The sequence below is a fragment of the Gossypium arboreum genome, chromosome 6, assembly GCF_025698485.1.
Source record: "Gossypium arboreum isolate Shixiya-1 chromosome 6, ASM2569848v2, whole genome shotgun sequence".
Taxonomy (NCBI): domain Eukaryota; kingdom Viridiplantae; phylum Streptophyta; class Magnoliopsida; order Malvales; family Malvaceae; genus Gossypium; species Gossypium arboreum.
In genome coordinates, this window is record NC_069075.1 from 3,459,221 (window position 1) to 3,531,309 (window position 72,089).

At 34.7% G+C, this 72,089-nt stretch overlaps 1 protein-coding gene and 1 pseudogene across 1 annotated transcript in view; both read left to right on the forward strand.

Annotated features, from left to right (window-relative positions):
* Positions 1–22,414: 22,414 nt before the first annotated feature.
* LOC108485268 (lupeol synthase-like) lies at positions 22,415–49,144 on the forward strand (annotated as a pseudogene).
* Positions 49,145–69,082: 19,938 nt separating this feature from the next.
* The window catches only part of LOC108484606 (probable receptor-like protein kinase At1g80640), a 3,042-nt gene continuing 35 nt past the window's right edge, over positions 69,083–72,089 (forward strand). Inside the window, exons 1-10 of the mRNA XM_017788457.2 lie at positions 69,083–69,553; positions 69,706–69,876; positions 69,982–70,232; positions 70,643–70,775; positions 70,874–70,937; positions 71,020–71,116; positions 71,205–71,304; positions 71,434–71,552; positions 71,638–71,727; positions 71,807–72,089. The exon at positions 71,807–72,089 is cut by the window's right edge and continues 35 nt beyond it. Coding sequence (XP_017643946.1) covers positions 69,418–69,553; positions 69,706–69,876; positions 69,982–70,232; positions 70,643–70,775; positions 70,874–70,937; positions 71,020–71,116; positions 71,205–71,304; positions 71,434–71,552; positions 71,638–71,727; positions 71,807–71,932 — 1,287 coding nt within the window. The 5' untranslated portion in view covers positions 69,083–69,417 and the 3' untranslated portion in view covers positions 71,933–72,089. The remainder of the gene's footprint in view (positions 69,554–69,705; positions 69,877–69,981; positions 70,233–70,642; positions 70,776–70,873; positions 70,938–71,019; positions 71,117–71,204; positions 71,305–71,433; positions 71,553–71,637; positions 71,728–71,806) is intronic.

Genomic DNA, 72,089 nt, shown 5'->3' on the forward strand with positions numbered 1-72,089 from the left:
AGCCCCATTTTTGTTTCTCTCTTATCTAATCCTAAATCCCTCCTCTTAAACGCCAAATCGCCTCCATAAAATGGCGACTAGCAGATTCAAGCTTCGAGGGTTGCCATTTTTAGCCATGAAATCCCCTCTAAGCCTCGATTTCAATGAAGCAGACGAAATCCAATGGCATATTTGTAAGGTAAATCTTTCAATTTCTTTTTGTTTTCAAATGCATGAGAATCCTGATGAAAGAACAAAGGAAATAGAATCGAAGGAAAATCAAAAACTAAAGAAAATTCGAATCAGAAATCACCTTTCAAATTTTTTTGACTAATGTATATTCGTCTGTATGCGTAAAAAAACTACAATCGATTATCATGGCTTTTATAGCCAAAAGAAGAGAGAAAAATACAAAGCTTTTGCTTGGTTTTTCTTGCTATTGCTATTTGCTGCTATTGTCCTTTTTGTTTTACTTGCAAGTACGGAGGCCAATTGGCATGGTGGTACGTGGCACTCGGCGTAGGGTGTACGGAGGCGCGCTGGAGGCTGTACAAGGGTTGTTGGTTGCGGCGCAAAGGGGAAACCCTAGGGTTTCTGTGAGTGTTTGATTTTTGGGCCTATTGGGCCGTGTATTTTTTTGGGTATTGGGCTGATGTAATTGGATTTGGGCTTCAGTATTTGATTTTGGTTTTATATTTTGTTTTATTTTTATTGTTTGTTTTGGTTGTTAGGCCCCGGGCTAAAATTAGGCCTTACAGTAGTCACTTCCATAATTTTCCTTTAATTTTTTTGCAAAGAAAGTAATTTTTTGCAAGTTTTAATTATGTATTTGATGTGTTCATGAAGTAGAATTTCACTATTTTGCCTTTAATTTTCTTTTTTCCTTACTTTGTCATCATCTTCACTTGGTTTCCAACACTTCCATAATTTCCTCTCTTTTTTTTCTACTTCATGAACACATCAAATACATAATTAAAACTCACACTAAAATTACTTTCTTATGTATCTACTTTAATTAAACATAAATTCAATAAGAAATTCTTAAATTTTTTACATTGTCTTTTTAACCTCTTCACCTTTCCACAAATTTTTTAACGCCCTAAAATATTTATTTAGGTTTCCATAATTGTTTGATACAAATGTGTATCTACTTCAGTGGTTAAGTGTTCTGGATGTGTGTGAGAGGTCCCAAGTTCAAGCCTTAGCTTTAGCAAATTTTGGTATTTTTCTAACTTAAGCCTTATACTTGTTCAGTAGGCTCATATTTAAATGTCTATAATTCCATATTAGAATGAGTTTGCTGGTTCAAGTGGTAAGGGAGTTGGGGTGTTAGAGGTCTTGAGTTCAAATCCTTATGTTAGCATGGGTATTATTTTTGTTCTGCTGCTTGGAAGAGTTTTGGTTATATTGAAAGTCTGAGAGTAGGAGTTAGTGGGAGGAAAATAAGGGATTTGATGGTTATCAGAATTGGCATCTTTTTTTTTTTTGCAAAATTTTCTCCCTCCTCCTAAAGAAAAAAAGACTGACGTTAGTCTTCTGTTCTCGTCGTTCTTCCCTTTTCCCATTTGGTTTCGAATTCAATTTATCGGCCGTCACCTGTGTTATAACGCCCTAAATTTCGGTAAATTTGAGTTTTGTGATTGTTAAGCATGGAGGTATCTAAACATTTATTCTGTGATGGTTTGGCGTATAATTAACGTTGGTTTAAGTGTTTATGGACTCTGGGGTGTGTTTGGGAGGTCTCAAGTTCGAGCCTTAACTTGGGCTAGTCTTGGGTTTTTGTTTGAATAAATCCTGATTTTTTGGTTAATAGGTTTAAAAGAAATTATTGTTAAAAACTTAACAGAATGGGCTTACTAGTCTAGTGGTTAAGTGGTAAGGGTTTATGCTAGAGGTCCTGTGTTCGAATCCTGGGTTGGGCATTATTTTTTCCACTAAGGCTGTGATAGAATTAGAGGTGAACTAAAACACTGAAAAGGTAGGGTTTATCAGATTTTTCTGAGAAGTTCCCCAAAAGAACTCTTCCTGTCGAATTTCTCTTTTATTTTTCCCTCTCCACGTTCTTTCTTTTTGTTTTCTTTTTGTCGAAAATTCCCTCCCGAAATTCTTTACACTACTTCCTCTTTGTTTCCCCTCTTTTTGATAGTTTTACTTTTGTCTTTGGAGACGCGCTTTCGGTAAGTGTGGAGATGAGTTCTGTTTCGTTTTAGTAAATGCTGGGTTATTAAGAGATTGTTTTCTGTTTATGAGACAATCAGGGTTCTGTGGATCACTAATCGATGTTCTAAATAGTGAGGAATCGTCATTTTTCGTTTAAGGTAACATTGTCATTAACTTTTGGGATTTGCCTGTTTCTTGGTAACTCGAATTAAGTGATTAAAAGGGTGAAATACTGTTCAATAATAGGTTCTGGAGTTCTCGGGATTGCGTTAGCTTCGAATCAATACCAAGTGTGTACTCTGATTGATCTGAAATCGCGTTTCAGCGAAAGCTGAAAATGCTACTATCGACGCCACACGGGCGTGTGGACTACCTGTGTAGAGGCCATGTGGTGCTACACGGCCGTGTGATCGACGAACCAGGCCGTGCGCATGCCACATGGGTACGACATACTAGGGCGTGTGATGGCTTGTAGGTCGTGTGCGAGGCACGGGCTCAAGCAATTAGGCCATGTAGGCCACACAGGCGTGTGGGCCCACATGGGTGAACCACACGGGCGTGTGAAAATCTGGGCCAGGCCGTGTGATCATATGGACAAGGTTAATTTGGGCCGTGTGACCCACACGGGCGTGTGGAACACACGAGCAGGGTACACGGCCATGTGAGTCCCTTTAATCTAAAATGATTTATAAGGTTGCACGAGTCACCCAAGTCGACTGTGACATGTAGTAGGGTCGATAAGCCTTATCTAGACTCTTAATTCTGTGATGTATGTGTTAGCATGATATACTTGGCATGATTATCTGATTTGTTCTGTAAATAAATGTATGATCTGTTTGTCTGCATTATAGCATGCCATACTTGTATGATGCACTGCATCGGGTGGGTTTGATGAAGTGAAGGGAGAACCTGAAGGGCTTCATAAGCCCGTTATCTGGCAGCTAAGCTGCGTACTTATGATACGTGCTACAATGCAGTACCTTATGGTGTGTAGGGATGGATGGGTCAATTTTATCCTCATACATGGTGTGTAGGGATGGATGGGTTAATTTTATCCCCATACATGGTGTGCAGGGATGGATGGGTCAATTTTATCCTCACGTGGTGTGTTGGGTTGGACAGAATTGGTATGTAGGGTTGGTGGGCTTATTCTGTTGATCTGGTCTGTTATGCATGCTATATCTGATATGGGCGGAAGCCCTAAGACTATATTTGATAATGATTCTGTAAGGGCCCAGGCCCGAATTATGACTGCATTCTGTTATCTGTTTGTATGCATGCTATACTGCGGGGATGTACACACTGAGTTGCAAAAACTACCCCTTTATTTATTTATCTATTCAGGTAATCCCCAGCAGTAGGCGGATCGGTGCAGTGGAGGACTCGACGGTGACCATGTTCGCATATATTCTGGTTAAGACTTTTACTTTGGTTTATTCAATATCTGTTTGGGGTTTTGAAGTGACTATAGATTTGGATTTTCGGATTTTATTTTGGGTTTTGAACTGTGAATATGGATTATGAATTACTACTTCAATATTAAGAATTTCCTGAAATAAATTATGAATGATTGCATTTAAAAATGGGTTTCAAAGCTTCCGCGATAAAGAAACGATTCCAAAACAATTCGACTATTATTCATTTTTCGACTAAGAAAAAGGTAACAATTAGAACAGTTTTGAATCAATAACGGGTTAATTAAAAACACTCTCATGTGACATCAGCAGATTCAGCCATAACGTCTAGGCCGGGTTTGGGGTGTTACATATGTTTTTCTTCGCTATTCCTATCTTTGTCGCACGTTCTAGTAAGTGAGGCTTTGTTATGCTGTAACTTGTGCTTTTCCAATTTTGATTGGGGTTTTACTCGTGTTTGGGCAGCAGCGAATTAAGGAGTTCATGATTCTACTTCTGCAGGATAGTACCTACTCATTCGAAGTATTGGGTAAAACGGTAGGTGTTTGATTTGAGATATGGTTGGTTTTGGGTTTTCGGCTTAATCGTAAGTAAAGACTGAATTTGAGTGTTGCTTTATCGACTTTTAGGTTTTGGAAGGCTCGGGAGTGGTTTCACAGTGAATCGATACCAGGTGTGTACCGAAACACAGAAAAATGAGATTCGGTGAAAGCCAAAAAACCCTACTATTGACACCACATGGCAGTATGGTAGGCCGTGTGCGACGACACGGCCATGTGATCGACGAAGGCCAAGCCATGTGTAAGACACGGCCATCTGATAGCCAGAGTGTGGCCATGTGAGCCACACGGGCTAGGCCAAATTAGGCGTGTGGTCCCACACGACCACACCACACGAGCGTGTTGCATCTGGGCCAAGCCGTTGGATCCACAGGGGCAAGGCCAATTTGGGCGTGTGGGCCCACACGGGCATGTGGACCTATTATATTGAAATTTTTTGTAAGGTCGTACGGGTCGTCCTAATCAACTGTGGGCCTACCGTAAGGTTGGTAAATGTTATCTAACCCTAAAACCAAGTGATCTGTTCGACTGAAATATGGCTATGAGCATGCCTATGATTGCTTATCTGTTATCTGTTTATGAAAGCATGTTAAATATGATTTATCTGTCAATTTTGTATGCATGTTCTGTTACTGTGATTTGGGTGGGATGATGTATATTGGAGGAAGTGTTCTGAAAGGCATATTATGCCTAATATCTAGCAGCACGGCTGCATTATATATGATATGTGCCACATCGGTACAACGTGGTGCATAGGGCTGGGTGGGTGTTTTAAACCCCACATGGTGTGTAGGGATGGTCAAAGATGGTGTGTAGAGGATGGGGGTAGGAATCTGATATCTGATTTGCATATCTGTAACTATGTCTGCATCTGAAATGGGTTCAGGCCTGAATCTATATTTGTATCTGACATGGGCCTAGGTCTGAATATGAAATTGTCTGATTTGTGGTATTCTATATGTGTACATGCTTAACTCTACTGGGTTACACACTGAGTTTACGTAAACTCACCCCTTCTCTGTTCATCTGTACAGGTAACCCACAGTCTTAGGCAGATCGGTGCAGCGGAGGACTCGACAGTGACCACTTATTTTTACGGTTTTATTTTGTTTTATGGTTATGAAGTTTTGGCATTGAGGTTGTATTTTTCTGGGACTCTGGACTCTTTTAAACTGTTTGACATTGGTTTTGGGTTTTTTGTTTTTACTTAATTATAACTGTGATGGTTTACCGAAAGTAAGGGCTTTCTAAAATCTTGAACGAATTTTCTGGACGCAACGATTTTACAAGCTTCTGCTACAAAATATGTTTTATCTCTAAATGATTAAATGAAATAAAGCTTTCAAATTAATAATAGCGATAAAGGCTAATGAACTAGAAAGGTTTTAACTTAATGACAATGGTTTTTCAACCCATTTCATGTGATACTTCCGGATTCGACCATAATATGTAAGCTGGGTTTAGGGTGTTACAAATTTCTCCACTTCCATTTCCAGTTTCTTTGTTCCAAGATGATATTCTAATTTCTTCACTTGCATTTCTAGTTTCTTTGTTCCAAGATGATATTCTAACTCTCTAGTGTCTCCACTTCACTTTTCCTTTTTGGTGGCTATGAAAATTTTCAAGATTTTTGGGTGAAAACGGTGAATTTTGATGAAAAAAGACTAAATTGTAAAGAAATCAAAACTTTCTTTCTTTCTCTCTTTCATAGACGTTAGAAGCATGGTGAAAGTATGAAGAAATTTCTTCATCTTTCTTTCTTTTAATTCTAATTTTAATTAAATAAAATATAAATAAATATCTTATAATAAAATAATAATAAAATATTCAACCAATCATATTTCAACATTTTTATTTTTAAATATTACACCATATAGTTATTTAATTTAGGTAATTACCATTTTATCCTTTTATTTATTCAAAATTATATCCTTGAATCACTACTCACTTTTAGTATAATTGTAATTTAGTCCCTCATATTTCTCCCCTTATTCAATTTTTTCGTTGTGCACCAATCCCATGTTATATTTTTCACTTTTGAACCTTTAGCTTTCTCATATTTATGCTTCAACCCCTCAAATTTTAAATAATTATACTTGAGCCTCAAAACTTTTTATATTTTTACGATTTAGTCCTTACTTTACTTTAGTATACCTCAACATACTTCTCAACCTTCTCTTTTATCACTTTCATTTTCTTATTTTACTTTATCAAGAAATCAATTGTACTCCATCTCGATTTATTATTGTTTTCACAGTATAACAATTTCAAAGTTGGTACAAGTTATGCAAATAGAAAATGTTTTCTTACATTGTATCGTGGGATATGATATCATTTGAGAGAATGGTGTCAGACACAAACACCATAGGCAACTAATAAACTCTTTAATTCGAGACATTTAAGGTTTAGAAACGTGATTGAGACATTAAATGATAACATTTAACTCTTTAATTTGAGAATTAAATGAAAAATTTAAGATATTTAACTCTTATAATATTACTTCGAGATAGAGTTGTTGATTATATTTTGATGTCTCTTTTAAAAATCTAAAATGATAAGGAGTTAGTTTATCTATTATTATCACTAGTTGACCTACATCCCCATTTAATGAGTTGTTGATTATATTTGAAGTCTCTTTTAATAAATCTAAAATGGTAAAGGTAGTTGTTTATTTATTATTATCACTGCTGAAGTTTTGGGCCAAAAAATAGAGTAATAAATTACATTAAAATATCCTTCAAGCGTTTGTACTTTTCATTATTTAGATTTTTAATTTTTAATTTTTATTGAAATATTTAAATTTAATTATTACTACTATTAAAATTTTCTGTTAAATTTTTGTTCTGATATTTGAAATCAAGAAAAAACTTCTTTGATATTTATATAACAAAAAGTAATATTATAATAACTTAAATTTAACAAAGATTTTAAGAGTTTTAACAATTATTAAAAATTCAAATAAAAATTTATATAAGTATTTTAATTAAAATAAAGTATTTAAATTGATTAACATTATTATAAAAATTGAGATATCAAATTATGTTAAAAGATAATTAAATCTCAAATTTATGTGTGGAGATTATAATTGAAACTTGATTATTATTACTATTATATTATTTTTAGCTTAGGTTAGCTATTTACAAAATATGGACGGGCTTAAACTAAAATTTAAGCTCATATTTCAAGCGAGGACTAAACATGTGCAAGTATAAAATATATTAATATCATACTTAAGTCCGACCCATGAACAACTCTACAAGAAGAACTTTTAAAGTCCAAATAAATAAATAGCTAAAGACTTCTTGCAAGAATACTCATACTTTATAGTAAAATCATAACTTGAAACTAATTTTTATTAAGAAAATATTACTATTGATAGAAATCTTGAATAATAAAAATATAAAGACATGTGATATAGTTCAAATGATAAATAATATATGACAAATAGATGCACAAACGGTTTGTTTGCAAAATAATTCTGAAAGATGAGAAAAACAAATTGATGGTACTTGAAACATTAGAAGCATTCCAAAATAAATGAAAATGCATTACATTGATCACATCATTGAAAATTGTTTTTCAACTCACTATCATCAAATCAACTTAATGATAAACCCTAGTCAACTGAAAAACCACTTTCAAAAGCCTCAAGAAAGCTACCATACTAATGATACATAAAAAGTTAAATTTCAAATGATCTATCATTCTCATCATTATTTCAAAACTTAATTTTACAGAAATCATTATTGTGTTTTATCGTGATAAAAATCTTCACGAATTATTTCTAATATATTTAGTGTGAACCTTATATTGGAAAATATTATATATATATATACCAGAAAGATGTTAGAAATTATAAATTAAAACTTAAACCATGATAAGTTTTAGAGAAAATAGAGTCGAAAAATATCGAAAAAGTGTGGATAAAATTCACAATTGTGTAAACTGAAATTAAAAATAAAAGAAAAATTAAAGAATACTTTTGGAAAAGCACAATCATTTTCTTTTTCTAAAAATACACACAAGTGTCATTCAGAAACATCTCACTCAAAATGAATGATTATCTAAGACGTGTCTAAGTATTTTCTTTCTTTTTTAGCGTTTGGATAATTTCTTTTTATCAATTTAACTTTTATTTTTTAATTAGCTTGGCAATATTATCAATTAAATTCAGTAATTAATGTAGAAGCCCAAATTGCCCGGGCCCAATTATATGAAAACCCAACCAAACCTCTAAACCCACTAAAACCCTTAACCCATGACCCATTTACATTTACCCAAACCCAATTCAAAAGCCCATTAAGCCCCCCCAAAAAAAACCTAACCCAAAAAAAAAACAAAGAAAAAAAAGAAAAAGAAAAAGAAAAACCTACCCCAAAAAAAACCTAACCCCCCCCAAAAAAAAAGAAGAAAAAAGAAAAACCTAACAAAAAAAGATAAAAAAACCTAGCCACCAAACCACTTTCCCACTTGCCCCATTTTTCCTCCCATTGTCTACCACCACCACCTACAAAATAGAAAAAAAATAGAAAATCATGTAAAAGATGGCTATAAAAAGCCATTCAAAAATCATGTAAAAAAAAAAGAAGGGAGGATTTTACAAAGATTGAAGAAGAAAAAAAAACACAAAAATCCCTTCAAATTTTGAACACAAAAGAAACATCAATAAAAAGGTTGCATCTTTTTCTTTTTTCCTCTTCTTTCGAATCTTTTTTTTTTTTTTGTGTTGTTTTTTTTCTTTCTTTATATATACATATATTGTTAAAAAAAATTTACCTTTTCCGGCCACCGTGGGCGGTGGTATGTGATGGTCGACGACGTAGGAGATCGACAATCGACCGGTGATGGTGGTGACCCCCCTTGGCCGGATTTCCTTTCCCCCCTTCCTTCTCTCTTCTTTCCCCTTCTTTTTTAGGTATTTTATATATATTATGTATATATTTTTTAATGCCATTAGTTATATATTTCTTATGTATATATTCTTAAATACTATTATATACATATATATATATATATATATATTTTTAAATACCATATTGTGTATATATTATTATTACAAATTATTACTATTGTTAGTATTATTATAACTATTATTATATTAGTGTATATTTTATGTACATATGTATATATATATATTTTTGCACATATCATTATTTTATATTATTGTTGTAAATTTTTTATGTATATATTTTTTATGTACGTTTCCTAATATTTTCTTTTATTGTAGATATTATTATTATTATTATTACATACTTTTATTATATGCATATATATATATATATATGTATTTTATGTACATATTATTATTTTATATTATTATTACCAAATATATCATTTTTCCTATTTTATTATTAGTACATGATTTGTTTTTATTTTGTAAATATCATTATTATTGTTATTCTAATATTCTAGTATTCCATGTTAATATTTTTCATTAATGATATCATTTTTTTTACGTCCTTTATCTATTTTAATTTCTCACTTTAGGAATATTTTTCTCATGTTTTAATTAATTTCAAAAATAAGGCAATGTACCGATTTAATATTAAGCCATCGATTTCATCGCTACGTTGGGTGAAATTAAATGGCTTGTGTTAAAAAGCAGGACACCCTTTCTAAAAATCGAAAACTAAAATTCTCATTTTCAATCGGATCACGATTAAATATTATATTGAACTCGTATTTTGAAAATCAAGTCAACACATGTTTATGAGATACCAATTTTGGGCGTCGCGAGGTGCTAATACCTTCCTCGCAGAATCGACTCGAACCCCAATTTTTCTTTGGACTTTCACGTAGACCTAAATTTGGCCTTCTTTTTGTTTTAAAATAATTTTATTAGGTGTCCGATCACACCTATAAAAAAGGATCGGTGGCGACTCCCTTTGTTAATAAAATCGAAAGTTGGTTTTCAAATGTTTAATAAATCGCCACAATTAGCGACCAAGTGAAACAAATTTTTTTACGTCGCTCATACTGTTGGCGACTCCATCGGGGACAAAACTTGCGAGTCGAGTCGAATTAAACACGTTTTGTCAAAATTTTCAAATTTCCTTGTTCAAAGTAAATATTTGGTCGTGATCCGAAAATCTCGTTTTCAAAATTCATGCATTTGTATCGTGTTGTAAATATTTCTTCTAACTTGTTATTTGGTTGTTTTCGGTTTTCAATTTTTATGGTTTTAATTTTGGTTTAGTTTCTTTAAGTAAAACGTAAAGGTTTATGAGTTTTTCCCACACACCGTGCACTTGTATTTTCGCATAACATGAGCTCTCTACCGGGCTCCGTCCGTTTAAGTGAAAGTAAACGCTACGCCTTCGTGAGTTAACTCGTCCCTCCGCACAAAGCTAGTGAATACTTCGGGTTACATATGACTTATGCTTTCGTGAGTTAACTTGTCCTCCGCATAGGCATAAGTAAATGTAATCCCTCGAATTGAACTCGTGAGCCTGTGATGGGTTATGACCGAGGCTTCGTACTAATCTTAGCAGATGACAGTACGGACAATTCGAGTACCTATCTAGAACCAAAACCGCATATAATAAACTATACGAGCCACCTAACTAGAGCCATGCCGAACCTCCGCTCGTTTAGTAGTCACCGAAATAAGTACACGGGAAAAGCACATCTTACCTTCTATTTCTTTTACATTTGTGCTTTCTAAGCAAGGGAATCGAGTCCACTGGACCAAGTAGCTTAATTTGTTAGATTTTCCACAGTTTTTCTATGTTTATATGTGTTGCGCTAACCAAGGTCGTTTGTCTGTATTTTTATTTTTCATCATGCATCGAAGGCATCTTGTTAGGAAGGTGTTGATTAGAGATTGGTTGCCAAAAACGGGTTTCTAATGGAGGAGTCAATTATACGAGTGACCGAAACGTTGTGTAATACTCCTTTGATTAAGGAAATGCCTAAATAGGGGCTATCTTGAAATTAACACCAAATTTTTGCATATTCATTCATGACTGACATTCATTTAACATTCATGCATTCATTTATGCATTCATTCATTCATTGCATATTCCATACTCGTTCGCTGAGGTTAAAACATACAATTAGCTAGTTGTGCATACCATACGGGAAACCAGGGACATTCCACGGAAAACTGCCTAGCCTTTAAGAGAAGAGTTCAAGGACTCATTGATGCAGGTATCCTATGATTCGATAGTGCCGATAATGCAAGCGGGAACCCATTCCCTAACCATACCGAAAGGGATGTGAGCATAGTGGGGAAAGTGGACGAATGGAAAGTCAGAAGATGGGTTACTGAAATAAAAACACCTCTGTAGAGAATCTGGGAGGTACTAGTTAAGAAAGGATTACTTTGTCACCCCGATAGAATTCTCGGAGAAGAAGGTCAAATTTTTTGCAATTTCCATGGAATTGTGGGACATGACATTCAGTCGTGTGAGGAATTTAAAAGGTTGCTTCAAGACCGGATGGATAATAAAGAGATTAAGGTCCTTAACAAAAGGGAAGAGACTAATGAAAGAGAAATATGTGCCTCTCATAATCAATCATCAGGTTTCCCATATAGCGCCGACCGACCGTTAATAATCTATTATGACGCGAAGAAGGAGCCGGTGAAACCAAAAATGATAATTGAAGTACCATCTCCTTTCCCTTATAAGGACAATAAAACAGTACCGTGGAAGTACGATGTCAACATTGTTACACCTGAAGATGAAAAGCCCAAAGCCATGACTGGAAACGTCGGGGAAGTAGGTCATTTCACTCTTAGTGGAAGATGTTATTCGAAGGAGATAAAGAAGAACAGTGACTTGAAACAGAAAGGAAAAGCACCGATGCACGTGACTGATGATGAGCATGAAACTGCGCCTGGACAAGAAGCTAAAAATCCTGTGGACGAGGAGGAAGCACAGAATTCTTAAAATTTATCAAGCATAGTGGTAGAATAATTGAGTAAGCGACAAGGCGAATCTCGAGATTATCTCTCGCTGTTGAATTCGAACCACACCAAACGCTCTGCTGAAAGTGTTAAATCAAGCTTATGTGGCAAACAATGTATCCGTTGAAAACCGACTAGATGGATGAACAACTTGAATGCGGATAATTTCATTTCTTTTAGTGATGATGAAATATCGCCCAATGGTAGAGGCTCGATTGAAAGCGCTGCATATCACGACTCGCCGCAAGGGCTACATAATACCGAACGTGCTCATCGATAATGGGTCACGTTAAATGTTATGCCATTGGCCACGCTTTTCGAATACCAATGGATTTGTCCTACTTAAGGCCTGTCATTCCACGGTAAGAGCATTCGACGGACGAGGCGCGAAGTCATGGGAAAGATCGAAATCCTTTGAAAGTAGGCCTTACATTTATGATGTCGAGTTCCAAGTCATGGACATTACACCCTCTTATAAGCGCCTTTTGGGAAGACCACGGATCCATTCTTTGGAGCGGTCCCATCATCCCTCCATCAAAAGGTGAAATTTATCATGGACGGTTGTTTGGTCTTTGTCGAGGAGAAGAAGACACTGTCATCTGTTTTGCTGATGCACCGTACTTGAAGTGAACAAAGACGCATTGGAATGTTCCTTCCGATCCCTTGAATTTGTCAATGCCACTTTTGTCATTGAGAGAAAGCAATTCGGTACCAAAACTGCCGAGAAATACTAGAATGGGTGTCAAATTGATGAGAGGGAAGGGAGCTCGAGCGAGAAGAGGTTTAGGAAGATATCTGCAAGGAATAGTCAGGGCTTTAAAGCCAGTGCACCACAGGGCCCGATACGGTTTGGGGTTCCAGACTGACATGCGTCAAAGAAGAAGACAGTGAAAAAAATCAGGAAAGAAGGATTGTAAGAACTTTGGGCGAGAACCGAATGGGAACCAATAGAGTACCCTCCTTTGTCAAAAACATTTACATCTGCGGGAATGATGTACCCTGGACAAGATAGTCCACGAAACACGCTATGGTTAATTGAAAAGGGTCTTCAAAATGTCAGTATAAATGTTATTGACAAAGGGCTGATGAGTAAAGAAGTCTCGAGGATACGCCTTGTCCTCCCGGTTTCATGTTGAACAATTGGACTACCGAGGACCTTCTTGTAGTTTATAAGTCTTGAGTAATGCTCAAACGTTAACATTCGTTATGTCCTTAGATATAATAGAATTCTTTTGTAAGAGCCTGCATTCGCTCTTTATCATTCAAATGAATATCAATGAAGATGCATTTCGTCATAATCTTTCACATTATCACTAATTTCATAATCATTTTCTCATGTCATAGCCAATCCTTACATTTGCCTCATCCTATGCCATAACATTTCGTTTGTTGGTTTCAATACTTGGATGCCCTCTATAGTTCCTTTTCCATTCAACTTTCGGTGCTCGGATGTCAACAAAGATGAACAAACCCATTCTGAGTCCGAAATTGATTTTGAGAAGGCTGTTTGTTTAGGAGAATTGAAGTCAAGAAAACGCGTCAAGACTATGTCTCGTCTCTGATTTGCTAAGAATGGTGGAACAAGAGGATGAACAGATTTTGCCTCATCAAGAATCATTGAAATAATAAATCGAGAACCGAAGAAAGGAGGCAAGAAGTGAAGATTGGGACTTCTATTTCAGGGGGCACTAGGCATAATTTGATTGCTTTGCTCCGCGAATACAAAGATGTATTCGTATGGTCATATCAGGACATTCCAGGATTGGATGAAGATATAGCGGTCCATAAGCTCCCATTAAAGCCAGAATGCAAGCCCATTCAACAAAAGCTAAGACGGATGAGGTTTGAGATGTTGTTGAAGATAAAAGTGGAAGTCAAGAAGCAATTTGATGCTGGCTTCCTACAAGCCTCCAAATATCCAGAATGGGTGGCTAACATAGTCCCGATACCAAAGAAAGATGGCAAAGTACGAATGTGCGTGGATTATCGTGACCTGAAAAGTCCTAAAGATAATTTTCCCTTACCACTCATTGATACGTTGGTGGATAACACAAAGAAAACATTCATTGTTTTCTTTCATGGACTGATTCTCGGGGTATAATCGATCAAGATGGCCCCGAGGATATGGAGAAAACTACCTTCGTAACAATGTGGGGAACATTCGCTACAAGGTGATGCCATTTGGGTTAAAGAATCTGGAGCAACATATCGAGGGCTATGGTAACGTTATTCCATGACATGATGCATAAGGAAATAGAGGTCTACGTCTACGATATGATTGCTAAATCCAGGGAGGAAGAGCATGTAGTGAACTGAAGAAATTGTTCGACAGACCGAGAAAGTTCCACTAAGGCTTAATCCGGCCAAATGTACGTTTGGGGCTACCTCGGAAATTTGCTAGGCTTCATTGTCGATGAAAGAGGTATCGAAGTTGATCCAGATAAAATAAAAGCCATCCAAGAATTACCACCTCACGCGACGCAAAAGGAAGTTAGAGGATTTTAGGAGATTAAACTACATCGCCCGATTTATCGCTCAACTTACCAACCAATGCGACCCAATCTTTCGGCTTCTTTGAAAATATAACCGGAAGAATGGAACGAGAAATGCCAGTAGCCTTTGATAAGATAAAACAATATTTGTCCGATCCTCCAATGCTAGTACCGCCAACTCCGGAAGACCATTGATATTGTATTTGACTGTGTTCGAAAGTTCAATGGGTTACGATCGGGCAACACGACGAGTCGGGAAAGAAAGAAAAGCGATCTACTACCTCAAAGCAAAAGTTCATGAATATGAGGCAAAATATTCGTCCATTGAGAAATATTGTTGCGCTCTGGTTTGGGTAGCTCGGAGACTCGGACAATATATGTTGTATCACACGACATGGCTAATTTCAAAGTCTGGACCCAATAAAATACGTGATGGAATCGCGCAGACTATCGGGAAGAATGGCACGATGGCGATCCTCCTTTCGAATATGACATTGCCTATGTAAGTCAAAAGTCGATAAAAGGAGAGCAATAGTGACTTCTTAGCAACTCGAAGCGACAGAGGAATATGAGCCTTTAAGATTCGATTTCCAGACGAAGACTTAATATGCATCACAGAAATAGAATCTGAGTCATCAAAGAGAAGTCATAGAAGATGTGCTTTGATGGTGCGTCAAATGCTTTAGGGCATGGAATTGGAGCAATCCTGGTATCACCAGACGGGAATCATTATCCGTTCACCGCAAGACTGAACTTCTTCTGTACCAATAATATAGCAGAATATGAGGCCTGTATCATGGGGCTTCGTGCAGCTATCGAACGAAACATCAAGATCTTGGAGGTGTACGGGGACTCAGCCCTAGTGATTTACCAAATCCGTGGAGAGTGGGAAGTGAGGGACTCAAAATTGATTAAAATGATGATTCTTGGTTGGATTGATCAAGGAATTCAAAGAAATAGCTTTTCATTACTTCCCACGAGAAGAGAACCAACTGGCTGATGCCCTGGCCACTTTGGCTTCAATGTTCAAAGCAAGTAGAGAAGCAGAAATAATGCCCCTCAAAATGAGCATATACGAGGTCCCTGCACACTGTTGTAGCATTGAGAAAGAAGTAGACAGACGGCCTTGGTTCCATGATATCTTAGAATATATCAAGAATCAAAGGTATCCCGAACAAGCGAATGAGAACGATAAAAGAACAATTAGAAGAATGGCAGCGGGATTTGTTCTTAATGGGGATATCCTGTATAAAAGAGGAAAGGATCAGATGCTTTTGAGATGTGTGGATGATGTTGAAGCCAGAAAAATACTTGAAGAGGTCCATGAGGGAATTTGCAAAACGCATGTCAATGGTTTCAATATGGCCAGAAAGATCATGAGACTCGGTTATTATTGGCTGACAATGGAAAATGACTGAATCAATTTTGCCAGAAAATGCCACAAATGTCAAATCTATGGCGATAAAATTCATGTAGCCCCTTCACCCCTTCATGTCATGACTTCTCCGTGGCCTTTTTCTATGTGGGGCATGGATGTTATAGGGCCAATTTCTCCAAAAGCATCAAATGGACATCGATTCGTTTTTGTGGTCATTGATTACTTCACAAAATGGATAGATGCCGCCGTTTGCCAATGTGACGAGGACTGCAGTTTGCGTGTTTTTGAAAAGGAAATCATTTGCGGTATGGTTTGCTCGAAAGAATCATTTGAGATAGTGCCACGAATCTGAACAATAAGATGATGAAAGAAGTGTGTGAGCAGTTCAATTAAAGCATCATAACTCCTCGCCCTATCGCCTAAAGATGAGCGAGGGCATTGAAGCGACCAATAAAAATATTAAGAGGATCATTGGGAAAATAACCGAGACATATAAAGATTGGCACGAGAAGCTTCCATTTGCTTTGTTTGCATATCGCACATCTGTGCGAACATCTACGGGAGCAACTCCTTTCTCTCGGCTTACGGAATGGAAGTGCTACCTATTGAGGTTGAGATCCCTCCTGCGAGTCTTAATGGAATTAAAGTTAGAAGAAGCGAGAATGGGTTCGAGCTCGATATGATTAGTTGAACCTCATCGAAGAAAAACGTCTAAGAGCAATTTGTCACGGCAGATGTACGAGAAGAGAATGATCGCGCCCATGACAAGAAAGTATGGCCAAGAGAATTCCACGAAGGAGAACTCGTCGAGGAAGATTCTCCCAATACAAAAGGACTGCGAGGAAAATGGGCACCAAATTGGGAAGGACCATACGTCGTAAAGAAGGCATTTTCGGAGGACCTTTGATCCTTACCGAGATGGATGGCAAGGAGCTATCGAATCCAAGTGAACTCGAGATCTTGTGAAGAAATATTATGCTTGAGATGAAAACCGAAAAGGGCATCAAAAAAAAGGGATCAAGGCGAAAACCCGCAAAAGGCGTCTTGATTAGCACAAAAGATTAGGATGAAAACCGAGAGGCGCCCTAATGAGGTAAACTTGGCTTAAAGAGCGTGGCGTTTTAACAATGGGTCAAACAAGTGAGACTACGAGATTTGAAGCATTTCTAAAGCTCGAAATCTTCTACGCAAGAAGCCGCTTCGAAAAGATTTTTGATTGAGGAACGAGGAAGAGTTCATGTGTTGAATATCTAGAGCATTTGTATCCGTTGAATACGATCCTTTCTTTCTTTTGACATTTTTTACTCTCATTGGTTAACTTGCTTTGTTTGCCACATTTGAAATAGATGAATATGAAATATCATTTTGTCCCTATCGACCTTTTTCATGCATCTCATTATGTGTTTATTTACATGATAAATGGTGAAATGACACACTCTAAGCAAAAGAAATGTTAAGCATTACGGATGAAAATTTGATAAGCACAAGAGTCTCAAAGTAAGAACAAAGTTCAATCGGGGCAAAAGAGTGATATCGAGAAACGTCGATTACTCGTGAAGCTTGAAGACAGTATAAGGCTCAAGAGAAAGTCGAGAATCAAAGCAATGAACACAGATCCTCAACAATCGTGGCTAAATGGACATCGACAAACATGCTTAAGGAGCACCGCATAATCATGTAGGCATAAAAGCATTTAAGACAAACATGTGCATATCATGATAACATCATACATGGCATATACAGTACTCCAACGAGCAAGAAATCTTGAATGAAAGTCGAACTGAATCAAAGGAAAAGACACCCGAATTCTACCAAAGGACAGGTTTTGGTATTTTGATGTTTTTAATTCATGCTTTTCAAGGAAAATCAACTCATATTGCGAGAGATGAGTTGAGCCTCAAGACACGTTGAGGTATTTTTAATTGTTGTTTTCAAAATCAACTCATATTGCGAGAAGTGAGTTGAGCCTCGGGACACGCTGAGGTATTTTTAGTTTTAAATTGACTCATATTGCGAGAGGTGAGTTAAGCCTTTTAATTTTTGTTTTTCAAAATCAACTCATATTGCTAGAGGTGAGTTGAGCCTCGGGGCACGCTGAGGTATTTTCAATTTTTGTGTTTTAATCAACTCATATTGCGAGAGATGAGTTGAGCCTCAAGACACGTTGAGGTATTTTTAATTTTTGTTTTCAAAATCAACTCATATTGCGAGAAGTGAGTTGAGCCTCGGGGCACGCTGAGGTATTTTAGTTTATGTTTTAAATTGACTCATATTGCGAGAGGTGAGTTAAGCCTTTTAATTTTTGTTTTTCAAAATCAACTCATATTGCTAGAGGTGAGTTGAGCCTCGAGAACCTGTTGAGGTATTTTCAATTTTGTGTTTTAATTTCAACTCATATTGCGAGAGGTGAGTTGAGCCTCGAGTCACGTTGAGGTATTTTCAATTTCTGTTTTCAATTTACGTTGTTCAAGAATCAACTCATATTGCGAGAAGTGGGTTGAACCTTTTAATTTCTACTTTTTCAAAATCAGCTCATATTGCGAGAGGTGAGTTAAGCCTCAGGTCACACTGAGGTATTTTCAATTTCTGTTTTCAATTTACGTTGTTCAAGAATCAACTCATATTGCGAGAAGTGGGTTGAACCTTTTAATTTCTACTTTTTCAAAATCAGCTCATATTGCGAGAGGTGAGTTGAGCCTCAGGTCACGCTGAGGTATTTTCAATTTCTGTTTTCAATTTATGTTGTTCAAGAATCAACTCATATTGCGAGAGGTGGGTTGAACCTTTTAATTTCTACTTTTTCAAAATCAGCTAATATTGCGAGAGGTGAGTTGAGCCTCGGTTCACATGCTGAGGTATTTTCAATTTCTGTCTTTCAAAAAAAAAATTCAACTCATATTGCGAGAAATGAGTTGAGCCTTAAGACACGTTGAGGTAATTTCAATTTCTGATTTCAAAATTCAACTCATATTGCGAGAAATGAGTTGAACCTCAAGACACGTTGAAGTAATCTCAATTTCTGTTCAAAATGAGTTGAGCCTCAGGTCACACGCCGAGGTATTTTCAATTTCTATTTTTCAATTTCTGTCTTTCAAAAAAAAAAAACATCAACTCATATTGCGAGAGGTGAGTTGAGCTTCAGATCACACACTGAGGTATTTTTTCAATTTATATTTTTCAAAAAAATCAACTCACATTGCGAGATGTGAGTTGAGCCTCAGGACACGCTGAGGTATTTTCAATTTCTGTTGTCAAAAAAATCAACTCGTATTATGAGAGGTGAGTTGAGCCTCGGGACACGTTGAGGTATTGTCAATTTTTCAGATGTTTCAAAAATCAACTCATATTGCGAGAGGTGAGTTGAGCCTCGGGACACGCTGAGGTATTTTAATTTCATTGTAAAAAAATCAACTCAGTATTGTAGAGGCGAGTTGAGCCTCAGTCACACGTCAAGTGAGTCAATTCATATTGCGAAAAATGAGTTGAGCTCGGGATCACATGCCGAGAAGAGAATAAAGATTGAAGGCGATTGAAGACGCTGATTCATTTCCTTAAAGTTGCAGTGGAGTTGATCGAGGCATCGATCTTGCCTTTTCGAGTCGCAGAAGAGAAGACCAAAACCTTATCTCATCAAGCGATAGAAGAGCATATTGAAATTGTAGATCTTATCTTTCGAAGTTACGTTGAAGCGGATCGAAGCCACAAATCTCATATCCTTGAAGTTACATTGGAGCAGATTGAAGCTACAAGGCATATCTCCGAATTTGCAGTGGATTGAACCAAAGCTACAAGATGCGTGGACTGAAAAGAGACTAACTAAACAAGAAGAGTTCCAAAGCAAGTCAAGACCTAGCAAGACCGGCAAGTTTGGTCTTCCTTGAAAGTCTTTGCTCTATTATCGTTGCATGACAATGAGCAAAGAGGGGCAGCTGTAGAAGCCCAAATTGCCCGGGCCCAATTATATGAAAACCCAACCAAACCTCTAAACCCACTAAAACCCTTAACCCATGACCCATTTACATTTACCCAAACCCAATTCAAAAGCCCATTAAGCCCCCAAAAAAACCTAACCCAAAAAAAAAACAAAGAAAAAAAAAGAAAAAGAAAAAGAAAAACCTACCCCAAAAAAAACCTAACCCCCAAAAAAAAAAGAAGAAAAAAGAAAAACCTAACAAAAAAAGATAAAAAACCTAGCCACCTAACCACTTTCCCACTTGCCCCATTTTTCCTCCCATTGTCTACCACCACCACCTACAAAATAGAAAAAAAATAGAAAATCATGTAAAGATGGCTATAAAAGCCATTCAAAAATCATGTAAAAAAAAAAGAAGGGAGGATTTTACAAAGATTGAAGAAGAAAAAAAAACACAAAAATTCCTTCAAATTTTGAACACAAAAGAAACATCAATAAAAAGGTTGCATCTTTTTCCTTTTTCCTCTTCTTTCGAATCTTTTTTTTTCTTTTTGTGTTGTTTTTTTCTTTCTTTATATATACATATATTGTTAAAAAATTACCTTTTCCGCCACTGTAGGTGGTGGCATGATGGACGACGACGATGGAGATCGACAATCGACCGGTGACCGGTGACCGGCCCCCCTTGGCCGGATTTCCTTTCCCCCCTCCCTTCTCTCTTCTTTCCCCCTTCTTTTTTTAGGTATTTTATATATATTATGTATATATTTTTTAATGCCATTAGTTATATATTTCTTATGTATATATTCTTAAATACTATTATATATATATATATATATATATATATATATTTTAAATACCATATTGTGTATATATTATTATTACAAATTATTACTATTGTTAGTATTATTATAACTATTATTATATTAGTGTATATTTTATGTACATATGTATATATATATATTTTTGCACATATCATTATTTTATATTATTGTTGTAAATTTTTATGTATATATTTTTATGTACGTTTCCTAATATTTTCTTTTATTGTAGATATTATTATTATTATTACATACTTTTATTATATGCATATATATATATATATATGTATTTTATGTACATATTATTATTTTATATTATTATTACCAAATATATCATTTTTCCTATTTTATTATTAGTACATGATTTGTTTTTATTTTGTAAATATCATTATTATTGTTATTCTAATATTCTAGTATTCCATGTTAATATTTTTCATTAATGATATCATTTTTTTGCGTCCTTTATCTATTTTAATTTCTCACTTTAGGAATATTTTTCTCATGTTTTAATTAATTTCAAAAATAAGGCAATGTACCGATTTAATATTAAGCCATCGATTTCATCGCTACGTTGGGTGAAATTGTCGGCTTGTGTTAAAAAAAGGACACCCTTTCTAAAAAATCGAAAACTAAAATTCTCATTTTCAATCGGATCACGATTAAATATTATATTGAACTCGTATTTTGAAAATCAAGTCAACACATGTTTATGAGATACCAATTTTGGGCGTCGCGAGGTGCTAATACCTTCCTCGCGCGAATCGACTCGAACCCCAATTTTTCTTTGGACTTTCACGTAGACCTAAATTTGGCCTTCTTTTTGTTTTAAAATAATTTTATTAGGTGTCCGATCACACCTATAAAAAGGATCGGTGGCGACTCCTTTGTTAATAAAATCGAAAGTTGGTTTTCAAATGTTTAATAAATCGCCACAATTAGCGACCAAGTGAAACAAATTTTTTTTACGTCGCTACAATTAATATTTTAAAAAAATTAAAATATTTTTTAATGAAAATATTGAATAAAATATTAATATATTTTATGAGGTTGGTGTAGCAATTTGATGGTAATTCACGTGTACTTTATGTTAACATGACATAATTTATTTTATATGTCACGTTAATAAATAATTTAAAAATTATAAAATATTCAAAATGAAAAATTCAAAAAATTAAATTCAAAGAAAAAGTTTCATGAATTACGTGTATGTCATTCAGGTTGCCATGTTTAAAATTAACATTTTAGTCAATATTTTCGTTAAAAAAATCAATTTGACTCTTTTTGAAATATTGATGGTCAAATTCAACTTCCTTTTTAAAGGTTGATGGCCAAATTGAACTCAAGAAAAAATTATCTTAATATTTTTAATGTTTACATTATAATAGTATTATTTATATCGGTTGTCTAGTAGTATTATATATTAATATAGATTTAGTTCTTATATGTTTTAAATTACATAATATATCAAAATAACATAATATAAAATATTACAAACTTAAAAATTAGATCGAGTCGAGCTCAGACTTTTAATGTTCAAACTCAAGCTCAAGCCATATTTTAATTGGATCTAATTTTTTTTTGTTCAAATCTATTTTTAAACTTACTTTATTTTATTTAAACTCTTCCAAATTTTAAGCTTGCCTTTAAACTTGATGGGTGATCCAGCCCATTAATAGTTCCACCCCTCCCTCTTAAATTTTATCTTTCATTTAATAATGGCAAGTAGTGGTTGTAGTGTAAAGTCTTTATAAGTTGAGGACTTTGTTCATGAAAAATTAAGAAAGAAAATGTGGAGGCTTAAGATGAGGGGAAGGTGGCAATGATCCCTACCTTTACAGTACCAACAATTTTCTGGGAAGGCAAACGTGGGAGTTCGATCCAAATGCAGGAACAGCTGAAGAACGAGATGAGGTTGAAGAAGCTCGTCTTAACTTCTACAATAATCGGTACAATGTTCAGCCCAGTTCTGATCTCCTCTGGCAAATGCAGGTACATCATTTGCCTTAATTTAACACTTTATAATATAAAAGAATTAAATAGACTTATTTATCATTATTTATATGTTTGATGAATGCAGTTTCTAAGAGAGAAGAAGATGCAACAAACGATTCCCCAACCAAAGATAGAGGATGGTGAAGAAGTGACATATGAAGTTACAACTGCAGCAGTGAAGAGAAGTGTCCACTTGTTTTCAGCTCTACAATCAACACATGGCCATTGGCCAGCTGAGAATTCTGGCCCCATGTATTATATTCCTCCTTTGGTCATGTCTCTCTATATCACAGGACATCTCAATACTATATTCTCTAGAGAGCATCGCAAAGAAATTCTCCGTTATATTTACTGCCATCAGGTAATAAATTTATATATGTATGTGTATAAGTTTAGCTATATATGTATTAAACGGTGGATTGATAATATTTAATAAAAAAAGTTGGTTTTGGCATGGCAGAACGAGGATGGAGGATGGGGATTATCCATAGGGGTTCACAGTACAATGTTTTGCACAACTCTCAATTACATTTGTATGCGTTTATTGGGAGTAGGACCTGATGGTGGCCTTAACAATGCTTGCGAGAGAGCTCGAAAGTGGATTCTCAAGTCTTTCAGTATGTCGTCTTTCTTTTATTTACTAGAAAACTTAATCTACACAAATGAATGAATGATATAAAACTTAATAAACTAATATCTATCATTTTAGATTGTTAAGAACACAAATTAGATGTGGAAATATACCTAAATCCACTCAAATGTTAAAATCTTCAAGATTTCCAAAATGACAAACAAATAAATATTTTAGAGAAAATGACCATTTTTATTTGTTGATGATAGGATGTTAGAAAAATCATGTATGTTTAATTTGAGACTATAACTTTAATATATAACTTTTATACATTAACTTTAATCTCTAATTAGCCTATGATCAATCATAAATTAGTTACATCACTGTCTACAAATATAAGCATAATTTACTTTAACTATATTTAATAACTTTTAATTTTAACTAAATACAATTACAACTTAATATAACCCTACAATTTATATATATTAATTTTGTTGTACGTAGATATTGGGTGTTTATGAATGGTCAGGCTGCCACCCAATGCCTCCAGAGTTTTGGCTCTTTCCTTCTTATTTTCCCATTAATCCAGGTTTGCAACAAACCATATAAATGATTTGTTTATATATATATATATATACACGTGTGTGAGTACGTATATATATTAGTGATGAAGATATTGCAATGCAGCAAAGATGCTTTGTTATTGCCGATTAACTTACCTGCCAATGTCATATTTGTACGGAAGAAAATTCGTGGGTCCAATCACACCTCTGATTTTACAGTTAAGACAAGAACTCCACACTGAACCATATGATGAAATCGATTGGAGCAAAAAGAGGCATTTATGTGCAAAGGTAATTATAATCTATATATGTTTGATACAATATTTATTTCTAGAAAATTTGAAAGAAGAATGTTTTATTCATTGCATGCAGGAAGATCTCCACTATCCTCATACATTGCTTCAAATATTGCTTTGGGATAGTCTCTACTTATTTTCAGAGCCTCTCCTTAATCGTTGGCCCTTTAATAAATTGAGAAAAAAAGCTCTTAAAGTAGCAATGGATCTCATTCACTATGAAGATGAAAATAGTCGCTATATTACCATTGGATGTGTGGAAAAGGTAATACAATTGAAGTATAAATAATTTTGAATAATATTTGGCAACATATAATGCTTGCTAATACACTTGATATAATACATTGGGCAGCCTTTATGTATGCTTGCTTGTTGGGTTGAAGATCCAAATGGAATTTATTTTAAGAAGCATCTTGCTAGGGTTGTTGACTGTTTGTGGGTTGGAGAAGATGGAATGAAGCTGCAGGTTTGTTAATTATAAAGCACTAAAATTGTTGAATTAGTTAAACATTCATTAAATTATTGACTTTGATTGTTGATTACTATTTTAGCTAATTAGTTTATGCTCTCTTTTTTTTCAATATTTCACCATGAAGGGCGTTGCAAGTCAAACTTGGGATGCTAGTCTCCTTCTCCAAGCTTTGCTTGCTACCAATTTATATGATGAAATTGGACCAACTCTGATGAAGGGGCATGATTTCTTAAAGAACTCACAGGTTCTATGAACCTTAAATTCAAAACTCTATACATTATATATAGTTTCTTCACCGCACGACACAAAGTTGTGATTAATTTCACCAATTTGCTCGGAATTGATGGTTCAAATATTGGTTGGAATTTAAGGTTAGGGATAATCCTCCAGGAGATTTTAAAAGAATGTTTAGACACATTTCTAAAGGATCATGGACATTCGCTGATCAAGATCATGGATGGCAAGTTTCTGATTGTACCGCAGAAAGTTTGAAGGTAAATTCTGTTTCATTCAATTAAATAAGAAGTGTTCATGCATGAAGTTGGTTATATTCAAGTGGGTTCATATGTGGTAGCTAAGTTGGGTTCAAACCTTTAATGTTGGATCCTAAAAGACTCATTTTTTTCAACACGATTAATATTTTTCAAATATTAATGAATTTCCATGTTTAGACAAATGACTTAATCACAAGTCTAAATTAATCACAACATTTCAAGTTTTAATGATCCGCAATAGGAATTATTGCTTAAAATATGTTCCTTACTTTGCAGTGCTGTGTAAATTTTGCAATGATGGCACCAGAAATGGTTGGTGAGAAAATGGAAGAAGAGCAATTTTATGATGCTGTCAATGTTCTTCTATCTTTACAGGTACAATATATAGAATGTCTAAGTTAAAAACAACATTAATTGCAATTGGAAAATATTAGCAAATTATAAATGTTACTGGCATGTGCTCAAATTTCATCATATGTAATTTTTATTAATTTTATTAAAAATATAAAAAGACAGAAGTACCTTCATAATAATATAATTTATTTATATATAAAAGGTATATCCATAATTTTCTTAACCAAGTTGGTGACTGGATAACCTGTTACACCTACTCAATTAAGAGTTTAAATATAAGTATAGATATACAAACAATGAGGGTGAAATAATGTGTAACAAAATTGAAATGTGTAAAAACATTAAAACAAGACACTGCTTGATGTAGGAAAGAAAAAAATTAATAGATATTAATGGCATAGGTTCAAACCTCATCAAATGCAATTTTTTTTTATTTTATTAAACATATAGAATGACAAAAATATCTTCATAATAGTATAATTTATTTATGAGTAAACTATATAAATGGTCACTCGACTATTAAAAACTTTTTTATTAGTGCGATTCACGAGTCTCTCCTAATAGTACACCAAAACCATTAATTAAAACAATTCTTACAAACACACAAACACTTCCAACCTTCCACAAGAAACAAGAACAACATCTGCATTTTTTTTGGTGAATTACAAGCAAGACTAGCGCGATTTGAATCCAAATAATACCTAGGGTGATAAACAAAAGCTACTTTTGAAGAACTTACCATATTAAACAGACGTATACCTTAATCAAATCGTCCAACAACACAAAAATGCAGCAAGAAGATGAAACAAGAAGGAAGGAAAAGAGGGAGTAGAAGGGAAACGCAAAGAAGGAAAACCAAAAGATGGAACGGTCACAAAATTGAAAAAAAAAAACTGAACGTGAAAAGAGGGAGAGAGAGTGAGAAACATGAGAGAGTGGTGAAAATTTGGGGAAAATCTTCTAATTTAATTTTTTTTTTAAAAAAACCATCATAACTAAATTGATTTTATGATCATTTATCAGATTATTTAGAATTCAAATTTCATCCAACTTCTACCACATGGGCGGCACAGATTGGGAATTAGTAAAATGTTTATATTTTTCACGCATAAGGATTTGAATACAAGACTTATGGGCCAAGAAACTTATCAAAAAATAATTTTTAAGTTTAATATCTAAATATAGCAGTTGGAGCAAAAATAAAAAAGAATTCAATGGAAAGGATTTGAAATCAAAATCTCTCCCCCATAGCCACAAGAATTAACCACCAAAACAAATTAACTCACTTTGACCCTTTTTTAACAATTTAAAAACAAAAATTTTGGGTATTACATATTGAGCTGTGATACTAACTCAATTAATATAGAAATATAGATATAGAAAATATTAAAAAATATTTGTTGAATTTCAAATTATTTATATTTCGATGGAGGTAAAATTTAAATCTAGAATGGTTTAAATTGTCCTTATTTAAATTTGTTATTTGCCAACAAATTTTTGTATTGTATGGGATTAACACATAAATTTAATCTTTAGTATCCCTATGCTTTAAGTATAACTATTTTAGAAATGATTGCAGGGTAAAAATGGTGGTTATCCAGCTTGGGAACCAGCAGGAGGTGCATTCTGGTGGGAGGTAATATTTCAATATTTGTACTTATCTTTGATATTATTTAATTTCCTATGAATTTAATAAACCATTTTTTTCACCTTAAAATTATCCTTTTAGTGGTTGAATCCAATTGAATTTCTTGAGGATCTGACCAAAGAATATGAGTAATGTAACGCCCCAATTTTCGGGAATTCTGTGAATGTTGACAAAATTTCATGCTTTGATTTTGTCATTTGTGAGTGAAATTATGAAATAGGACCTATGTGAAAATGTTTGAAAATGCTATAGGCTAAATTGAAGTGGCCAAATAAATAGGAGTGCAAAATAGGAGGATTTGCATGATAAACCTCCCATTTTACATGAAGTGGCCAACCATCATGTTGTTGTAGACAAAATGTACACTTGATATCCATAATTTATGGTACAAATTGATACAAATTGATAATAGGCTAGGTAAATGTTCCATGATAATGGGTTAGGTAAATGTTCCATGATAATGGGTTAGGTAAATGTTTCATGATAATGGGTTAGGTAAATGTTTCATGATAAGAATATCATGTCTTTTGTATTAAAGAATTAAATGGATGAAATATGAAGTTTTATTAAAAGAAAAAGGGGTGAAAAGAACAAAGTTTTGTCCATCTTTGTTCATCATAGCTGAAAGTTAGAGAAGAGAAAGGAGAGCAGAAAGCTCTTGAGTATTCGGTCATTAGGAGGAGGAAAATTGAAGGTAAGTTCTTAGTACCTTGCTTCTATTTTGAGGTTCATGAGTTCTTCTTGATTCTACCTTAACTCTTGAAGTATATTTTGATTTTTAGTTGTGTTGTGAGCATTTAGTCATGAATTAAAATGAAGGAAATGGTTGTTGTTTCATGTTCTTTTGATGAAAAATGGAAGATAGGTGAAGTTGAGCCAAACAAATGAACATGCATGTGCCTTAGATGCTAAAGGAAAAATCGGCTAACATGTTGTGCTTTAAAATGATGAAATGGAGATTATACTTAAGTAAAATCATAGATATGTGATGATTGATTGGTGATATACATGTTTAAATAACATGCATGCAAGTTAGGTGTGAAAGGGTGATTTGGTAATAAATCTGCTTGGGACAGCAGCAGTAACGTGACTTTGGAAAATCACCATAAATTGTGGGAGATGAATTAGAAGCTGAATAAATTATGTAATTAAAGCTTATTGAGTCTAGTTTCTAATGAAATAAACAAGAACATATTTTGAATTCTGTACAATGAGAAATTTGATTCGTAATGAAGAGTGGTCAGATTAGTCAAACAGTGAAACATGGGAAACTTTGAGAAAAATCTGGTATTTATTGGATAAACAAAAAATTATGAAAATTTTATGGATAGAAGATATATGAGTCTATTTTCAGGGAAAATTAACGGAACTTGATTTGGAGTTTCGTAGCTCCAGTTATAAATGATTTAGTGACTGTTGCTCAGGAAGACAGCTTGCAGTGAAATTATGATTATGTGGTAAACATTGACAAAAATTTGTTAATGAGTTGCTTATTGATTTCTTATAAGCTTACTATGATCTGTAGGTGTGGTTGGCCGAATATAGTATGGGGTTAATATGTAGTTTGTGTTTGAATAGTTAGATTAACGTGTTAGTAATCCAATTGTAGGCAGTTCGTGTGTGTGGATCTCGTCAGCATATCGTTGCAAACAGGTATGTAACTAACACCCTCTTTCTTAGTCTAGATGGGCAAAAGCCGAAATGCCAAAAACCGTATTTTGTAGATTTATGAAAGTGTGCGAATGCACGTGAGGTAAATCGATTAATGTTTTGGTAAGCTGCAATGTTTGGATTGCAAAGTGCATGATTTTGTGCCCTCGATATTTTTGGGCTTAATGGGCCAAAATTGGAATGATGGGCCAACAGCCCAATTCAGTAAAACCCTCGATATGTGATTCATTAGTACGTGAAAGGTAGGAATATGCATGAAAAACCCTAAAATAGATAAATTATTGAAATACCTTTAAAAGTGAAAAATTTACGTTTTACCCTAGTAGATAAATTACCAAATACCCCTAGGGTTAAATTGACCTAAATGCATGTTTGATCGTTGTTATTTATCTGCATGCCATGTTCTTATTATCTTATGCATGGGACTGGGATATTGACGGAGGAAGTACTGAAAGTGGCTTGTCCACGTACTGGAGGCTTTACCTCAATTTATCGTTAAGCGAGCAGCAAGGTCAAGAATCGTGGAGTGTTAAATGGGTGGGTTGAGCTATTCCCACATGGAGTGTATGGCTGGTACGGGTGGAGTGTAGTGGTTGGTGGGTTGAGTAGTCTCCCAAATGGGCTCGCATATGTTATTGATGTTGCATGTATTTTGAAATGGGCCTATGGGCCATCTTGTTATCTGAATAAGGGCTAAGGCCCGGTTTATTGTAATCTGAAAAGGGCTCGCCCAAGTACCACTATTACTGAATGGGCTTAGGCCCAATAGGCTTGAGCTGACTTGGGCTTTGAATGGGTTTTCCTTACACACCGAGTTTCCCCAAACTCACCCTTTTATTTTCATCCACGCAGAAATCCCCAACCATAGTGGGCTTGGAGTCGTGAGGGAATTGAATGGCCACCCATTCGAAAGTTTGATTTTCTTCCGTGAACTGGACATCCTTTTAATTACGTTTGAGGTTTTGGGCTTTTAAATGTAATAAGGCCGCTTATTTATTTTTGATGGTTTTAATATGTATTACTAAGATAGGTATTACTTATTTTAACTGTTGAAACTGGATAGCTTTAGGGCGCGTTTTCAAAAACAACAGTTGATTTCAAAATAACACGACAACAAGCAAAGCTTCCGCAATGAAAGTATTTTCCAAAATTAATCACTTTTCCTAAAATGACTTAATCAAATCGGTTTCTAGAAATATCCATGACGTTAAGGTGTGGCAATGGCAAGATGCATGTCAGGATTGGATCCGAAGGAGCTTGGTACTTAAGCGGTCCGATGGACTCACCACCTCTTTTCCGGTTTCCTACCGGTGCATGCTTCCATTCACTTTAACCCTTAATGAATTAATCTTTTGAACATTAAGTACGATTTTCGGACTTAGAATGGATTTTTTTAACGTTTTTGATGTGGCATGTCGGATCCGGCCATAACTTCTGGGCCGGGTTTGGGGTGCTACAAGTAAGTTTCCTATGCTTATTTTATTTTAATTAATTTCATTAATTATAATTATACATTGTTATGGAAAACTGGTTTATAAAGTTTATACTAATGAGAAGGAAAAATAATTGTAAAATCTAGGCATGTAGAGTGCACTTCATCATCAATCCAGGCACTAGCTATTTTCAAGAAATTATACCCAGGGCATAGAAAAATAGAGATTGAAAATTGCATCAGAAAAGCTGCAAAGTTCATTGAAGATGTACAATACCCTGATGGTTCTTGGTAATGGCCCTTATGAATTCCTCAAACAAATAATTTAATCAGATTTCACCTATTCCTACAAGTGGATGCATATATATACTATTTATAAAATCTTTTATTGAATTAGTATTACCCAACAATCGAGTTTCAACTCTGTTAGAAAATTATTAGAGTATAATTTTATTTGGAAAGTAAGTTATATGATTTTGTTAGTGTTTTTGACTTTTTATATTTTTATGAATTAATAAAATTTGTCTATAATGAAACTTTTATTTTTCCATTTGAACTAAAACAATTTTAATTTTTATACTGAAACTTTCTTGAATTGGTGTTATTCATCAATCAGGTCCCAACTCAGTTAGGAAATTACCAAAAACTACACTATGTTTTTTAAGTACTAGTTCCCACACCAATATGCATGTGATAGAATTTCTAGTATCAATAATGTTTCTAGTATCAATAATGTTATTGAGTGAGTTGCTGCAATAAGTTAATTCAACGCCAACCCATAATTGATGACAACACCATGATAAGAATTTTATTCATTTAATATTTTTATACTATGTACTTTCGTATTTAAATTTCGTTTTACTCACAATTTAATCTATTTTTAATATCTTATATATTTCATTTGTTATTATTAATCAATTTCAAACCATAATTTTTATTATTTTTTTATCTTATTTTTAAACATATTTCTATATTTTAAATACATTATTTTTATACGCATACGCTTCTGATAAAATTTCTTATAAATGGATAGGTATGGAAATTGGGGAGTTTGCTTCTTTTATGGGACATGGTTTGCACTATTAGGTCTTAAGGCTGCAGGAAAGAACTTCAAAAATTGCTTGGCTATTAGGAAAGGAGTTGACTTTTTGCTTAAAACCCAAAGAGAAGATGGTGGTTGGGGGGAGAGCTATCTTTCTTGTCCTACAAGGGTAATTAATATTTATTATAGCTTCTTTTTTTTCTTCATTTTTGTAGAAGCCCAAATTGCCCGGGCCCGATTTCATCAAAACCCAACCAAACCTCTAAACCCACTAAAACCCTTAACTCATGACCCATTTACATCTACCCAAACCCATTATAAAACCTAAATATTAAACCCAATTCAAAAGCCCATTAAGCCCCCAAAAAAAACCTAACCCAAAAAAAAAAAGAAGAAAAAAAAACCTAACAAAAAAAAAAACTAAAAACCCTAGCCACCTAACCACTTTCCCACTTGCCCCATTTTTCCTCCCATTTTGATATCCATTGTCTACCACCACCACCTACAAAATAGAAAAAGAAATAATAGAAAATCATGTAAAAATGGCTATAAAAAGCCATTCAAAAATCATGTAAAAAAAAGAGGAGGATTTTACAAAGATTGAAAAAAAACATAAAATCCTTCAAATTTTGAACACAAAAGAAACATCAATAAAAGGTTGCATCTTTTTCTTTTTCCTCTTCTTTCAATTTTTTCTTTTTTTTGTATTGTTTTTTCTTTCTTTATATATACATATATTGTTAAAAAATTTAACTTTTCCGCCACCGTGGCGGTGGTGGGTGTGGTCGACGACGGTGCCATGACCGACGATCAACCGTGACCGGCCCCTTGGCCGGATTTCCTTTTCCCCTCCCTCTCTCTTCTTTCCCCTTCTTTTTTAGGTATTTTATATATATTATGTATATATTTTTAATGCCATTAGTTATATATTTCTTATGTATATATTCTTAAATACTATTATATACATATATATATATTTTAAATACCATATTGTGTATATATTATTATTACAAATTATTACTATTGCTAGTATTATTATAACTATTATTATATTAGTGTATATTTTATGTACATATGTATATATATATATATATATATTTTGCACATATCATTATTTTATATTATTGTTGTAAATTTTTATGTATATATTTTTAGGTACGTTTCCTAATATTTTCTTTTATTGTAGATATTATTATTATTATTATTACATACTTTTATTATATGCATATATATATATATATATGTATTTTATGTACATATTATTATTTTATATTATTATTACCAAATATATCATTTTTCCTATTTTATTATTAGTACATGATTTGTTTTTATTTTGTAAATATCATTATTATTGTTATTCTAATATTCTAGTATTCCATGTTAATATTTTTCATTAATGATATCATTTTTTTTCGTCCTTTATCTATTTTTAATTTCTCACTTTAGGAATATTTTTCTCATGTTTTAATTAATTTCAAAAATAAGGCAATGTACCGATTTAATAGTAAGCCATCGATTTCATCACTATGTTGGGTGAAATTCATCGGCTTGTGTTAAAAAACGGGACACCCTTTCTAAAAAGAAATCGAAAACTAAAAATTCTCATTTTTCAATCGGATCACGATTAAATATTATATTGAACTCGTATTTTTGAAAATCAAGTCAACAAATGTTTATGAGATACCAATTTTGGGCGTCGCGAGGGTGCTAATACCTTCCTCACAGAATCGACTCGAACCCCAATTTTTCTCTGGACTTTCACGTAGACCTAAATTTGGCCTTCTTTTTATTTTAAAATAATTTTATTAGGTGTCCGATCACACCTATAAAAAAGGATCGGTGGCGACTCCCTTTGTTAATAAAATCGAAAGTTGGTTTTCAAATGTTTAATAAATCGCCACAATTAGCGACCAAGCGAAACTAATTTTTTTTTTACGTCGCTACAGCTGGCGACTCCACTGGGGACCCTTTTTGAGAGTCGAGTCGAATTAAACTCGCGTTGTCAAAATTTTCAAAGTTCCTTGTTCAAATTAACATTTAGTCGTGATCTTCAAATTTTTTGTTTTCAAAAAAAATCATGCATTTGCATCGTGTTGTATATATTCTAACTTGTTTTATCTGGTTGTTTTTCACTTTAAATTTTGTGATTTTAGTTTGGTTTAGTTTTTAAATAAAACGTAAAGGTTTGCAAGTTTCTCCCACACACCGTGCACGTGCATTTTGTTGCATAACATGAGCTCTCTACCCGGCTCCGTCCGTTTAAGTGAAAGTAAACACTACGCCTTCGTGAGTTAACTCGTCCCCCTCCGCAAGCTAGTGAATACTTTGGGTTACATATGACTTATGCTTTCGTGAGTTAACTTGTCCCTCCGCATAAGCATAAGTAAATGTAATCCTCGAATTGAACTCGTGAGCTGTGATAGACTATGACCGAGGCTCCATGCTAATCTTAGCGAGATGATAGTACGGGCAATTCGAGTACCTATCTAGAACCAAAACCGCATATAATGAACCATACGAGCAACCTAACTAGAGCCATGCCGAACCTCCGTCCGCTTAGTAGTCCCCAAAATAAGTGCACGGAGGAATGCCTCTTGCCTTTTGCATTTTCACTTTCTATATAAGAGGATCGGTCTGCATTTAATAAACTAGGTCGGGTATTTCGATTTGTTGAAGTTCTCTATGTTTTTCACCGTATTAAATTACTAATCAAGTTTGTTTGTCTTTGCTTTATTGTTTTCATCATGCATTATAGGCATCATATTAGGAAGGTGTTGATTAAAGATTGGTTGCCAAAACGGGTTTCTAATGGAGGAGTCAATTATACGAGTGACCAAACGTTGTGTAATACTCTTTTGATTAAGGAAATGCCTAAACAGGGCTATCTTGAAATTAACACCAAATTTTGCATATTCATTCATGATCGACATTCATTTGACATTCATGCATTCATTCATGCATTCATTCATACACCGCATATCCCATACTCGGTCATTGAAGATAAAATATATAATTCGCAGTTGTAATACCACAAGATGGAACCACGTCATTCAGTATAAAACTCGCCGACAAGCTAGAGTAATGGAGGTGAATTCAATGAGAAAAGCGAAAGATTGAAAAAGGCGAAAACCGTAATGGGAGCCTATGGAATTCCTCCTTTGTCAAGAACATTTACGTCTGGAATGATATACCCGAGGGTGACAATGCACAAGGCACAATGTTAATGATCGAAAAGGGTTTTCGAACATCGAGATAAATTTCATTGACAAAGGAGCTGACACAAGTAAAGATGTCTCAAGGATACGCCTTTGTCCCCCTGGTTTCATGTTGAATAATTGGACTGCCGAGAACCTTCTTGTAGTTTATAAGTCTTCAGAGTAATGCTCAAACATTAACATTCTATTGTGTCCTTAGATATAATAGAATTCCTTTGTAAGAGCTTGCATTCGCTCTTTATCATTCAAATGAATATCAATGAAGATGCATTTTGTCATGATCTTTCGCATTATCACTAATTTCATAATCATTTTCTCATTTCGTAGCCTGTCCTTACATTTGCCTCATGCCATGCCATAACATTTCGTTTGTTGGTTCCAATACTTGGATGCCCCTCTATAGTCTCTTTTTTTCATTCAACTTTCGTGTGCTCGGATGTCAACAAAGATGAACAAACCCGTTACGAGTCCTGAAATCGATTTTGAGAAGGCTGTTTGTTTAGGAGAATTTGAAGCCGAAGAAAATGCTGAAGACTATGTCTTGTCTCCTGACTTGCTAAGAATGGTGGAACAAGAGGATAAACAGATTTTGCCTCATCAAGAATCCGTTGAAACAATAAATCTGGGAGGCGAAGAAAGGAAACAAGAAGTGAAGATTGGCACTTCTATTTGAGGGCACCGGGCATAATTTGATTGCTTTGCTCCTCGAGTACAAAGATGTATTCGCATAGTCATATCAGGACATGCCAGGATTGGATGAAGATGTAGCGGTCTATAAGCTCCCATTAAAGCCAGAATGCAAGCCCATTCAACAAAAGCTAAGACGAATGAGGCCTGAGATGTTGTTGAAGATAAAAGAGGAAGTCAAGAAGCAATTTGATGCTGGTTTCCTACAAGCCTCCGAATATCCAGAATGGGTGGCTAACATAGTCCCGGTGCCAAAGAAAGACGGCAAAGTACGAATGTGCGTGGATTATCGTGACCTGAATCGAGCAAGTCCTAAAGATAATTTTCCCTTACCACACATTGATACGTTGGTGGATAACACAGCAAAACATTCATTGTTTTCTTTCATGGACGGATTCTCGGGGTATAATCAGATCAAGATGGCCCCTGAGGATATGGAGAAAACTACCTTCGTAGCAATGTGGGGAACATTCTGCTACAAGGTGATGCCATTTGGGTTAAAGAATGCTGGGGCAACATATCAGAAGGCTATGGTGACGTTATTCCATGACATGATGCATAAAAAAATAGAGGTCTACGTCGACGATATGATTGCTGAATCCCGAGGAGAAGAAGAGCATGTAGTGAATCTCAAGAAGTTGTTCGACAGGCTGAGAAAGTTCCAGTTAAAGCTCAATCCAGCCAAATGTACGTTTGGGGCTACCTCGGGGAAGTTTCTAAGCTTCATTGTCAGTGAAAGAGGTATCGAAGTTGATCCAGATAAAATAAAAGCCATTCAAGAGTTACCATCTCTCGCAAGCGCAAAAGGAAGTTAGAGGATTTTAGGAGATTAAACTACATCTCCCGATTCATTGCTCAACTTACCAACCAATGCGACCCAATCTTTCGGCTTCTTCAAAAACATAACCCGGGAGAATGGAATGAGGAATGTCAGGTGGCCTTTGATAAGATAAAGCAATATTTGTCTAGTCCTCCAGTGCTAGTACTGGTAACTCCGGGGAGACCATTGATATTGTATTTGACCGTGTTCGAAAATTCAATGGGTTGCGTACTGGGGTAACACGACGAGTCAGGAAAGAAAGAAAATGCGATCTACTACCTCAGTAAAAAATTCACTGAATATGAGGTAAAGTATTCGTCCATTGAAAAATACTGTTACGCTCTGGTTTGGGTAGCTCGGAGACACAGACAATATATTTGTATCATACGACATGGCTAATTTTAAAGCTAGACCTAATAAAATACATGATGGAATCATCGGCACTCTCAGGAAGAATGGCACGATGGCAGATCCTCCTATCAGAATATGACATTGCCTATGTAAGTCAGAAGTCAATAAAAGGGAGCGCAATAGCTGATTTCTTAGCGACTCGAACGACGGAGGGATATGAGCCCTTGAAATTTGATTTCCCAGACGAAGACTTAATGTGCATCACAGAAATGGAATCTGAGTCATCAAAAGAGAAGTCATGGAATATGTGCTTTGATGGTGCGTCAAATACTTTAGGGCATGGAATTGGAGCAATCTTGGTATCACCAAACGGGAATCATTATCCGTTCACTGCAAGACTGAATTTCTTCTGTACCAATAACATAGCAGAATATGAGGCCTGTATCATGGGACTTCGTGCAACCATTGAACGAAACATCGAAATCTTAGAGGTGTACGGGGACTCAGCCCTAGTGGTTTACCAAATCCGTGGAGAGTGGGAAGTGAGGGACCCAAAATTGATTAAGTACAGTGATTTAGTAGCTGAATTGATCAAAGAATTCAAAGAAATAACTTTTCATTACTTCCCGCGAGAAGAAAACTAATTGGCTGATGCCCTGGCCACTTTGGCTTCAATGTTCAAAGCAAGTAAAGAAGCAGAAATAATGCCCCTCAAAATGAGCATATACGAGGTCCCTGCACACTGTTGTAGCATTGAGAAAGAGGCAGACGGACGGCCATGGTTCCATGATATCTTAGAATATATCAAGAATCAAAGCTATCCCGAACAAGCGAATGAGAACGACAAAAGAACAATCAGAAGAATGGCAGCGAGATTTGTTCTTGATGGGGATATCCTGCATAAAAGAGGAAAGGATCAAGTACTTTTGAGATGCGTGGATGATATTGAAGCCAGAAAGATACTTGAAGATGTCCATGAAAGAATCTGTGGGACACATGCCAATGGTTTCAGTATGGCCAGAAAGATTATGAGACTCGGTTACTACTGGTTGACGATGGAAAGCGACTGCATTAGTTTTGCCAGAAAATGCCACAAATGTCAAATCTACGGTGATAAAATTCATGTAGCCCCTTCGCCCCTTCACGTCATGACTTCTCCGTGGCCTTTTTCTATGTGGGGCAAGGATGTCATAGGGCCTATTTTCCCGAAAGCTTCTAATGGACATCGATTCATTTTTGTGGTCATTGATTACTTCACAAAATGGATAGAAGCCGCTTCATTTGCCAATGTGACCAAGACTGCAGTTTGCAGGTTTTTGAAGAAGGAAATCATTTGTCGATATGGTTTGCCTGAAAGAATCATTTCAGATAACGCCATGAATCTGAATAACAATATGATGAAGGAAGTATGCGAGCAATTCCAAATAAAGCATCATAACTCCTCGCCCTATCGCCCAAAGATGAACGGGGCTGTTGAAGCAGCCAATAAAAATATTAAGAGGATCATTGGGAAAATGATTGAGACGTTTAAAGATTGGTACGAGAAGCTTCCATTTGCTTTGTTTGCATATCGCACATCTGTACGAACATCTACGGGAGCAACTCCTTTCTCTCTGGTTTATGGAATGGAAGCTGTGCTACCTATCGAGGTTGAGATCCCTTCTCTACGAGTCTTAATGGAATCAAAGTTAGAAGAAGCAGAATGGGTACAAGCTCGATATGATCAGCTGAACCTCATTGAAGAAAAGCGTCTCGGGGCAATTTGTCACGGGCAGATGTACCAAAAAAGAATGATAGCGACCCATGACAAGAAGGTACGACCAAGAGAATTCCATGAATGAGAACTCGTCTTGAGAAAAATTCTCCCAATACAAAAAGATCTGCGAGGAAATGGGCACCAAACGGGAAGGACCGACGTCAGAAAGAAGGCATTCTCGGGAGGAGCTTTGATCCTTACCGAGATGGATGGGAAAGAGTTGTCAAATCCGGTGAACTCGAGATGTTGTGAAGAAATATTATGCTTAAGATGAAAACCGAAAGGGCATCTTAAAAAAAATGGATCAAGGCGAAAACCGAAAAGGCGTCTTGATTATTACAAAAGATTAGGATGAAAACGAGAGAGGCGTCCTAATGAAACAAACCTGGCGGTCGAACGATAGGTCAAGCAGTGAGGCTACAGTATTTGAAGCATTTCTGAAAGCTTGAAATCTTCTACGTAAGAAGCCGCGCTCAAAAAGATTTTTGATTGAGGAACGATGAAGAGTTCATGTGTTGAATATTTAGAGCATTTGTATCCGTTGAATACGATCCTTTCTTTCTTTTTGACATTTTTTACTCTCATTGTTTAACTTGCTTTGTTTGCCACATTTGAAATAGATGAATATGAAATATCATTTTTGTCCCTATCTGACCTTTTTCATGCATCTCATTATTTACATGATAAATGGTGAAATGACATACTCTAAACAAAAGAAATGTTAAGCATTACCTGGATGAAAATTTGATAAGCACAAGAGTCTCAAAGTAAGAACAAAGTTCAATCGGGAGCAGAAGAGTGATATCTGAGAAACGTCGATTACTCGTGAAGCTTGAAGACAGGTATAAGGCCTGAAGAGAAAGTTGAGAATCAAAGCAATGAACACAGATCCTCAACAATTGTTGGCTAAATGGACAAACGACAAACATGCTTAAGGAGCACTGCATAATCATGTAGGCATAAAAGCATTTAAGACAAACATGTGCATATCATGATAACATCATGCATGACATATACAGGTACTCCAGTAGAGCAAGAAGATGTGATGATAGCTGAAAAGACACATGAGTTCCACCAGATGACATGTTCTAGTATTCTGATGTTTTATTTTAAAATTTAACTCATATTGCGAGAGGTGAGTTGAACCTCAGGACACGCTGAGGTAATTTCAATTTCTGTTGTCAAAAAAAAAAAATCAACTCGTATTGCGAGCGGTGAGTTGAGCCTCAAGACATGTTGAATTATTTTCAATTTCTGTTTTTCAAAAAAAATCAGCTCATATTGCGAGAGATGAGTTGAACCTCAAGACGCTGAGGTGTTTTCCATTTTTGTTCTTTAATTTCTGTGTTTCAAAAAAATCAACTCATATTGCGAATGGTGAGTTGAGCCTCGGGACACGCTGAGGTAATTTCAATTTCTATTTTCAAAATTCAACTCATATTGCGAGAAATTAGTTGAGCCTCAAGACACGTTGAGGTATTTTCAATTTCTATTTTCAAAAAAAAAAACCAACTTATATTGCGAGAGGTAAGTTGAGCCTCAGTTCACATGCTGAGGTATTTTTAATTTCTGTCTTTCAAAAAAAATCAACTCATATTGCGAGAGGTGAGTTGAGCTTCAGATCACACACTGAGGTTTTTTTTTTTTTCAATTTATATTTTTCAAAAATCAACTCATATTGCGAGAGGTGAGTTGAGCCTTGAGTCACATATCGAGGCATTTTCAAAATCTGCTTTTCAAGTTAAGTTTCAAAAATCAACTCATATTGCGAGAGGTGAGTTGAGCCTCAAGACACGTTGAGGTATTTTCAATTTCGCTTTTTTAAAAAATCAGCTCATATTGCGAGAGGTGAGTTGAACCTCAAGATCTTGAGGTGTTTTCCATTTCATTCTTTAATTTCGTGTTTCAAAAGATCAGCTCATATTGCGAATGGTGAATTGAGCCTTAACTCACACGCCGAGGTATTTTCAATTTCCGTTTTCAATTTCGCCTTTCAAAAAAATCAACTCATATTGCGAGAGGTGAGTTGAGCTTGAGATCACACACTCGAGGTATTTTTTTCAATTTATATTTTTCAAAATCAACTCATATTGCGAGAGGTGAGTTGAGCCTCTGGACCGAGGTAATTTCAATTTTCATTTTCAAAATCAACTCATATTGCGAGAGGTGAGTTGAGCCTCGGGACACGCTGAGGTAATTTCAATCTGTTTTTAAAATTCAACTCATATTGCGAGAAATGAGTTGAGCCTCAAGACACGCTGAGGTAATTTCAATTTCTATTTTCAAAATTCAACTCATATTACGAGAAATGAGTTGAACCTCAAGACACGTTGAGGTAATTTCAATTTCTGTTTTCAAAATTCAACTCATATTGCGAGAAATGAGTTGAGCCTCAAGACATGTTGAGGTATTTTCAATTTCTGTTTTCAAAAAAAATCAACTTATATTGCGAGAGGTGAGTTGAGCCTCGGTTCACATCTTTGAGGTATTTTCAATTTCATCTTTCAAAAAATCAACTCATATTGCGAGAGGTGAGTTGAGCTTCAGATCACACACTGTGGTATTTTTTTCAATTTATATTGCGAAAGGTGAGTTGAGCTTTTTAATTTCTGCGAGAGGTGAGTTGAGCCTCGAGTCACATGTCGAGGTATTTTTAAAATCTGCTTTTCAAGATAAGTTTCAAAAATCAACTCATATTGCGAGAGGTGAGTTGAGCCTTGGCTCACACGCTGAGCTATTTTAATTTCTGTTTTTAATGTCTGTTTTAGAGAGTCAATTCATATTGTGAAAAATGAGTTGAGCTCAGGATCATATGCCGAGTAGAGAATAAAGATTGAAGCTGATTGAAGACGTCAGATTCTGTCTCCTTAAAGTTGCAGTGGAGTTGATCGAGGGCATCAGATCTTGCCTTTCTGAAGTCGCAGAAGAAAAGACCACAAACCTTATCTCACTGAAGCGATAGAAGAGAAGATTGAAGTTGTAGATCCCACCTTTCTGAAGTTACAGTGAAGTAGATCGAAGCCATAAATTTCATATCCTTGAAGTTACATTGGAATAGATTGAAGCTACAAGGCGTATATCATAAGATGCAGTGGTGTGAACCAAAGATACAAGATGCGGTGGACTGAAAAGGGACTAACTAAATAAGAAGAGTTCTAAAGCAAGTCAAGACCTAGCAAGACCGGGAAAATTTGGTCTTCCTTGAAAGTCTTTGCTCTATTCCTGTTACACGACAATGAGCAAAGAGGGGCAGCTGTAGAAGCCCAAATTGCCCGGGCCCGATTTCATCAAAACCCAACCAAACCTCTAAACCCACTAAAACCCTTAACTCATGACCCATTTACATCTACCCAAACCCATTATAAAACCTAAATATTAAACCCAATTCAAAAGCCCATTAAGCCCCCAAAAAAAACCTAACCAAAAAAAAAAAGAAGAAAAAAGAAAAACCTAACAAAAAAAAAAAACTAAAAAAACCCTAGCCACCTAACCACTTTCCCACTTGCCCCATTTTTCCTCCCATTTTTGATATCCATTGTCTACCACCACCACCTACAAAATAGAAAAAGAAATAATAGAAAATCATGTAAAAAATGGCTATAAAAAGCCATTCAAAAATCATGTAAAAAAAAAAGAGGAGGGGGGATTTTACAAAGATTGAAAAAAAAAACATAAAAATCCCTTCAAATTTTGAACACAAAAGAAACATCAATAAAAAGGTTGCATCTTTTTCTTTTTTCCTCTTCTTTCGAATTTTTTTCTTTTTTTTTGTATTGTTTTTTCTTTCTTTATATATACATATATTGTTAAAAAATTTAACTTTTCCGCCACTGTATGGCGTCATGGCATGGTCGACGACGGCGGCGACCGACGATCAACCGTGTGACCCCCCTTGCCGGATTTCCTTTTCCCCTCCCTCTCTCTTCTTTCCCCTTCTTTTTTAGGTATTTTATATATATTATGTATATATTTTTAATGCCATTAGTTATATATTTCTTATGTATATATTCTTAAATACTATTATATACATATATATATATATTTTAAATACCATATTGTGTATATATTATTATTACAAATTATTACTATTGCTAGTATTATTATAACTATTATTATATTAGTGTATATTTTATGTACATATGTATATATATATATATTTTGCACATATCATTATTTTATATTATTGTTGTAAATTTTTATGTATATATTTTTAGGTACGTTTCCTAATATTTTCTTTTATTGTAGATATTATTATTATTATTATTACATACTTTTATTATATGCATATATATATATATATGTATTTTTATGTACATATTATTATTTTATATTATTATTACCAAATATATCATTTTTCCTATTTTATTATTAGTACATGATTTGTTTTTATTTTGTAAATATCATTATTATTGTTATTCTAATATTCTAGTATTCCATGTTAATATTTTTCATTAATGATATCATTTTTTTGCGTCCTTTATCTATTTTTAATTTCTCACTTTAGGAATATTTTTTCTCATGTTTTAATTAATTTCAAAAATAAGGCAATGTACCGATTTAATATTAAGCCATCGATTTCATCGCTATGTTGGGTGAAATTCATCGGCTTGTGTTAAAAAACGGGACACCCTTTCTAAAAAGAAATCGAAAACTAAAAATTCTCATTTTTCAATCGGATCACGATTAAATATTATATTGAACTCGTATTTTTGAAAATCAAGTCAACAAATGTTTATGAGATACCAATTTTGGGCGTCGCGAGGTGCTAATACCTTCCTCACAGAATCGACTCGAACCCCAATTTTTCTCTGGACTTTCACGTAGACCTAAATTTGGCCTTCTTTTTATTTTAAAATAATTTTATTAGGTGTCCGATCACACCTATAAAAAAGGATCGGTGGCGACTCCCTTTGTTAATAAAATCGAAAGTTGGTTTCCAAATGTTTAATAAATCGCCACAATTAGCGACCAAGCGAAACTAATTTTTTTTTTACGTCGCTACAATTTTATTTTAGAGGATAAATCTAAAATATCATTAATTATATTTATTTACCATGAAAGTAATTTAATTTTTGTCTTCTAAATATAATTCTATCAAATTAAAATTTTTACATAATAAATTGTGTAAATTTGAAATTTACCCTTTGGAACCATGAATCTCTTCGGAAACAATATATATGTAATTATGAATAGTTTTATTTTCCTTGTTGATAAAAGGTATATACACCCATCGAAGGAAAAGAATCGAATTTGGTAAATACTGCACAGGCTTTGATGGGTTTAATTATTGCCGGCCAGGTATGCTTTACTTGCAATTATCAATGATTTTATAGTTTTAATGTATTAATTTTAATTTTTTATATTGTATTCTAAAATAATACATATATACATATGATATGCTATGCTATTGAATAGGCTGAGAGGGATCCTACACCTTTGCATCGAGCTGCAAAATTGTTGATAAATTCTCAATTGCCAAGCGGTGATTTTCCTCAGCAGGTAATTTTTTTCCATTTATATATTATAGATAAAAGCATTAGGGAGGCCTTTATATTAGAAGTGAGATTACATTTTGTTTCATTTACTCAAAAAATAGGTGAATTAATCCCTATACGTTATATTAAAGAGCAAATTGATCATTTCTGTTAAAAAATTCAACCATTTCTAGTTTTAAAAACTGTGCTGATAGAATAACCAGGCAGTTCTACATGATATGTCACTTGTACCTCATGCTAATGTATAAGGACTAATTTTTAATAATAGAAATGGATGAAAGTTTTAACAGAAAAACCAGTTTACTCTTTGATGCAACATACATAAATTAATTTACTCGTTTTTTAAAAAATGCGATCTGACTTTTAGTATAAGGATCTCCATGATACTTTCGTTATATAATTAAGAGAAATGGCAAAAGAAAAAGAAAAGAAAATTTATATGTTAAATTTTTTTGGTGGTGGAATTTGGCAGGGAATGACTGGAGTTTTCATGAGGAACTGTATAATACACTTTGCATTATATAGGAATGTTTTCCCTCTATGGGCTCTGGCCGAGTATCGCAATCATGTTTGGCCTTTAGAACATGTATGCTTTTGAATAATAAAAATGATGTATTGGAGGATTATATATATATATATATATATATATTAGTTGCATCTTGAAATTTACAGTAAACTTTTTCCTTTACCCTATGCCACTGGGTAACAATGAATATCTTTTGATCCACTATGATGTTCTTTTTACTTATTTTTTTCTAGTTTTCAAATGTTCAATTGTGGTTTTTGGAATCAAGTAGATTTAGCTTTTCTTTACAACTTTTTCTTTCAATTAAATGCCAAATAAATCAAAGACAAAGTAAGACAATATAAAACCATAATCTTATTTTTATTTATAAATATCTTAAATTCCTTTAATCAAAATATAGGGTCAACAACAGCAATTTAAGAAGAATTATAAAATTTAAACAACTTAAAAGTTATGACAGACGAAGAAATGGGATTAAGATGAAATCTAATGTTAATTGCAACTCCCTCTAGAATTGGGTTGTTGTGCAACTTGTTATATACGTTGACATTTTTTTATTGAAAACTTTTGGATACTATCTTACACTATATTGAGTAGGGTGAAACTCGATTCGATTAAAAAAATGGGAAAAAAATTTAATTTCAAATCAATTGAATCGAGTTGTTCGAGACAACTTGAATAAGTAATTCGAGTTTCGAGTTCGAGTTCGAGTTGAGTTGAACTAGACTTGTCCAAGGGGTGGGCCTTGAGAGGGTTTGAAAAAAATATAGATGTAACCCCCCAAAATTTAGGGGTTTAGAATAATTAGATATTATTGTATTAATTAATACTAAACTTGATTAGGTCTAATTTGAAATGTAACACCCAAACCCGGTCTGGACGTTATGGCCGAATTAGGCGATGTCACATGGTAGTATGTTTGAAAACCATAACTTTGCCTAAAAATAATTTTTATTTAGAAACTTTGTATTATTACCTATTACTTCTAATATCGAGTTATTTAATTAGTCGAGTGTTTTCAAAACGTTTATTCAATGCAAAAGCTTTTAAAACAGATTGCGTATTTGTGGTATTTTTGATAAAACATCTATCTTTTTGAAAACCCGTGTCCTTTCCTACTGCTAGCAATAATAAACCAAAAATACAAATCCCAGATTAAGTAAAAATCCATAGAGGCCATATTACAGCAAAATAATCTCAATTAAAAGTAAAATTATAAATAGGTAATAAACAGTGTAATAGAAAACGTGTGGCCACCACTGAGTCCTCCGTCGCTCCGACCCGCCTATGTTTAGGGATTTCCTGTACAGATTAATAGAAGGGATGAGTTTATGTAAACTCATGTGTGTAATCCCCATATAAACAAGCAGTCAGAATGCAATCATAGTCTGGGCCTAAGCCCATTTCAAAAACAGTTTCAGTTTCAGATATGGCCTTAGCCCATTACAGTATCAATATTCAGTACAGTAACAGTTATGCAGTATCAAATCCTACCCAACCAGCCTCTACACTCTAACTCCGTCCAACCCTACACTCTATGTGGGGATATAGTCAACCCACCCTTCCCTACACTCCAAAAGTACCGGATGCGACACTAGACTGTAGTTTGCAGCTGAGCTTCTAGTAAATTAGGCTCGAGGCCTTTCAGTACAGTTCCTTCGAACATTATATTTCCCCAACCAATGCAATGCAATATACAAATATGACATGCTATAACATAATATCATGCATGTAAATAGGGCATACAATATCAAATCAGTGGGATATCATCATGCTAAATCATATCAGTCATATAGTCATTTCAATCAATTAGGGGTCTAAATAAGCTTACCGACCCTACAGTAGGTCCACAGTCGACTCAGGCGACCCGTGCAACCTTAGCAATAAAACAGTGAAAATAGGCTTACAAGCCCGCGATGTTCGCCCATGTGGGCCCTCACGCCCGTGTAGCCTATGTTGTAGGCCAATTTTAGCCCATTTACATCAAAACCCAATTTAGCCTTACCTAACCCACCAAAATTAAACCCAAAACCCAAAATCTTAACTACCCAAAGCCCAATTTACATCAAAACCCCAATGGCCCAAACCTTAAGCCCAAATCAAAATAAAAAAACCCTAGTCCACAAATTAAACTTTTCTCAACTAAATCTTAGCCTTTTCCACCACCAACTCCACTAGCCACACCTTTTCCACCACCAACTCCACTAGCCACACCTTTTCCACTACCAAATCCACTAGCCACACTTGCTCCATTACCTATTCCACTAGCCACACTTGCTCTACCACCACTTGTACCTACAAATGAAGATATAAACAATAAAAAAATATTTTGTAAATGGCTATATAAGCCTTCTCATATTTTGTATATGGGGGGATTTTTTTTTGGAGAGTTTTTGGGAGAGAAAGTTATTGTAAAGGATTTTTGGAGATGTTTCTTTTTAAAGTAATCAAGGAGAAGAGTTATTTTAAAGGCTAGTTTTTGGAGAAGCTAGTTTTTTTGGAGATTAATCAAAGATTAAAGCAAAAGAGGTTTCTTTGTCTATTCTCGTTTTAAGTTCTTTGTTTACTTATTGTTTTCCTTTCAATCTTATTTTGTTTCTTTTATACGAAAGTAAAAAATAAAAGGAGGAAGCTACCCATTTTACCGAAAAAGTTTTTTTTGAGGTCCCATTGCTGTGTCTTGATGGCTGGTAGATGATGGTGGTGATGGTCCAATGACGGACGATGGTTGCCTTGTGGCCGAAAATCACCCACCCTTTCTCTCTCTCTCTCTCTTTTTTTGTTATTATTATATTTCTTAATATTATATTATATATATCCTTTTAATATATTAGGTATATTTTAAATTCTATATTACGTATAAATATTTTTATACTATTTTATGTATATATCTTTAATACTATATTATTTATATACATGTATATTTTTTCTACATGTTATCTTATGTATATATTTTAACTATATTATGTATGTATTTTTAACACTATATTATGTATATATTTTAATATTATCACGTATTTATTTTTTATATATGTACATGTTTATGTAGTATTATTAATAGTATTGTTTTTAAATATCATTATTATTTCTAATATATATATATATATATATATATTATGTACACTTTTTATTTCTATTTTATTTTTATTTGTCAATATTAATTATTATTATTCTAATATTTTGATATTTTGATATTTTAATATTTTATATTTTATATATTTTATTATTCACATCATTATTCGCATTTTTACAATAATATTCTTAGATTTTTACTATCATTTTAGAAACTTTTTACATTTTAATTTTAAGAATAAGGCAATGTACCGATTTTAACATTAAGTCATCGATTTCATCGCTATGTTGGGTGAAATTAGTCGGCTCGTGTTAAAAACGGGACGTCCTTCTAAAAAACCAAAAACTTGCAACTTCTCATTTCCTTCAATCGAATCACACTTAAACGTCAAATTGAATTCGTATTTTTGAAAATCAAGACAACACGTGTTTAATAAGATACCAATTTTGGGCGTCGCGAGGGTGCTAATACCTTCCTTGTGCGTAACCGACTCCCGTACCCAACTTTACTCTGGCTTTTGACGTAGACCTAAATTCGGCCTTCATTTTTGTGCAAGAATAAATTTTCTTTTCTAAAAAAGGATGATTTATTAGGTGTCCGGTCACACCTAGAAAAAAGATCAGTGGCGACTCCTTTTTTTAATAAAATCGAAAGTCGATTTTTTAAATTTTCAAATAATCGCCTCAATTAGCGACCGAAAGCGAAATTTTTACGTCGCTACAGCTGGCGACTCCACTGGGGACGTCAGTTTTTGAAAGTCGAGTCACTTAAACGCGTATTGTCAAAATTTTCAAAATTCCTTGTTCGAATTAATATTTAGTCGTGATCCCAAAATTGGGTTTTTGAAGTGTTGGATATATTCTCCCAACTTGTTTTATCCGATTATTATTCAGCTTTAAATTTTTATGGTTTTAGTTTTGGTCTAGTTTTTTTAAATAGAACGTAAAGGTTTGTGAGTTTCTCCCACACACCGTGCACTTGCATTTTGCATAATATGAGCTCTCTACCCAGGCCTCATCCGTTTAAGTGAAAGTAAATGCTACGCCTTCGTGAGTTAACTCATCCCTCAGTACAAGCTAGTGAATACTTTCGGGTTACATATGACTTATGCTTTCGTGATTTAACTTGTCCCTCCGCATAGGCATAAGTAAATGTAATCCCTCGAATTGATCTCGTAAGCCTATGATGGGCCATGACCGAGGCTCTGTACTAATCTTAGTAGATGACAGTACAAACGATTCGAGTACCCATCTAGAACCAAAACCGCATATAGTGAACCATACGAGCCATCTAACTAGAGTCGTGCCAAACCTCCGTTCGTTTACTAGTCACCAAAATAAGTACACGGGAAAAACACATCTTACCTTCTGTTTCTTTTACATTTACGCTTTCTATACAAGGGAATCGAGTCCATTGGACCAAGTAGCTTAATTTATTAGATTGTCCACAGTTTTTCTCTGTTCATATGTGTTGTGCTAACCAAGTTTGTTTGTTTTTATTCTTATTTTACATCATGCATTATAAGCATCATATTAGGAAGGTGTTGACTAGAGATCGGTTGCCAAAAAATGGGTTTCTAATGGAAGAGTCAATTATACAAACAATCGAGAGGAATGCCACGGTTCGAGACTGGTCTCTAAAGACTCAGAAAGAAAGAGGGGATAGTCTAGTGGAGGGATGTATTGCCAATTTGCCTGAGTACGTAACTGTAAATGTTCGCCAGAATAACCTTGAAGATTTGGTTCGGGTTTGGAATCAGTGGGACTTGGATACTAGAGGTATCTTCACCGAGAGATATGGAGACATAGCCAACTTAATTGCTGTCAACATAGACGAACGATTGATTCAAGCCATGGTCAGATTTTGGGATCCGGCTTATGCATGTTTTATCTTCAACCAAGAAGATCTGACTCCGACTATAGAGGAGTACGCTGCTTTGCTCCGTATTGATAATGTACAACCCTATAAGATATCTGTGAAGGAGCCTAAGTCAATGACCTTCAAGAAAAAGTTAGTAAGATTGACAGACATGACTGACACATGGGTAGAAAATAGATAAAGAAGAAGAATGAAACCATTTGCATCCCATGGTCTTCTCTACGAGACTTGGTTCTGAACCATCCCTACATGTTGAAAAGGGTATATCTGTTCGCTCTGGCCATTTACGGTTTGATCATATTCCCGAAGGTCCTTGTACACATAGAAGTTGCGGTGGTAGATTTCTTCGAACGATTAAAACAAGGAATCAACCCTGTCCCAACTATCCTGGCCGAAACCTTCAGATCACTAAGTAGCTGTAGGAAGAAAGGAGAAGGTCGTTTTATCGGATGCGCGCAGTTACTCAATGTTTGGATTCTGAGCCACTTCTGGAAAGTAGAGCGCACACCGTTCCATATGTTTTCTAAAACATTCTCCCCGTTAGAAGCTTATCTCAAGAAAGAATTGCCGAAGGAGGTCACCGAACAATACTAGGTCTCAGTCTTTTAGAATCTTCGCACCGATGACGTAACTTGGAGAGCCCCGTAGATACGCCCGTCAGTTCTGCTATACAAGGTCGGAGATCAAGATTGGGTGCCACTACTCGGGTTATAGGGAGGAGTTAGATATGCTCCATTAATGGTCCAAAGGTAATTTTCTTCACGACAATTCGTACCCGCCACCGGAGGATTAGCACAATCAGAGTTTGCTTTTGCGGGTGAAGGATATATGAAGAAGGTCCGAGATACAGCAAAGTCTTGAAAGAGAATTCATCACATGGAATTAGCTCTATATGCTGATACCCTCACGCAAGATTACGACATATGGAGAAAGCAACGGGTGAACACCCAGCAAATCTCGTCGACAAATTACACCGTCCAGAATCCTTTCTCGACAGAAGTGCCATCCGAGCTAGAAATAGCAAGACAGGAATTTGAGCGCGAAAAGGTCAAAATGTTGCGGGACATTAGTATTCTTCAAGAAGAAAATTACCAGTTGAAGATCGACGTCCAGATCGAAAGGTATAAAATCAAGAAAGTACAAAAAGAAGTTGAAGTCGTAAGAAATGACTTAAGGGACCTTCATCTGGAAAATAAAAAGTTAAGAGTCACTATCAAGAATAGTGGGTTGGGTAAGTCATCAACAGAATGGAGAGAAGAATTAAACAATGTTAAAGGAGGGATGGAATTTTAGAAAAAGAGGGCAGAGAAGGAGGAGGAAAAGGCTACGTGGGTTATGATAGAATTGAGAAAAAAAAACGCTAAACACGAAGCTATGTCTACCAAATGGACAACCAGTCAATTTGAACGTCAAATAAGAGAAAGAGTACGGGATCTAGAAGATGCGTTGCGAGCTCGTCAGCAACAATTGGATACTCTCTTAAAAGCTTTGTATGATAAAGACACTCATGCTTATAAAACGGACCTCCAAGAAAGAGAAATGCAACTTGGATTTTTGATCAACAAAATCCGTCAAGCGGCTGTGCACATGATACAACTATCAGATGAAGCAGAGGATCTCAGTTGCCAATTCCCGTCGAGCCAACAATCGAGCATATTGGAGTTCTTAGAGCGAGTAAAGAAATATAGCGATATAGCTAGGAAGTTTGTGTAATGGCCGAATCAAAAATGGCGAAATGTTTTGTAATGAACTCTTTTGATGAATGAAATGCCTAATAGGGACTATCTCGAGATCAACACCAATTTCTTGCATTTTTTTCATGACTAACATTCATTTGTCATTCATTCATTCATCTATTCATTGAATGTACATATCACCATAATCATTCACTGAGGCTAAAACTGTATAATCCGCAGTTGCGACACTCCAAGTCTAGAATCACGCTATTCTTATAGGACGCGCCGAAAAACTAGAATTATGGAAGCCGAGTTCAATGAGAGAATTGAAAGGATGGAAAGGACCCAAAGAGAATTGAAAGAACAGTTGACCAAGTCACAACAGGAAGCAAGAGATATGATATTAAGATCTTGAGAGGAATCGCTCGAGCAAAGGGATCAAATAGCTAAAATGATGGAGATGATGTCTGCTTTGGTCAAAGGAAAAGGAGCCCGAGTAAGGTAAGGTTTGGGAAGGTATCTGCAAGGAATAGTCAGAGCTCTAAAGCCAGTGCACCACAAGGCCCGATACGGTTTAGGATTCCAGCTAGACATGCAACAAAGAATAACACAGTTACAGAAAGATCGAGAAAGGAGGATTGTAAGAGCCTTAGGCCGAGAATTAGAATGGGAGCCTACAACGTACCCTCCTTTGTCAAAAACATTTACATCTGCAGGAATGATATACCCCGGGCAAGATAATCCAAGAAGCACGCTGGTATTAATTGAAAGGGGTCTTTAGAATATCAGTATAAATGTCATTGACAAAGGAAATGATGCAATTAAAAATGTTTCAATGATACGCCCTTGTCCTCCTGGATTCGTTTTGAACAATTAGACTGTTGTGAATCTCCTTGAAGTTTCTAAGTCTTCTCCAGAGTAATGCTCAATGTTAACACTCTTCTTTTTGTGTATCCCTAAGTAATAGTAGGGATTCTTTTGCTAGAGCTTATGATTTGCTCTTTATCATTTAAGTGAACATTAATGAGATGCATTTTGTCATGGTCTTTTCATTCTCATTAACTTCATAATTTTTCCCTCTTTTCACAACCAGTCATTGCATATATCTCACATCATGTCATAATATTATGTTTGTTGGTCCCAATACTTTGATGCTCCTCTATAGTTTCCTTTTCTATTCAACTTTCAGGTGCTCAGATATCAATGGCATGAACAAACCTGTTACGAGTCCTGAAATCGATTTTGAGAAGGCTGTTTGTTTAGGAGAATTCAAAATCGAAGAAAATGCTGAGGACTATGTCTCGTCACCTGACTTGCTAAGAATGGTGGAACAAGAGGATAAACAGATTTTGCCTCATCAAGAATTTGTCGAAACAATAAATTTGGGAACTGAAGAAAAGAAGCAAGAAGTGAAAATTGGGACCTCTATTTCAGAGGACACTAGGCATAATTTGATTGCTTTACTCCGCGAGTACAAAGATGTATTCACATGATCATATCAAGACATGCCAGGACTGGATGAAGATGTAGCAGTCCATAGACTCCCACTGAAACCAGAATGCAAACCCATTCAGCAAAAGCTAAGACAGACGAGACCTGAGATGCTGTTAAAGATAAAAGAAGAGGTCAAAAAGTAATTTGATGCGGGTTTCTTACAAGCTTCCAAATACCCAGAATGGGTGGCTAACATAGTCCCAGTACCAAAGAAAGACGGCAAAGTACGAATGTGCGTGGATTACCGTGACCTGAATCGAACAAGTCCTAAAGATAATTTTCCCTTACCACACATTGATACGTTGGTGGATAACACAGCAAAACATTCATTGTTTTCTTTCATGGATGGATTCTCGGGGTATAATCAGATTAAGATGACCCCTGAGGATATGGAGAAAACTACCTTCGTAACAATGTGGGGAACATTCTGTTACAAGGTGATGCCATTCGGGTTAAAGAATGCTGGGGCAACATATCAGAGGGCTATGGTGATGTTATTTCATGACATGATGCACAAAGAAATAGAAGTCTACGTCGACGATATGATTACTAAATCCCGAGGGGAAGAAGAGCATGTAATGAACCTCAAGAAGTTGTTCGGAAGGCTGAGAAAGTTTCAGCTAAAACTTAATCCAGCCAAATGTACGTTAGGGGCTACCTCAGGAAAGTTGTTAGGCTTCATTGTCAGTGAAAGAGGTATCGAGGTTGATTCAGATAAAATAAAAGCCATTCAAGAGTTACCACCTCCGCGCACACAAAAGGAAGTCAAAGGATTTTTAGGGAGATTAAACTACATCGCCCGATTCATCGCTCAACTTACCAACCAATCAACCCAATTTTTTGGCTTCTTCGAAAACATAACCCGGGAGAATGGAATGAGGAATCCCAGGTGGCCTTTGATAAGATAAAACAATATTTGTCTAATCCTCCAGTGCTAGTACCGCCAACTCCAAGAAGACCATTGATATTGTATTTGACTGTGTTTGAAAATTCAATCGGTTGCGTACTGGGGCAACACAATGAGTCAGGAAAGAAAGAAAAGGTGATCTACTACCTCAGCAAAAAGTTCACTGATTATGAGGCAAAGTATTCGTCTATTGAAAAATACTGTTGCACTCTAATTTGTGTAGCTCGGAGACTCAGGCAATATATGTTGTATCATACGACATGGCTAATTTCAAAGCTGGACCCAATAAAATACATGATGGAATCACCGGCACTCTCAGGAAGAATGGCACGATGGTAGATCCTCCTATCAAAATACGACATTGCCTATGTAAGTCAGAAGTCGATAAAATGGAGTACAATAGCTGATTTCTTAGCGACTCGAACGATAGAGGAATATGAGCCCTTGAGATTCGATTTCCCAGATGAAGACTTAATGTGCATCACAGAAAAGGAATCCGAGTCATCAAAAGAGAAGCCAGGGAAGATCAGTTTTGATGGTGCGTCGAATGCCTTGGGGCATGGAATTGGAGCAATCCTAGTCTCACCAGACAAGAATCATTATCCGTTCACTGCCAGGCTGAATTTTTTCTGTACCAATAACATAGCAGAATATGAGGCCTGTATCATGGGACTTCGTGCAGCTATTGAACGAAACGTCAAAAGTTTAGAGGTATATGGAGACTCAGCGTTGGTGATTTACCAAATTCGTGGAGATTGGGAAGTAAGGGACCCGAAATTGGTTAAATACAGTGATCTAGTGGCAGAGCTGATTAAAGAATTCGAAGAAATAACTTTTAATTACTTCCCACGAGAAGAAAACCAATTGGCTGATGCCCTGGCCACTTTGGATTTAATGTTCAAAGCAAACAGAGAAACAGAAATAATGCCTCTTCAAATGAGCATATATGAAGTCCCTGCACATTATTTCAGCATTGAGAAAGAGCCAGATGGACGGCCATGGTTCCATGATATCTTAGAATACGTCAAGAATCAAAAGTACCCCGAACAAGCAAATGAGAACGACAAAAGAACAATCAGAAGAATGGCAGTGGGATTCTTTCTTGATGGGGACATCCTGTACAAAAGAGGAAAATATCAGGTGCTCTTGAGATACGTAGATGCTGTTGAAGCCAGAAAAATACTTGAAGATGTCCATGAGGGAATTTGTGTGACACATGCCAATGGTTTCACTATAGCCAGGAAGATTATGAGACTCGGATATTACTGGTTGACGATGGAAAGCGACTGCATTAATTTCGCATGAAAATGGCACAAATGTCAAATTTATGGTGATAAAATTCATGTAGCCCCTTTGCCCCTTCACGTCATGACTTCTCCGTGGCCTTTTTCTATGTGGGGCATGGATGTTATAGGGCCAATTTCCCCAAAAGCTTCTAATGGACACCGATTCATTTTTGTGGTTATTGATTACTTTACAAAATGGATAGAAGCCGCATCGTTTGCCAATGTGACGAAGACTGCAGTTTGCAGGTTTTTGAAAAAGGAAATCATTTGTCGATATGGTTTGCCTGAAAGAATCATTTCAGATAACGCCTTGAATTTGAACAGCAAGATGATGAAAGAAGTGTGTGAGCGATTCCAAAAAAAGCATCATAACTCTTCGCCCTATCGCCCAAAGATGAACAGAGCTGTTGAAGAAGCCAACAAGAATATTAAGAAGATTATTGGGAAAATGACTGAGACATATAAAGACTGGCACGAGAAGCTACCATTTGCTTTGTATGCGTATCGTACATCTGTACGGACATCTACGAGGGCAACTCCTTTCTCTCTGGTCTATGGAATGAAAGCTGTGCTACCTATCGAAGTTGAGATCCCCTCTCTACGAGTCTTAATGGAGTCGAAAGTAGAGGAAGCAGAATGGGTTCGAGCTCGATATGACCAGTTAAACCTCATCAAAGAAAAACATCTAAAGGCAATTTGTCATGGACAGATGTACCAGAAGAGAATAATCACAGCTCATGATAAGAAGGTACAGCCAAGAGAATTCCACGAAGGAAAACTTATGCTGAGAAAGATTATCCCAATACAAAGAGACCTACGAGGAAAATGGGCACCGAATTGGGAAGGACCATACATCGTAAAGAAGGCATTCTCTGGTGGAGCTTTGATTCTCACTGAGATGGATGGGAAGAAGTTACCGAATCCAGTGAACTCAGATGCTGTGAAGAAATATTATGCCTAAAACAAAGGGAGATCAAGGTGAAAACCCGAAAAGGGCGTCTTAATTAACACAAAAGATTAGAATGAAAGCCCGAAAGGGCGTTCTAATGAAGCAAACACTGGCTTAAAAAGCAAGGCATTTTAAACGGTGGGTCAAATAGTGAGACTACCGTATTTGAAGCATTTCTAAAAGCTCGAAATCTTTTACGCAAGAAGCCATGCTCGAAAAGATTCTTGATTGAGGAACGTGGAAGAGTTCATGCATTGAATATCTAGAGCATTTGTATTCGTTGAATGCAATCCCTTTTCTCTTTATGACACATTTTTACTATCATTGGTTAACTTTCTTTGTTTGCTACATTTGAAATGAATAAATGTGAGGTATCATTGTCCCTACCTGACCATTTTCATGCATCTCATTATGTGGTTCATTTACATGATAAATAGTGAAATGACATACTCTAAACAAAAGAAATGTTAAGCATTACCCGGGTAAGAATTTGATAAGTACAAGAGCCTTAACGCAAGAACAAAGCTCAACCAAGGGCAAAAGAGTGATATTTGAGAAACATTGATTACTCGTGAAACTTGAGGACGGGTGCAGGGCCTAAGGAGAAAATCAGGAGCCGAAGTAATGAATACAGATCATCACGAAAATTGTGATGAAAAAGGGCATACGACAAACATGCCTAAGACACATAGCATAATCATGTAGGCATAAAATCATTTACGACAAACATGTGCATATCATGATAACATCATGCATGACATATACAGGTACTCCAGTAGAGCAAGAGGATGTGATGATAGCTGAAAAGACACATGAGTTCCACCAGATGACATGTTCTGGTATTCTGATGTTTTTATTTCAAAATTCAATTCATATTGCGAGAGGTGAGTTGAGCCTCGGGACACGCTAAGGTATTGTCAATTTTTTGTATGTTTCAAAACTCAACTCATATTGTGAGAAGTGAGTTGAGCCTTAAGACACGTTGAGGTATTTTCAATTTCTGCTCACATTGCGAGAGGTGAGTTGAGCCTCAGAACGCGCTGAGGTAATTTTAATTTCTGTTTTTCAAAAAAGTCAACTCATATTGCGAGAGGTAAGTTGAGTCTCAAGACACGTTGAGGTATTTTCAATTTCTGTCTTTAAAAAAAAATCAACTCATATTGTGAGAGGTGAGTTGAGCCTCAAGACACTGAGGTATTTTCAATTTCCGTTTGTCAATTTATTTTTCAAAAATCCAACTCATATTGCGAGAGGTGAGTTGAGCCTCGGCTCATGTGCTGAGGTATTTTCAATTTCTGTTTTTTAATTTCTGTTCGTCAAAATCAACTCATATTGTGAGAGGTGAGTTGAGCCTCGGAACACGCTGAGATATTTTCAAATTCTATTTTTATCAAAAAAATCAACTTACATTGTGAGAGGTGAGTTGAGCCTCGGGACACGCTAAGGTATTTTCAATTTCTGCTTTTCAATTTCCACTTTTCAAAAGAATCAACTCATATTGCAAGAGTTGAGTTAAGCCTCGGGTCACACGCTGAGGCGTTTTCAATTTCTGTTTTTCAAAAATCAACTCATATTGCGAGAGGTGAGTTGAGTCTCGGGCCACACGCCGAGGTCTTTTCAAATTCTGTCTTTAATTTCTATTTTTTAATTTCTGTGTTTCAAAAAAATCAACTCATATTGCAAGAGGTGAGTTGAGCCTCAGGGCACGTTGAGGTATTTTCAATTTATGCTTTTCAATTTCTGCTTTTTAAGAATCAACTCATATTGCGAGAGGTGAGTTGAGTCTCGGGCCACACGCCAAGGTCTTTTCAAATTCTGTTTTTAATTTCTATTTTTTTTTAATTTCTACTTTTCAAAAGAATCAACTCATATTGCAAGAGGTGAGTTAAGCCTCGGGTCACACGCTGAGGCATTTTCAATTTCTACTTTTCAAAAATCAACTCATATTGCGAGAGGTGAGTTGAGTCTCGGGCCACACGCTGAGGTCTTTTCAAATTCTGTCTTTAATTTCTTTTTTTTTTTAATTTTTGTGTTTCAAAAAAATCAACTCATATTGCAAGAGGTGAGTTGAGCCTCAGGGCACGTTGAGGTATTTTCAATTTATGCTTTTCAATTTATGCTTTTTAAGAATCAACTCATATTGCGAGAGGTGAGTTGAGTCTAGGGCCACACGCCAAGGTCTTTTCAAATTCTGTTTTTAATTTCTATTTTTTTTTAATTTCTGTGTTTCAAAAAAAAAACTCATATTGCGAGAAGTGAGTTGAGCCTTGGCTCACGTGCTGAGCTATTTTTAATTTCTGTTTTAATGTCTGCTTTTTTTAAAGAGTCAATTAATATTGCAAGAAATGAGTTGAGTTCAAGATCACATGCTGAGTAAAGAATAAAGATTAGAGCTGATTGAAGACACCATATTTTGTCTCCCTAAAGTTGCGTTGGAACTGATCGAGGATATCAGATCTTGCCTTTCTAAAGTGGCAGAAGAGAAGACCAAAACCTTATCTCACTGAAGCGATAGAAGAACGGATTGAAGTTGTAGATTTTATCTTTCTAAAGTTACAGTGAAGCGGATCGAAGCCACAAATCCCATATCCTTGAAGTTACATTGGAACATATTGAAGCTACAAGGCATATCTCCGAATTTGCAGTGGATTGAACCAAAGCTATAAGATGCGATGGACTGGAAAGAGACTACCTGGATGAGAAGAGCACCAAAGAAGTCCATACTTAGCAAGACCGGGCAAAATTGGCCTTTCTTTGTATCTTTGCTCTATTCTCATTACACGATAATAAGCAAAGAGTGGCAGCTGTTGTAGGCCAATTTTAGCCCATTTACATCAAAACCCAATTTAGCCTTACCTAACCCACCAAAATTAAATCCAAAACCCAAAATCTTAACTACCCAAAGCCCAATTTACATCAAAACCCCAATGGCCCAAACCCTAAGCCCAAATCAAAATAAAAAAACCCTAGCCCACAACTTAAACTTTTCTCAACTAAATCTTAGCCTTTTCCACCACCAACTCCACTAGCCACACCTTTTCCACCACCAAATCCACTAGCCACACTTGCTCCATTACCTACTCCACTAACCACACTTGCTCCACCACCACTTGTACCTACAAAAGAAGACATAAACAATAAAAAATATTTTGTAAATGGCTATATAAGCCTTCTCATATTTTGTATATGGGGATTTTTTTTGGAGAGTTTTGGGAGAGAAAGTTATTGTAAAGGATTTTGGAGAGGTTTCTTTTAAAGTAATCAAGGAGAAGAGTTATTGTGAAGGCTAGTTTTGGAGAAGCTAGTTTTTTGGAGATTAATCAAAGATCAAAGCAAAAGAGGTTTCTTTGTCTATTCTCGTTTAAGTTCTTTGTTTACTTATTGTTTTCCTTTCAATCTTATTTTGTTTCTTTTATACGAAAGTAAAAAAATAAAAGGAGGAAGCTTACCTATTTTTACCGAAAAAGTTTTTTTGAGGTCCCATTGCCGTGTACTGGTGGCACCGATGATGGCCGTGGCATGGTCCAACAACTGACGATGGTCGGCCTTGTATTTAAATCACCCACCCTTTCTCTCTCTCTCTCTCTTTTTGTTATTATTATATTTCTTAATATTATATTATATATATCCTTTTAATATATTAGGTATATTTTAAATTCTATATTACGTATATATATTTTTATACTATTTTATGTATATATCTTTAATACTATATTATTTATATACATATATTTTTTTTTCTACATGTTATCTTATGTATATATTTTAACTATATTATGTATGTATTTTTAACACTATATTATGTATATATTTTAATATTATCACGTATTTATTTTTATATATGTACATGTTTATGTAGTATTATTAATAGTATTGTTTTTAAATATCATTATTATTTCTAATATATATATATATATATTATGTACACTTTTTATTTCTATTTTATTTTTATTTGTCAATATTAATTATTATTCTAATATTTTGATATTTTAATATTTTATATTTTATATATTTTATTATTCACATCATTATTCGCATTTTTACAATAATATTCTTAGATTTTTACTATCATTTTAGAAACTTTTTACATTTTAATTTTAAGAAAGGCAATATACCGATTTTAACATTAAGTCATCGATTTCATCGCTATGTTGGGTGAAATTAGTCGGCTCGTGTTAAAAACGGGACGTCCTTCTAAAAAACCAAAAACTTGCAACTTATCATTTCCTTCAATCGGATCACACTTAAACGTCAAATTGAATTCGTATTTTTGAAAATCAAGACAACACGTGTTTAATAAGATACCAATTTTGGGCGTCGCGAGGGTGCTAATACCTTCCTCGCACAGAATCGACTCCGCATCCAACTTTACTCGGCTTTTGACATAGACCTAAATTCGCCTTCATTTTTGTGCAAGAATAAATTTTCTTTTCTAAAAAAGGATGATTTATTAGGTGTCCGGTCACACCTAGAAAAAAGATCGGTGGCGACTCCCTTTTTTAATAAAATCGAAAGTCGATTTTTTAAATTTTCAAATAATCGCCTCAATTAGTGACCGAAAGCGAAATTTTTACGTCGCTACAGCCTACATGGCCCAAATTGGCCTTGGCTGTATGGATCACATGGCTTGGCCTAAAAATCCCACATGCCCGTGTGGTTCACCCGTGTGAGCTGACACGCTTGTGTGGCCTACACGGCCAAATTTGGTCCGGCCCGTGTATCACACATGGCCAATCTCGTTAATCACACGCTCGTGTTTGATCACACGACCTACCACACGGACGGCCACACGCACGTGTGGCGTCGACAGCCTCACTTTTCGACTTTTCACTGATTCCCATTTACAGTGTTACAGTTACGCACCTGTAGTGTTTTCGATACTTAAGCCCTCCTGAGCGCTTCAATACCTATAATTGACCAATCCAACACCATAATCAATCTTTCTTTACGATTAAACAAAAAATCCTGAAACCAACGTTCTCATCTATAAAGCAATGAACACTTACTGCAAGGTTTCTAATCGACTTGCTAAGAAACAATTCGAAGGGGGCCCCAATCCACATGATATGCTACTGGTAGAACCCCATAGTTAGTTTACTGAAAATTACTCAATAATAACAATGCTAACAATTTACCACTTACCGCACGAGTGGCTAGCCTTTTCACAAAAGAGAAGAACGAAACGCACTCAGGAGTAAAGAAGAAGAAAACGGCAGCAAGTGGGGAATTTTGGCTGCAAACAACAAAAGAAGAAGAAAAGACAGAGAGGGGAAAACAATCAGCAGAAAGTCGAATAGCAAAAATCGGCACCAAAGAACTAAAAATAGTCGACCGAAAGTTGAGAGAAACAAAAGCCAAGATCGAAATTGGACTTACTGCGTGCGCAATACTCAGTGTCGCGCCAAAGAACTATATGAATAGAGAGAACGAAAGGGAGAGTGGTGCAAGAAGAACCAAAATTTGGTAGCAAGGTGGGGAATAAAACAAATAAAGATCAAAAAAGAAAGAAAATCACAATATTTCGACAAGGAGAGGGTAGAATAGCCGTTAGAAGAAAGAGGAACACTTTGGGGATTTTCGAAATAGCAAAAAGAAATGAAATTAGATTTGGATAATCCTCAACCTCCCCTAATTTGCTCTTAAAAATTCTCCTATTATCCCTCCACAAATCGTCCACTTCCCACTATACCTCAAATTCATTATTTTCCTCCACCAATCCTACAACTACCGAAGAGCCCCCCTCATTATCCTCCTAAAAATCGGCCACAACATCCCCACACTCCTCAAATACTTAGAATTTCAGTCAAACTACAACACTTATACAGCTTAAGCAGTAAAAATAAATCCCCTTGATGGCGTAGAGATTCAAACCTTAGACCTCCAACCACTTAACACTCTACCTAACCACTAAACTAGCAAACTCATTCTGACATATTTTACCAACATTTATTTATAAGTCTACTGATTAGAGATAGGGGTTTATTCATTTAAAAACAAAAATCTGCCCAAACTAAGGCTTAAACTTAGGACCTCACACATACACCTAGAATACTTAGCCACTAAAGCAGATACACAATTGTGTCACAAACATACGAAAATAAATACATAAGAGATTTTTGGGCGTTACATGAAAATAGTATATTTTAATTGAGTTAGGACCTAATTGGAAAAATAGTAAAAATAAATTAAAATATTAATAATGAGTCTTGACTATTAATATTAATTATTATAAACTAAAATAGGAATGTGTTAAAAGTTATAAAATTAAATAAGTTAATCAAATAATTGATTAAAAGTATAAGCTAATAAAAAGAGGTAAGTTAAGTGCGAAATACATATATACAATAAAATGACTAAAATAGTATGAATTTAGTTCTAGCATTAGTGATTAAGAGTAAATTACTTAGAAAGTCAAAATTCAAACCCTACTCTTTGTACTTTTTTCTGTTTATTAGATGGGAACCAAGTTAGTGTAAGAATTAAATGTGGTAGTAAAAGAACATCATATGGCAGTAAGCTAATGTTGCTTCTTTCCCCACACCCAAATTCAAGTCACGCCAACTTCTCCTATTTTTGTTAATTTCGGCATAATGATTTAATTATCAAAACAACCCTCTAAAGTTTGCTTAATCTTGTCATTTAATCTTTATCCTAATTATAATATAATTTTGATTATCTTTTTAAACTTATCTAGAATTCATATTTTATTCTTCTTTAAAATTAAAATAGAATTAAAGTTCCATCACCTTTTTATCTTCTTATCCTAATTAGAATTCAAATTACTCTTTTCTAAATCCTAATAGAATTTATCCTCCTTATTTCTATTTATTCCCATTCTCTTCGTCACCTTTTCCTTTGAAAATATTTTCTCACCACATTGTTGATAATAATTTTTTTCCCTAAATCAAAATCTATTCCCGATTTCAACTGAAATGGTGTTACCTATCAGCCAAGTCCCACCCAATTAGGGAATTATCAAAAAACGATCCATGTGTGTTTTAAGTACTAGTTCCCACACGAATATATACGTGATAGAATTTTTAGTATTAATAATGTTATCGCGTGAGTTGGCACAACAAGTTAACTTAATGTCAACTCATAATTGATGACATTACTATGATAACAACTGTATTCATTTAATATTTTTATCTGATGTACTTTTGTGTTTAAATTCCATTTTACTCACAATTTAATCTATTTTTTAATATTTTATATATTAATTTTATTTGTTATTGTTAATTAATTTCAAACCATACATTTTATTATTTTTATATATTATTTTTAAACATATTTTTACATTCTAAATATATAATTTTTACACACATACGCTTCTAATAAAATTTCATATAAATGTATAGGTATGGAAGTTGGGGAATTTTCTTTTTTTACGGGACACGGTTTGCACTATTAGGTCTTAAGGCTGCAGGAAAGAAGTTCAAAAATTGCTTGGCTATTAGGAAAGGAGTTGAGTTTTTACTTAAAACCCAAAGAGAAGATAATGGTTGGGGTGAGCTATCTTTCTTGTCCTAAAAGGGTAATTAATATTTAATATAACTTCTTTCTTTTCTTCATTTTATTTTAAAGGATAAATCTAAAATATTAATTTGATTAAGGTATAATTTGATATATTAACTTTAGTTTGATATAATATTATGAAATTTTCATTTTGATTTATCAAGTTTCATAAAATTACAATCATAAATTTAACTCTTAATGTTTATTTTTTTCAATTTGGTCATTATTATTATTTTAACTAAATTTGACTATTAACATTTCAAAATTTGTTATTATTTTTTTATCTGAAATATTGACTAAAACATTATTTTTTTAATGAAGACATCTCAACCTGAAAATGTCCGGATCCCATCCAAAAAGACATTGCAAGTTTGTTGATTTCTCAAACTTGTTAATTAGCAGCTTTGGTGAGTGAAATTTAATAAATTTCACCCATCCATGCATGTACCATTCCCCCTTTTCTTGAAAAGATTTGTCATCGAACCTTTTATTTGGTTGAATAAGAAAAAAAAATTTATCATAGGTGGAGTGGTTTAATAGAGCTCCTCACAAAGGATCAACAAATTTCTAAAAGAATGAAACAAGTCCACTAAACAAATTCAAGTTAAGGTTAGTGAAAACATAATTATTATTCTCTTTCGGATAGATTCTCTCTTTCTTTATATTCTCTTTTTCAATGTGAATTGAACTCTCTAATTATACTTAATAAAAATTTTCACTCACCAAAGTTGTACCATCAAATTGACTTTTATCACTCAAGTTCTCTTTTCTATCAGCCTTTTTCCATGAATTATTCTCATTTCCTTTTAACCCCTCATAGAAATTTTGAATTTTGAATTCATCATAACATAACTCTGTATGAGGAGAATAGTTGTCTAACTCATCCAAATTTATATACTCTAGGAAACAATTTTCACTATTAACTTTTTATAGTTCACTATCACTATCATCATAGTTTGCACTATTACTATCATCATAGCTTCCACTATTATTATCAACTTCTTTGACATCAACGTTGAAACAATGTGCAATGTTAGATTTAGACTCAACAATAGGCACAAAATCACACTTATTGTTTTTACAAATGGTGTCACTCGAAGTTTCTTACTCATTTATATCATCATCGTTAATGATAGCAGTAAACGAAGACTCCTCAATAGGCTCTGTGTCATACTTACATTCCTTGATTTGCAAGGATGTTTTCTTAAATGAATATGTTGGACATTCAGAGGCTTTGTGATCCTTCGCATTACACCACATGCACTTGCTAGCTCGTTCTCTTTGTTCTACCATAAGTCGTTTAAGCTCATAGAAAATGTTATGTTTTTTGTACTAATGTCTTTCTTGACAAGTCCATGAACAATAGAAGGTTGAACGACATTGGAAAAAACATGTTCGTGTGGGTTTTTTTACAAATATGACATTTATGTCTTGCCCAAGGTTTATCATTGTTAGTTTCCATTCGAGCCAAAGTTTGACTGAAATTTTGTCAAACCACCTCATGATAAAGGACTTGAGCTTGCAATGTGTCGAACTTATTTTCCAAATGCTCTTACGCCTCTTTAAAATCTTTTCGAAGTTCATACTATAAATTTGTCCATGGTAACCATGGATGGATTATACTCCTCATCCTTACTACGTATACATACCATTATTAGAGGCTGAAATAAAAACAATCAAAAAAAAGTTGATTAAAGAATATTAAACATCACTATTATACAGTTGTAATAAAAAAATAAACAACTCTAAGAGATAAAGAAAAGAAGTTAAGATTTTCTTGCTTGTAACTTTTTAAAAGCAATCAAACTCAATGATATTCAAAAAGATGTGGGATCACTCTCTAACAAAGTTGACCTAAGGCTCTAAGAAGCCAAAGAAGAACTCGACCCCAAACTAAATAAGTTGCACAAAGAAAGGAGAGACAATTTTTTTCGTACATATTAACACAAGAAACGAAAATGTGTTAGAAGGCATAATAGAATTAGAAAAGCTAAGTCAAAAGAAACCGTAATGCTAGAATAAAAAAATAAACTTCCCAACCAAAAACCCAAAATAATGGAAAACAACTTGAATTTTTTTGTTCGAGGTGTTTCCAATTTTCAAAAATCACAAAATTTAAACTCAGGCCTCCTCAAATAATGTAGATCTGATCTGGAAAATTTCTGCACAAAATTCAATCCACATAATTTTTTTTTATTTTTCATTTTTTTTGTTTTTGCAATTTTTAATCACTTTTTTTTGTGGGAAATATTTTTTTATATTCTAAGAGAGTTCCATGAATCAGCATGAAAAACTTCAAATCGTTTGGAGAGTGTTACACACTGAAAACATTTTTTTCTGAAAATTTCTAGATAAAAAGAAAAAACATTGTTTTGAAATTATTCGTTGAAAATCACTTTATAAGTATACAAAGAACACCTGAAATGCCCGAATCTGATACCAAATGATACGGAATTGGAGCGAAGGAAGCTGAAGAAAGATCAGATTCAAGCTGTTTGACTCGAAAAAGAAAGATTTGAATTTGATCTAAAAGAAGAAATAAACAAATTTAGAAAATAACAAAGGAAATAAGAAAAAAAAAAGAATACTTAACAAAAAATAAAGGAAAAATATTAAAAATAATAACTAAATAGTGAAAATATAGATTAAAGTAAAGTGGAAGAAGAACGATAAACCGATGGATATGATAGATAGAAGGATAAATGTCCAATTGAACCCTTTAAGATATAAATCCCAAAAAACTCAATTAATGGCTCTAATCAACCCTACAAGAAATAATCCTTGGCTAATTAAAGGGTGCAGCATGAATTTCCACGACCCCTTGAAGAAAATCGAGAAAAAAACTACTTCTAAAAATCATAAGAAAGAAATCTTGCACAATAAACAAACGCCTAGAGTTGAAAATTTTATTAATGAAAACAATTGTCTCCTTAATGAACAATGAAGAAGCTTTTATATAGGCTAGCTAAGTACGTCCAAATAAAACTCTAAAGTATACTGAAACTCTAATTAATCTAAATAAGAAGTAGTTTTAAACAAAACTTTCTTGTTAACCTAAATAACTTAAAATACTTAATAATTATAAAAAATTCGCAATAATAAAATAATAAGGCCTAAGAAATACAAAATTGAGCTCATATATAATAAAAACTAAGCCTAAAAATAGAACCCAATATGATTTAAACTTAAATTAAAAGCCTAAAACTCATAATTTTCTTTATAATCTCATCTAGAAATTTTGCTCGTGTAGTCTTCACTAAAATGGTCATAACTTGAGCTCTTGAATTCAAAATCAAGTGATTCAAAGTGTGTTTCGAAGATAAGAGATAAATATTTGAACGCCATGAGACATCTCAACCTAGAAATGCCTCAATCCCATCCATAAAATTGTCGAAAGTCTGTTGATTTCTCAAACTTAAAAATTGGCAGCTTCGGTGAATGAAATTTAATAAATTTCACCCCATCCGTGCATGTATCACAAATCATTTAGAAAATTAACTCATGGGATAGGTCACAATTAATTATCAATAAATTGTGGATAAACCACTGATCGAGCAGATAAACCGCCGACTACTTCCTTTGTTCAAAACATCCCACCCCATGCAATGTAATAAGGCAAGTTCAAAAATGGTTCAATACGGTAGCATTTAATTATGCTTTTAACAGAACAATATGGTAACAATCAATATGCTTATAACAGTTTAATGCAATAGCAAATAATATGTTTATCACATATCATTTCAATAGCAAAAATCAAGCTTATTAAATGTTTGGTTTCAATGGTAACAGAAGGCATGTTGTACAATCAATCGCAAATATAGGTTCAATAGGCATGTTCATTCATAATTCATGCAAATATGTATATGTAATATTAATTCAGTCAATTAGATCATAGATTCTAGTAGAATTCATATTATTAGGGGCTTAATTGAATAAAATAAAATACTAAAAAAAAATTTGGGAATCAATCAGGGACTAATCTGAACAAATTGTAAAATCTAGGTCAAAACTATAAATTCTGGTTCCAAGGGACACACCGCTATGTGGAAGGGGTACACGGTCGCGTGGAGAGGCTGTGGCCGTGTTGTGTTCGAAAAAACAGCTTATAGGGGAGACGTGACCATGTGACAGGCTGTATGAAAGGTTCTAGGCCATGTGAGAAGCGAAAACCTAGGGTTTCAGGGGTGGCATGGTCATGTGTGTGGTCGTGCAGTCCACACGGGTAGCCCACATGCCCATGTGGTAGGCCGTGTGATCTAGCTGGGTTCAGTTTTACCTCGATTTTCTCGTAAAAAAAATACATCTGACTTTTAGGGTCTCAAACAACAATCCTCACATCCAAATTTGATTTAGGATACCTACAACGGGTCTTTCAATTGACAAATATGTAAGAATTAATATCAACTTTCAAGATTTATCGTAATTATCAAGATTATCGGAAAAACTCGTAAAAGATGTGAAATCAATTTTGGAAAATTGTCAAGAACGATGTTATTCAAGAATTCTAGGGTTCTTCTTAATTAGAAATAAGAATGCTTACCGATTTTGGCACGTTATAAATGAAATTGACATCGTTACTCTAAATCGACATGAAGAATAGATTAAACAAGGTTGATTTCGGGTTCGGGTTTCAAAAATAAAATTTCCATTAAAAGAATATGGAGAATTTTATGAAAAAGAAAAGAGGAAATAAAAGAAAAATATGTATCTAACGAAGAGAAATACTAATTAGGGTTGAAAAAGAAGTAAAAATCCACATGTGATTAGGAAAAATATGAATTAAATAGTTAAGGTTTTCACACTTTAAGGGCTGATTTGGGAAATAAACCATTATACCAAAATTTAAAACAAATGGAAAAGAATTCACATGATTTGAACCTGATGCAAGGGGGAATTATACTAAGGCCTTACCATTTGGAATACTATCCATTCTTAATTATTTTCTACTACATTTATATGTATACTAACTTGATTTTGTTCCTTAATTACTGAAAAAATAAAGGGAAATGGAAAGAGTGAAGCTTAAACCTTGGTTCTCTAGAGAATTTGCTAAGCTCTCTACTACCTAAACTAGAGTTTCTTTTTTGTTAATTCTAACCTTATAATTTTTGGGGTGTTACATATTTACTTATCTTATTCAACATTTTTTTGAAAATTTTATGTTAAGTAAAAATTAAAATTAAAATTAAAATAATTATTAAATATTGATTTTCAATGGTTTATCAAACATATTTCTTTATCTAATTTTTATTTTATTAAAAATTCTATAAAATTATTTTTATTTATAAATTACCAAACGTGTTTAAATATTTAATTTTCAAGTGATTGAAATTTTTTCATCCGGTTATCAAATAATCCTGAACTTTTATTAAAAAAAGTATCTATTTTTAATTGTAATTTTCCTTTTGAAATTTAATTATTATTATTTTTTCAAAACACCTTTTGAATGATTGAATATCTATACGCAAGTCCAGCTAGATGAAATAGAAAGAGTCAAAATAGTGTACTAATTTGTTTTGTAACCAAACTGAAAATCTAATTTTTTTTTCCCGAATCAAAATTTTATTTAAGAATACTGATAGATAATAAAAACAGTATGTATCGATTGTCCCGTAGGGACCAGATGAACACTACCTAGCTAATAAGGAATGTAGCTGAAAAGTTTTTTTTTAAAAAAGGTTAAATTCCGCCATTAAGTCCTTATACTTTATAGAATTTGTGAATTTAGTCCCTATATTTTAATTTGATCAATTTGAGTCCTTTTCATTCTTGAATTGATGAATTTTAGTCTCTATACTTTTTGAGTTTTAGAATTTTAGTCTTGACCCAAACAGTAGCAATTAAATTCGTTTGGTTAAATTACTAGTCTTTTACTTTGTGTATAGTAGTAGATTTAATTAATATTCTCTAGTTCGATCATTCTAAGTCCCTATACTTTTCAATTTTTAAAATTTTAATCCATTAATTGAATTTTTACTAAGTAATATATGGAAATAATAATCTGGCATGCCATCACATATATGATAATATGTTTGCAGTATTATATTTTGAAAATAGCAGAACTTAACTGAATGAATTCAATAATTGCTGTTTGGTGATGATTGAAATTTTAAAAGTAACCAAATTAAAATATAGGATCTAAATCCATAACTTTCACAAATACAGGGACTGATAGTAAAATTTAACCGAAAACAAAAAGGAGTGATGTTCCATTGCCCTTTCTTAGCTTACTACCATTATCCACATCCATTTCCAACTGTCCATCCAAAGCAAACTCACATAACTTCATAAATTTTTTCCCTTTTTCATAACTGCCACACATGGATACACTTCACTTTTGTCTATATCCCCCATCTCTGCTCTTTTCTCTCTCTTTAACACACATTCACACAAAAAGTGACAAAATCAATTAGATTATACGTATTTAATTGAATAAGAAAGATCTCTCCTTCTCTACTTTTTTCTTCTTCCTTTTTCTCTTTTTTTCTTGGTTTGCTTGCAACAATACTTACCACTTTTTGTCTCCATTTTCTTACATTTTCTTTTTCCAAAGAAAGGGTATTTTTTTTCTTAGATTCAAAAGTGAAACAGCAAACATCTTTCTTCTCTTTGTCTTAGTGGAGAGACATGAATCTTCTCTGTCTGTTATTACTTCCCATGTGGCAATGTTTCTTGTCTTTGTTATCACTTGTAATTCTTGCTAGAACCACACCTGTCTCCACTGTTTCTTCCTTTTCTTCACAAATGGAAGCTGTTTCCCCAGGTATTTCTTCTTCATTGCTCTAAATGCTTTACCACCATTAGATGCTTTGCATTGGGATTTAGACCATTTGAGATTTTTGGGAAACTAGGGATAAGTGCTAGCTTCATCAAAAACAATATATAATGCTTAACGCTATGTTAATGGTAAAGCAGGAATGGCAGTGATTAAAGTAGTGCACCATCAAGATTTGAACAAGAGAATCCTTGTTACTCTAATTGTTGCTTCCACTCTCCTTTGTGGGATATTGCTCTTTTTGTTATATTTCTGGATTTGTAGACACAAAATCATGAAGAATTCCAATGGGGAAGCCAAACGGAATCTGGGTATCTTTTTGTCTTACTCAATCACCTTTGTGTTTTGGTCTCAAAGTCTTGTCTGTTGATTGCAACTGTGTTCTTTGTTTTGGTTTTTTAATATGCAATCTGAAGAACCTACAAAAACACTTTCGTTGAGTCCAATTGTGGATCAGTTTAATTCATTACCAATGGCTAGCAAAAAGGGTTCAGTAGCTGTTATTGAGTATCGGTTATTGGAAGCTGCGACGAACAATTTCCGGGAAAGTAATGTTTTGGGTCAAGGCGGTCGTGGACGTGTTTATAAAGCATGTTTTGATGGGAAATTTCTTGCTGCTGTGAAGAAATTAGATGGTGGAGGACATAATGTTGAAAGAGAATTCGAGGTGATATTTTGTTGCAAAATTGAACTTGATATGAATACAGTCTATTGAGGGTCGGGAGAAGTCTTCCAAGTCAGGCAGCCGACTGAACCAGAGTGGTACCATATCCCTCAACAAGTGACTTATACCCCATAGGTCAGGGGTTCAAACCCCACTACAGTCGAGCAGCTCCCGGCTCTGTGAACCAGGCTCTCAGGACAGCTGCTCATGCCACGCTGACTCTCGGCAGAACACAAGAGACAAAATCCTCTCCTAGAAGAAAATACTTTAGTTTATTGGAGGACTGGATCGGCTGTCAAGTGAATGACACTTAGAAGACTTCTCCCAAAGGAGCTGATCTCCCCTCGACATAGTCTCTTTCGGATCTAATGTCTTTCCCCAGCCTTTATTCGATATTCATTGAATGTGTGCAGAATGAGGTCGATTGGATGATCAAAATCCAGCATCAGAATATAGTTTCACTATTGGGATATTGTATCCATGGTGAATCAAAGTTACTTGTTTATGAAATGATGCAAAATGGTTCTTTGGAGAGTCAATTACATGGTATAAACTCTGTTTCTTATTTGAAACTAACAATGTGGAAGAAGCTAAAATATATTGTCTTTGATCTAATTTCATCGATTTCGTTTTGGACGTTACAGGACCGACTCGAGGATCAGCTTTAACTTGGCAACTACGGATGAAAATCGCAATCGATGTTGCAAGGTGAAACTCTGAGCCAATTATGTTTTAATCTCTAATTTGTTGCTATAACATGGTTCTAAATTTTTTCATTGATCTCTGATAGAGCGTTAGAATATCTTCACGAGCACTGTAATCCACCCGTTATTCATCGAGATATTAAGTCATCTAACATTCTTCTGGACTCCAATTTCAATGCTAAGGTAACATTATGTACGATGCTATCACTAACAAACCTCGTCTTTGCATACCTTTGCATATATGTTAACCAGAATGGTTTCCGTTACTTAGCTGTCGGATTTTGGCCTTACTGTGGTTACTGGATCTCAAAACAAAAACGTAAAGTTGTCAGGAACGTTGGGGTATGTAGCTCCAGAGTACCTCTTAGAAGGTAAGCCAAAGTTCCACATTGTTAACACATAACTAAGTCCAAATGAAATCTGTTCCATTTTCTGGTCCAGAGTACCAAATTTGGTCTCGATTTTTATTTCAATAGTAACAAAGAGTGTTTTTTTCTCAGGCAAATTGACTGATAAAAGTGACGTATATGCTTTCGGAATCGTCCTGCTAGAGCTGCTAGTTGGAAAGAAACCGCTAGAGCAAATGTCACCATCTCGGTGCCAATCGATCGCCACTTGGGTAATTTTCTTTCAACCTAAGATTTACCTCTAGGAGTAATTGTTTTACCGTATGTTGAACTTCATATTATTTGCTATTTTGACAGGCGATGCCCCAACTTACCAACAGATTGGAACTTCCGAATATAGTGGATCCATTAATAAGAGACACAATGGATTTAAAGCACCTATATCAGGTATATCGAAAAGAATATTCGTGTTGTCATATGACCTCGATCTGGTCTTAAAAGTTGATTCATATTGTGTACTGAATAGGTCGCTGCTGTTGCTGTGCTGTGCATACAACCTGAACCGAGTTATCGGCCATTGATAACTGATGTCCTGCATTCTCTCATCCCTCTTGTGCCTATGGAACTCAGAGGTTCGTTAAGAGTTACATAAGCTGTCCTTCCTTCTTCCTCGTCCTCTCTTTCGTGATGATTATACGAACTGCTTCTTTTGGTACAAGATTACAATGTAAAGTGATGTAAAATCAATAATTTCATGTCTCTTTGATACATCTTTCTAATACAGATAGTTAGAACAGAAAAACTCCTTT